Source organism: Labeo rohita, chromosome 7 (assembly GCF_022985175.1).
Source record: "Labeo rohita strain BAU-BD-2019 chromosome 7, IGBB_LRoh.1.0, whole genome shotgun sequence".
Lineage (NCBI taxonomy): Eukaryota > Metazoa > Chordata > Actinopteri > Cypriniformes > Cyprinidae > Labeo > Labeo rohita.
Window position 1 is genome coordinate 53,545,575 of NC_066875.1, and position 72,089 is coordinate 53,617,663.

Here is a 72,089-nt window from a genome sequence, read left to right on the forward strand (position 1 = left end):
GTCTGCTTTATTTTTTGTTTATTTTGAGTATAAACCCTTTTGTTTGCTATATTGAGGTTTGGCCATTGTTATCTGAATGCCAGAAAACATATAGTTGGTTTTCCAAGTAAAAGTAAAGAAAGTTTCCAAGTAAAAACCTCCAAATACGTTTACACATTGTTACGTTATGATACGTAATATTCGGGTTGGAGAGATGGGAAGGGGTGGGGATTCCCTGGTCTATATGTCTCTACCTCTACTAAATTATTTTTAATTCTCAGTGAATATGAGTAAAATCTCTCACACAGGTGAAGCTACTCCAACAACAGACCATGTAAAATACAAAAAATAATATTTTTAAAATGAGTAAAACATTGCAACGTTGCAAACAACAACAAAATCAGAGAAGGACTTTAACTGTAAGTGACACAAAAAGCATAAGGAAGACAGAGAACAATAAAATCTTTAGAAAAAATGTCCTGAGGATTTTATTGTTTCCTTTGTTTTCCTTATGTTTGTTATTATTTAACATTATTACAAACTTTTTTTTTTTTACCACTATTCGTTAACGCAGGCATTTTGCCAAATAAGGTATATATTCAACATATTATGATAAAAATGTAAGAAGATATGTTTTCAATGGATACAGTTTGTTGTGTGGGTACTGTCAGAGTTCTGTGTGCCATTTGGACTGTTTATGTTTGTTTTTCCCATTGTGCCCATATTTGGTTCTTCCTGTCCTCATTTTGTCCTGATTAGTTTATTTACTACACCTGTCTGTGTCTTAATCACCACCCTTTATAAGTCTGCTTGTGATTTGAGTTTGCTGTCGGTCCTTGACGTTATTTGGATGTGTGTGGATTATCGTTCTGTTCCTGCCTGTTCCTGCCTGTTCCTGCCTGTTCCTGCCTGTTCCTGCCTGTTCCTGCCTGTTCCTGCCTGTTCCTGCCTGTTCCTGCCTGTTCCTGCCTGTTCCTGCCTGTTCCTGCCTGTTCCTACTAAGAGTTATATTAAATTGTTATTTGTATCGTATCTCGTCTCTCGACTCATCTATCCAGCACGTACCGTGACAGAAGGACCGACCCTACAGTTTATCCCCGGCGTTTCCCTGCTTTATTTTTTCCGTTTTTTTTTTTTTCAGTGTTTGTTTTTTTTGTTTTTCGTTATGGATAACCCTGCTGTCCTCCTCCTTCTCCTGGAGCAGGGGAATCGCTCTCTCGTGGACCACACTAGAGACTTTGTCCACCTCGTACCACTCACACACTTCCCGGACAGCAGCCTTTGCACATTTTACCGTGCAGGACTGAACATCGCCACGAAAGCGCAGCTGTCCGGGGAGGGTCCACGAGAGAGCTTCGCCGACTACATGGAGTGGGTGCTGGTGTCCTGTAGATCTTCGTTGACCGCGGAGGATGACACCAGCCCCACTCAAGACCCAGAGCCCAGCCAACCAGCACCCCGACACGCGGAGTTTGAGCCCGAGCCCACCGCGGATGACGAGCCAGAGCCACGAGCGACAGAGCTAAAGATCGCCACAGAGCCAGAGCCCTACACATCCGATCAGGTGCGAGAGCCGGCTACATCTACCATGACGGGGAGTGCAAGATGGAGCGTGTGAGGGCTATGGAGAGCCCTGCCCACTGCACCACTGCTGGGGGTGAGCTGGATGATAACTCTGGGGACTTGATTGACTTTTCTACGGAAGATCTAGAGGATAACTCTGGGGACTTGATTGACTTTTCTACGGAAGATCTAGAGGATAACTCTGGGGACTTGATTGACTTTTCTACGGAAGATCTAGAGAATAACTCTGGGGATTTAATAGACTTCTTTACAGAAGTATCTACCTGTCTCGTTATGCCTGCCTGTATGGAATCCCCACCCACCCTCCCTCTTCTGCCTATGTCAACATCTGTCTGCTCACCGCTGTCCCCTGACAGCCCCTCTGCTCACCCTCAGCCCACCACCTGTGCAGTGGGTGCGCCGCGGGTCTGCCAGCTTCCATCGGCGTCAGGGCTGGAGGATCCCTCATCTCCGCCTCCAGCCTCAGAGTCCAGAACTCCGCCTCAGCCCTCCGACCCTGCGGCTTCACCACGGCTCTCAGCGCCCTCGTCTCCATCGTCGCCCATCGGTCCACCAGCTCCACCGGGCTCCCTCGTCTTTCCGGCTCCGCCCTGGTCGGTCGTCGGCCCTTCATCACCTCAGGACTCTGTTCCTACGGCTGCGCCTCGTCACTCCGTCCCACCGGCTCTGTGGACCTCCTTCCTCCCTCTGGCACAGCCTCCATCCTCTGTCGCTCCGGCTCCGCCGCGGACCTTCGGATCTCCGCCTACGCCTCGGTCGCCAGAGCCTAGGGCTCCGCCTTGGCCCTCCGGATCCTCGGTGTCGCCCTGGATCTTCGGCTCTCCGTCTCCGCCTCGGGCTCCTCCGCCAGCTCCTCCGCCAGCGGCTCCGCCTCCGTCGGTCGCCCCCTGGAGTCGTCAGCCTTTTCTCCACCATGGCTCCTCCCTCCGTCGGCTCCACCGTGGGTCGTCATGATGGCTGTGGTCTGGGTCTCGCATGGCTCCTCCTGCTCCGGGTCCCTCCTGAGTTCTCCCTGGCTCCTCCCTCCGTCGTCACCACCCTGGACTTTGTTTATTGTCCTCCTCCCGGAAGACCGTCCGCCACCAGAGCCTCCTCCCACAATGACTTTATTATTTTCACTCCCTTTCCACCGCGAGGTCGCGCCTTCCGGGAGGGGGGAGTAATGTCAGAGTTCTGTGTGCCATTTGGACTGTTTATGTTTGTTTTTCCCATTGTGCCCATATTTGGTTCTTCCTGTCCTCATTTTGTCCTGATTAGTTTATTTACTACACCTGTCTGTGTCTTAATCACCACCCTTTATAAGTCTGCTTGTGATTTGAGTTTGCTGTCGGTCCTTGACGTTATTTGGATGTGTGTGGATTATCGTTCTGTTCCTGCCTGTTCCTGCCTGTTCCTGCCTGTTCCTACTAAGAGTTATATTAAATTGTTATTTGTATCGTATCTCGTCTCTCGACTCATCTATCCAGCACGTACCGTGACAGGTACAAACATTCACTACAATGTCCTTTCACAACAACAATTTATATCATGTCGTGTCATTTTTTGTTATTTTATCTTTGTTATTAACAATGAGAACCTAGATGCAAGTAACAAACTAAAGGACAACTACAATAAAACAAAGACACAAATGAAATAAAGAGGGCCCTATGAAATCTGTTTTATTTTTTCCTAAATTCTATTTTAATTTTTCTAGACTCTATTTTAATGGTTACATTAAAAAATATTTATCAAAAACATGTCTAATTAATTAAAATCATGAACTTGCAGAATTTAACAGCAATTTATTAAAAGTTCAACAAAAATTACATGCTTTTAAGGCCCTATGAAATACGTTTTATTATTTTTCTCAAATTGAGTTTTGTTTGTGAATGTAAAATCTCAGAGCAGTTCTAGAGATTATGTTCATGTGTTCATGTTCTCATATATTGAGAGCGGCAGAGGCTGTAAACTCTGTAAGCCTCATGTAGTAAACAAAACTACGTGTCTGGGCCATGCACCAACACAGAGATGCAGAAATACAGCTCTTATTAAAATGCATACTTAAAGTACCGATGCTAGTAAAATGCGGAATCGTACCATTTTTAAAAGCAGAGTATCGCGGTACTTAAAGTACCGGTATATCGTGCAACACTATAAGGGTTATAGTAGAGATGTTATGGTTTTGTGCCATTTACCACACCTCACAGCATCAAGAGGAGTGGCCATGGAAACCACAGCCTGTAATATGAGCTGAAGCAAAGTGAAAGTGTCTCATAGCACCTGTATTCATGTTAAAGCTGAACACAACAACAGATTAAAGATGGAGAACTACCAGCATGCTGTGTTTTTTGAGGCAAAGAATCTCTCAGATGTGGAACTTGGACGTATTCATAAATACTTTCAAATCAAGAGAAAGTCTGGAGGAGGAGACTGTGAGATCAACAAAATATCTGATGACATTTACAAGATAAGTTTTATAAGCAAAAAAAGGTAGGCATGTGTTTTGTTTTGTTTTGTTGTTATTGCAGTTTATTTTTTGCACCTTGTTAGAATCAGTGAAATTGTCTCAAATAAAATGTTCAACACAGCTGTAATAAAAAGTGGAATAGTTTTATTACAGCTGTTTTGATCATTTTATTTGAGATAAGAGTGCATTATACTCATCAAAATACATTTGTATTTAAAGCCCAAGAAAGTGTACTAGACCAAAAGGATCATGCCATCAGTATGCCTGGTAAAGAGGACATCTGTGTTTTTGTGTGTGACATCTGTGTGTGAAATTGTTGCTGAAAGCAGCAAACAACCAAAAGCATCTGCAAATCAGGTCAGTGGCACAGTCTTTAAACAGATATTTAGCTTGCATTTATGTGTGCTGTACCTTGTTTCTGGCTGACACAAGATGGTCAAACCAGTTTTTCCTGCAGCCAAAAAAAAGAGACTGTCTGCGTAGTTAAAGTAAACGCCTTGAATATATTAATTCTCAGAAATCACCTCCTATGCATAATTAAAACTTGACAATATGAATGCTCTGAGCATGCAGATGTATTTATGAATGTAGCATGGTAACATGGGAAAAATCTATAGCACTGCGAATCCCAATTCCTTATTATAAAAATAATATGAAAAGCTAACCATGCCACCCCTTTTTAAAGTGTGGGGAAATAACTACCCAGTAAAAATAAAGCACACAGTTACCATGAAGGGCACAGAGGTGTGGATGTCAGTATACAAAATGTTTATTCATTTCACATAAATTAGGTAGGCTGAAACACAAGACAAGAGTATAGCTCAAATGAGCTAAAAATACTGCTCCAGCAAAGATAAAAATAAGCAAGACGTCTAAGGTTTCCCTGTAGCGGGGTAGACTGCAAGGTGATTATTCTTAAGTCTCCATGACACAACCCATCAAAAGGATTATAAACGCCTCAAAATAAGCCTTAAAAGTTAATAGAGGTACAACAGCATGTTCATGTGTACATTTCTGATGCAGAGTGCAAATGGCTGTGCATTTATTTGTGTTGTTAATTCAATGGGAGCAAAATAAAACTGTTTGAACCATCTAAACCCAAAGTTGATTCTCTCCCCTCTCATCTGACTTCCCTGATCCATCTGATGACTTGCAAGTGCAAGCAAGTGCTGGGCCAATCATGGGCCAATCATGGGCCAGAGCAACTTGCTGCTTTGAAAAATAAATCTTTGAAAAGAAAGTTGTCTTCTGAGGCGAAGAGGTCTACCTCTGCTCTCCCGAAGACAGACCAGATCATCTGAACTGAATTAGGGATGTAGTCTCAACAAAGAGCCCTTGGCTACATTGATTTTTAGCCCAAGCTTCTCCAGATGGCTGAGTAACAGCGACCTGTGAGCGATGAGTTCCTGTCCCAACCTGGCTAGCCGAAGCCAGTCGAGCAAGCTGAATGACTAGGGGTTGTAGTATATACGCAACGAGAGAGACTGTTGTTTATTATTTCTGACTTCTTACATGACAATAAACAGACAAACTAAGATTACATTATCTAGAAACTTGCATTCAAAATCCATTTGGCTCATAATTAAGCGCCTCTTGCATGATGTGTCTATTTGCATTATATTATTCTTCTGTGGTGTTTTGGTTTTGGAAAATAATGATTTGCATTAATGTGTAACTTATGATTTTACATAAAAGAGCAAAGAAAGTTTTGTTTTTCAAGATTAAAAATTAATTGTGCATTTCAAAGCTTAACAGGTTTTTTTCTCCCAAACTCTAAGGAAAAGGTGAATGACCAGACCTTCCTCCTCACTCAAGTCACGTGGTGTATTCTAGGACCACTGGGCGTTTGGCAGAAATTACCAACAGACATTAATTATAAGCTTGAGAAAACAGATGTAAAAGATGGAATTGTGGACGCGCAGGGTGTGAAATGGACTGTGAACTTGAGAGAAATGGAGGCCACATCATGTGATTCAGGACAGGTGACCGCTCTCAAACGACTGGAGAACCTTCCAGGTGAGAAAATGTGGCCCATATTATATTTGATATTGTGTTGGATAAAATCTTTGTCCAGTTGAAAAATGCTGTTCTGCAGCTATAATATAAAATTAAACATCCTTGATAATAATCAATAATCAAACTAATCACTATTACAGATTTTGATTTGCCCATCTACTGGGACAACATGAGTCAAAGTGACACCTTACAGGTGATTGACTTAGATCCATCATCTACAGAGTACCAGACTGTGAAGGCAGACTTCAAGAAGACAGTCACAAAAACAGGACTCAAGGTTTGACGCCTAGCACCATCTTACAATGTAAGAAAAAAAGGTACAGTTCTGTTACAGTTTCTTAGGCGGTACCCTAAGAAAAGGTACATGTTTGTACCTTACCTACCCCTAAACGGTACATATAAGTACCTTAAAGGCACATATTAGTACTTTAAAAGGACCTATTTGTTCCTATGGTACCGCCCTAGTGACAGAACTGTACCTTTTTTCTGAGAGTGTAGCATGCTTTACAAAAACACTCAGAAGGCCATAAAATATGTAATGTCTTAATTTATATCGAAACATGCCATAAGTTGTGTTTTAGTTTCAGTCTACAACAATAGCAGGGAGATCATTGTAGGTTAAACCAAAAGCCAGATTGATCACCTGTTGATACATTTTGTTTTGAAGTCATCACCGTTTTCTTCTGTGAAGAGCAAGACACTTGAAGTCCATCAAATATATTTGTTTAGGGTTGTTTGTGTGCAAATTTACTTTAACAGATCCAGCGTATCCAGAACATGAATGTCCGGCAGTTATACGAGGTGCGTAAAAAAGAACTGAAGAACAAAAATGGTCTTGTGGGAGCAGCAGAGAAGATCCTTTATCACGGCATATCAGAGGCATCCTGCTCAGCCATCATGAAATCGAGCTTTAACTGCAATTTAGCTGGACAAAATGGTAATTTCTTTTCTTTTTAATGGTTCATTAATTTAAATATACAGTCCTGACACTATTTGTGACCGATATACAGTTTTGCCAGTGCTGATATTTGGTATTTTTTATTGATAAACGTCACAATATTATATAAATTAAAGCTGGAGTAGGCAGTTTTTTTGCTGGTAGTGTCACCTAGTGCAACTACAAAAATGCATCTTTTCAAACAACCTTTGTAAATGCACCTCTTGGTCTGTAAGTTAAGGCATGTCTTAACAGGTAAAAGTGTCAATAAAAGCATCAGATCAACTGATCAGCCAGTGTTGTTCTTTTTAATTGTTTAATTTGAAGTCTCTTCGATTTACTGATTCTGGTAACTTTTTATACCTTTCTCAGCCACCCTCTACGGTCATGGGACCTACTTTGCTGTGAACGCCAGCTACTCTGCCAGTCCTACCTATGCAATTCCTGCAGCAGATGGGACTCAGCTCATGTTTGTGGCTTGTGTGCTTACGGGTCATCACACTCAGGGTCAGGCTGACTTGAAGGCGCCCCCTGTTCGTGTGGCACCTGACCACCTCTGTGACAGTGTGGTGGATAATATGCAGAATCCCTTGATGTTTGTGGTTTTCCACGACTGCCAGGCTTATCCAGAATACCTCATCACATTCAAATGAACTTTAACAAACACCAACCCTGGCGTGTTCTTTGTAAATCTGGATCTAGATGAGCTCTGGATAATTAATAAACAGTTATTTGTTATATAGTTTTCTTTTTGTAGCATTTACATTTACGAATTTAGAGAACATATTTATTCAGTTCAGGTTAAAAACCATGATAGTAATCATACACTCAAAAGTGCAAAAAAAAAAAAATTAAATAAATAACAAGGTGGAACTGAATGAAAAATGTGTATGAAAAGTCAATGCAACAGCACAATGTGGTGTGGAATACAAAGCTGTCAAACCACGGAACAACAGAATAGTTAATACATAAATGTCTGTAGACAGTATGCTTTGCAGCCTTTTCTAAAGTCACGTTACCATTACTCTACATTAACACTGATTTTGAAAAAAATATTGTAATTTTATTAGAAAGCTAACTAACTTGTGGCCAGTGGATATGAGTGTTTCAGTGGTCAACATACTTAAGATTTTTACATAATGTAATGATAGCAAATTGAAATTTGAATTTTTTTTTATTAAATGAAATGTATTTTTTTAGCATCTGACCCTGGTAAAACAAAAAGTATGTTATCAGTGGAAGCTGTCAGTAGGTTATGGAACTGATAAACAAGTGAAATAATTATTTTGTTACAAGCACACAAATTGCATGGTTAATTGGCCAATCAGTCTGTCGGTTGTTTGCACAAACCACAGAAGTCAGCAAAATGTAAGTTTATACTCCCAAAAATAAGGCTAACAAAAGAAAGTTTCAACAGGGATGCCAAAAAAGAAGCGGTTCCCCAAAGAACCTTTCAATCAAAAGTTCTTAAAAGAACCATTTATTCTTAGCGTAAAGAAAATTTTAATAATCTAAAGAATCTTTTTCCATTATAAAGAATCTTTTATGCAATGAAATGTCTTCATGGATGTTAATAGTTCTCCTAATGGAACCATAGATGCTGATGAAGAACCTTTATTTTGTAACAGTGTATGTGCAACTGATATTTCACCTCAGGACAACTGATTCATTACTTTAGAATTTTAGAAATGTCTTTGGAATGTATAACATTCCAAACCTTTCTTTTCAGTTCACATATTTCCTTTCATAACAAAAACATTTGATGTTGTGTTGGATTAGATGTAAGAGGGCTTTTGCTTAACTTTGACAGTTGTGTCTATCAGTTCTTCTGCCTTCTCCAACCACCATGAGGCGAAAGTATGTACGTGGCATTGTAACTTCCTTTTTAGCTTTGCCAAGCTTGCGACCAACCCACCATCCATGTTCTGTGGACTTGCTCTTCGTTCCTTTGTTTCAGATTGCTGTGTCATGACAAATCCTCCAAGCAGGCCTCAGACACCACCCAAGTGACTGCCTTAACTGCATCTTCTTTCTTTTTATAATCTTTAATAATAAAGCATCTCACCCATGTCTTAGACAAATGCTAGCAGTTTATTTGCCACTCAGTTTTTGTCCTGTTAAGTTTTTTTTTTTAAATGTTAAATAATGTTATAGTACACATCTATGCTTCTGTGCCACTGACCTAAATCTCTCAGCATCAAGAGGAAGCTGGAGGAGTGGCCATGGAAACCACAGCCTGTAATATGAGCCGAAGCAAAAGTGAAAGTATCTCAGAGCACCTATATTTATCTCGAAGCTCAACACAACAACAGAATAAAGATGGAGAACTACCAGTACGCTGTGTTTTTTGAGGCAAGGAGTCTTTCAGATGAGGAGCTAAGACAAATACAAAAGTACTTTAGAATTAGGAAAAAATCTGGAGGGGGAGACTGTGAGATCGACAAAGTGGGAAACAACACCTACAAGATAGGTTTTATGAGTGAAGCAGGTAAGCATGTTTTGTTACTGCCATTTGTTGTTTTGCACCTTGTAAGAATCTGTGCCATACTTCTCTCTCATTTAAGCTTGTCAAACTGTAATAATAAAAATATTTCTTTTGTAATTACAACAGTTCATTATTCTCATTGAAATGCATTTGTGTTCAAAGCCCAGGTAAGAGTACTAGACAAAAAGGATCATGTCATCAGTATAGAAGGACAAGAGGAGATCCACGTTTCATTAAGGCGTGAAAACGTTACTGAAACCAGCAAACAACCTACAGCATCTGCAAATCAGGTAAGTGGCACAGTCATAAAACATAGATTTAGCTTTGATTTATATACATGCTGTCGATATGTGGTACTCAAACCAGTTTTTCCAGAATCCATGAGGGAGAGCAACTCTCTACGTAGTTAAAGTAAATACCTTGAACAGTTCTCAGAAGTCAGCTGCTATGCATAGTCAGGGCTTGATAATAAGGAAGGTCTGGGACTGGTGATTTGTAATTTTGTCAAAAAATAACATTTTATGTGATCTTGTCGATATGCTGCTGGATATACTGGTTTGGCCTGTCATTGACAGCTGACTCTCAAAAATGTTTATATTCTTGATATTCTGTGATGTCTTTGGTTCACAGAAATGGGGTGGTGATATTTTTCCTCTTAAATTGATTTTTTCTAGGGCAGTTTTTCCTAACCTTATTATTATGTTAGTCGTCATTTATGTCAAATACTTACATTTGATAAAATTCATTTAGAACAAGACACTATAGGTAAAGCAGTTGAAAACTGAACTAGACCAGCACATAATAAAGGGTCCCAATTGTTAAGCTCTGATGAATTTCTTTTGTCTTGAATTATCATTATGAAGCATTTTGTGTAATCAATTATTCTTGTTTTTTATGGTTTATTTTCATTTTTCAGAAATATGCAAGTGCTAAGAGTGTGGAAAAGGTTTTTAAACTGGATCATTATCTACTACTCTTCCTCAGTGAATGTAAAAAGGCACATTCAGACTTAGAGAAACAACTCTCTGTGATCTCTAGCACCTTTGAGATAAAAATGTTAATGTCTGGTGACATTGAGTCTGATGAGTTGGTGGTGAGGAGGGATCCGGCAGCTAATGTCGTTTGTCCCCTGGAGAAATGGGAATTTCAGGTGGACCAAGTGATTGAGAAACTAAACTCACAGTATACCTTACACTTTGAGGTTGAAAGTGACAAATCTGCGATTTTGCAACAAAACTCTTTCCTCGAAAGTGACAACCTAAAAATCTTTTATGAAAAACTGACAAGTCTAGCTGTGGTGGTTGGGGAACAAAAACAAGTGGAGAAGATGTTAAATTTTGTAAGCGGCTTGCAGAACAAACAGCAGATTCAGCAAGAGTGTTGCGTATCTGAGAAGCAATTTGACCTCATCAAAGAGCAGTTTGAGTCATACGCAGAAGCAAATTTACCGGCACTTAAGATCACACAGGAACGTGCAGGTGTTCTCCTTCTGAAGGGTCCCGAGAAAGAGGTCCATGCAGGTGAACAAAAGCTTTTCAAATTAGCAGAAGGAATCAAAGAGAAGAGGATCCCATCACATCGCACTCTTATAACCTTTTTGGAATCAAGTGGTTGTATACAGCATTTCCAAAACCGATTTCAGCAGAGACTCTGCAGCCCAGTTATGCTTGAGACTTCAAATTCAGGTCTTCTTCTCTTGAGTCTGTCTGATGGAGCGCTAGAGGAGGCGGCCGCTGCCGTGCAGAGAGACGTGTTTTTAGAGACTGTGCGCCTGGAAAACACTCATAAATCATCTGCGTTTACTAAACTGAAAGACGATTTGAGTGAAGCTGTCAAGCAGGCCAATCGTGAAAGTGTTAAAGTGGAGCTTAAATACCAGGATGAATCCAGTTCTGATGCCAAAGTGCAACTGGTGGGCTACACTACTGAAGTCAGTAAGCTGAAGGACATTGTGCTGGAATATAAAAGAAACCATCAGAACCATCATGCCTACCTGCCTCTTCCCAGACCAGAAATGGCAGAGCACTTCCCTAAGATCTTGGCAATGGCTGGTATGAAGAAGAGCAGTGTAAATATAAAGCCAACATGTTTGCCTTCCCCATGCGTTCACCTCACGGGACCTCGCTGTGAAGTTGAGAGTTTGAAGGACAGTCTTGAGTCATTTATTCAGAGTCTGGCCACTAAAGAATGTGAGGTGAAAGGACCTGGAGCTCAACAGTTTTTTCAAAGTGAAGGTGCAGAGACTTTGAAATTAATGACAAATTCTGGTTCAGTTTTGATACTGCCAATCAATGAGGAACATAAAATGTCCCAAAGAGGTAAAATACCCAAATACACCAGCACTCTCAGTCTCCACAACTTTCCATTTACTGCATCTTCCCGAGACTCTCTGGACTCTCTGGATTCAGTGGTCTCAATGGACTCAACGGACTCACTGGACAATGAGATAAACATCAAAGTTGCCATTGGAAGTCTTGAGCAACAACAGGTAAGGCTGACAAACTTATGTTTATAAAAAATCATATTATTTATCAAGCCTAAAACAACCTATATCAATGATTTAAAAAAAAAAAAGTATTTTGGCAAATCAAGGTCATTGGTCATTTACCATAGAATGTTTTTTTAGATTGTTTTTCATGAATGTTTTTCATAGATTGTTTTTTGTGTTTTTTTAATGTTTTTTTTTTAACGTTTATTGCTTTTATAGCGCAAGCTGATGTCTGATCTCCCTAAAATTTTGCATGCTTGTTTAGAATCGCCTGTCGCACATGTTCACCAGGTTTCGTGAAGTTTTGAGTTTTCATTAAGGCCCCCAGTGGCCGAATTCTTTCAAATTTCTCACAGACCTTCACGCTCAAGAGTTATGAGCGATTTCCACTGATCTATATAATGACTGGATCACCAATTGCGTTCTAAACTGCCATTAGGCAGTGAAGCCACCGGAAGTGTTCGATCCGCCATCTTACTGTTCCCTACCGGCAGAGAGCACCATTGACTCACATGCAACCCACTGACCTAAAATCACCCGATTTGAAGCGTATCATTCACACATGATTAGTTTTTAGGATATGTGTATGTAAATTCATTTTTACTTAAGATGTTATCTGGAATTTTTTATGTTTTTTTCCGGGAAGAATAAGTGATATATTGAAATCGTTTAGGTGGGTGTCAGCTGCGCACTTGCAGACACAGGTAACTGATCCAACACAAAATATATTTCTTTATGTACCTAATTACGCAGGAAATAATAAACATGACCATATATCTGGTATAAGTATCTGAAATTGATTAGAATATACAATAAATAATACAATACAAGCCTCTGTTACTATATTGCTCGTTATATTTAAATTCAAATCTTTAAAATAACGCTTCATGTCTTTAAGTCCATACTGTATAACTGTATCAGCGTTATTTCTCAGTTATGATGTGTATATTTTTAATGTGCAACATCTATTTCAGATTCTTAAACATCACGCAAATTCTGTAATGATTTACTAACATTGCTGTTTCCATGTGAGTAAAGTTACGTGTATATGTTGAATTAATTAATTTAACGAACAAATCATTACCTGCTTCAAAATGAATACTGTTAACGAAATCATTGTTGAAACATGCAGTTAGCCTCCCTGGTGAAAAAAATAGCATATGCTGGTAGGTATGTTTTGATGCTGGAATGCTGGTTAGGTAGGTTTTGATGCTGGTTTAAGCTGGTCCTTTGCTGGTTTATGCTGGTCCTCAGCTGGTTTAAGATGGTCCTTTGCTGGTTTTTGCTGGTCATGTTGCTGGTGAAGGACCAGCAAGAACCAGCAAAGGACCAGCATAAACCAGCTAAGGACCAGCTTAAACCAGCATCAAAACCTACCTAACCAGCATTCCAGCATCAAAACATACCTGCCAGCATATGCTGGTTTTTTCACCAGGGCTGTACGAATAAAAACACTATAACTAAATTACATAAACAGTGAATAATTGGGATGCCATAAAGGTATTAACAGTCAACTTTGGAAAGAATTTGACTGGAAAGTAAAAATTCGATATTTCAATACACCTTATGTGATTTCTTCATATGTAAAAGAACCATCTGTAGCACTGTGTTGGAGAAAATGTGGTAAAATAGGTGACCATACTCACATTTTTTGGGATTGTCCAAAGATCCAAATATTTTGGAAAAATATTAAAAAAGAAATAGATAAGATTCTAGAGTTAGAAATACCTCTAGATCCTATGGTGTGTTTATTGGGAGCATTGCCTAAAGAAATGTATAATAAAGAACAGGGATTCATATTACGGATACTGTTACTAATAGCGAAAAAAATGATAACAATACATTGGAAAGAAGAAAGTTCACCAAGTGTGGCGCAGTGGACCCAGAGACTGAAACAGGTCTATATAATGGAAAAAATGACTGCATGTCTTCAGATGAAGATGGAAAAATTTTTGCAAAGATGGAGAGGTGTAACAAATTATTTAGAACTGTAAAGTCTGGTCAACCAATGTATGGTATAATAGGGATGCAACTTGCTCTATCTTGATGTAAATGTTTCCTCAGCAAAGACAAAGTATGATGTCTTTTTTTTTTTTTTTTTTTTTTTTTTTTTTTTTTACTATTTACTTATCTTATTATTATGACCGATATATGTTGTAGTTTTACTGTATTATTTTATTTCTACTGTAAAAGTTTGTTTGTTCAAAATAAAAAATAAAAAGTTCCAAAAAAAAAAAAACAGTGAATAATTGTGCAAGGCGAATTAAGGTATATGTATACAAAGCATAAATCTTTATTCAGATTTCTGAAAGAGCACAGAGTGAACATCCGATATTTATCATGTTCATCTAATGTAACTGACTGTGATGTAGGCTATATAAACGTACATTTTTAATAAGCAGATGGAATTCCCGATATTAAACAAATACCCGTTTACATGCTTAGGACGTTTGCTTTGTGAAAATGTACAGTGAGACTTCGGATATAAAACGCTGACTTGTTATGTGATGTTTTCTCATTAAAACCGTATAATTTCCAATTCATTTAATAGAATGTATATGCGCATACTAGGGAATACTAATATGGCGGCGCGGTGGCTTCACTTTTATGACGTCACGAGCAATCCAGTTCTCTATTATAGATTAGTGGCGATTTCATACTTTTGATCACTGTAGCGCCACCGTCAGGCCGATTGGGGTGAGCCGTGGTGACGTTGTAGACAGTGTGAGTACTACAATCCCTCCAGGTTTTAAGTCTTTATGACTTACGGTTTGGTCTGCACAATCATTTTTACGTGGAGATTGCTAATCCTACACGCTTGAATCCCTAATTCTTATTTGCTCACCCACATCTCAGATGAATGTGACTTAAAAGAAAACACACACACACCTATCATTTCACTTTAGAAGATATTGATTCATCAACTGGGATTACCACTGTGTTTGCTTTGTTTGCTTTTTATGGTGTTAACTTTGGTCAGCTTGATGGAGTATCCCTTTAAAAAGACAAACAGACCAGTATTTATATGTTATACCTCTCAAGCAGTACTATAGAGTAATTTTTGTGATTTGCATCATCGATACAGGCAGATGTGTTTGTTGCTCCGATGATCCAAACAAACATGACCTCAACCTTGATTGGATCATCCCTGTTGAATAAAGGAGGACAGCAACTTCAAAATAACTTCAACAATGCCAAGGGACGTCACACTCTTAAACCTGGAGACGTGTTGGAGGTGGATGCGACACGAGCATTGGGATGCTCCAAGGTTTTCTTCATAGAATGTGCGCCAAAAGGAAATAAGCACATCAGTGAAAAAGTATGACATTAAAAAAGAATTGAGAATGTGCTTTGATAAGGGATTTACAGAAAATTGTGATTTGGATCAGTAATGTTTATTTTGATGTCTTGATCTTGTCTAAGGCACTTAGTTCTGGACTTGGCCGAGTTTTTCAGCTATGTGAGCAGAACTCTTTGGGTTCGGTTGCATTGCCAGTACTTGGACCCGGCATAGTGCTGTCAATACCGGTCAAAGATGCCGTTAATATTCTTACTACTGAGATCTGCAAATTTTTATCTGGACCCACTGGTCAACTGCACACCATTTGTATCCCAATAATGCCTAATTACCCTACTTCTGAAGAGGTAAGAGGTATCTACATAATATCTGCATCAATGTTTATAGCAGTGATGTTTATTTTTAACAATATTTTGCAGATGTTCCAGACAGTCCATGGTAATCTGAGTGCAAAAATGGTGGACAACACAGGACAAGGTAAGAGATTCAAGAATTATGTATTACGTTAATTAAGCCTTGTTATTTTAAACCCAGCCCCAAATTATCAAGAGTGCTCATGCACACAAGGGCATTGGAAAATCCCACAGTTTACCAAATCAGCCAAGTTTCTTACATGTGTACTCATCTTTCACTGTCACCACAGCTCTGTTTCAGTCACTGACCTCTGACCTTGATGAGATCATCATGATAGTAGATGGGATTGAAGTCCATCTAGTGTTTGGAGACATCACTAATGAGACTACTGATGCTGTTGTGAACACCACTGACTTTAAGGACTTCCAGACAGCTGGTATTCACACAGATTTCTTAATATAATAACTAAAATGTTCCTGATACACTATTAGACCATAAGAGAGTGTTTTTCTTCCTATCCATCACAGGAGTGTGTAAGGACATCCTTACTAAGGCAGGCCCTCAAATTCAAGCTCAGCTAACAGTGGGTAAGACAAAATAAACTAAATATAAAATATAGTGCCTTTTACAAAATTAGCTTTTGATTTTATTTCATATATGTGACCCTGGACCACAAAACAGTCTTAAGTAGCACGGGTATATTTGTAGCATTAGCCAGAAGTACATTGTACATCGGTCAAAATTATAAATTTTTCTTTTATGCCAAAAAATCATTAGGTTATTAAGTAAAGATCATGATCCATGAAGATAATTTGTAAATTTCCTACCATAAATATATCAGTACATAATATTTGATTAGCAATGTGCATTGCTCAGAACTTCATTTGGACAAATTTAAAGGTGATTTTCTCAGTATTTTGATTTTTTTGTACCCTCAGATTCTAGAGTTTTAAATAGTTGTATCTTGGCCAAATATTGTCCCATCCTGTCTACATCAATGGAAAGCTTATTTATTCAGCTTTCAGATGATGCATAAATCTCAATTTCAAAAAACTTACCCTTAAGACTGGTTTTATGGTCCAGGGTCACATATAAAAAGACTGGTCAAATACATTCGAATTCAGTATAAAATATCTCTTTATGCAAGTATTTTAAAAAGGATAAAATATATAAAACCAAATGGTTCTTTAAAAATAGATAAGTTATATAAATAATGAAATATATGGACATGCAATATGTTATTCAATGCTACCTCTTATATATATTCTCCAGCTCAGGTAGCGAGCGGGCAGATCTTCACAACCCCGCCAGGAGGTTTCCCCTGTAGGACTATCATGCATGTTTGTGGACAGAGGGATCCTGGTGTTATCAAGACCTTGGCAAAAAAAATAGTGGTTCAGTGTGAGCAGGGCCGTTACAGGTCTGTGGCCATTCCTGCGATCTGCGCTGGTCAGTAGCTTCATTATTACTTACAATGAGAAAACACTGACAACTTATAAGGCAGTTTGTTTGATGTATTTTCCCACATTTGCTATGATTTATACCAATGAAGGTCTCTTTCCACCTCAGAGCAAAAAATATTGTAACTGGGCAGGGGTGGAGAAAATTACCACAGCAGGCATCCATCCATAGTTTTTGTGTATTTATTCCATTATATATACATCTTTGTCCATAAATATGCAATGTATTTGCATACTTGAATCTCACAAATATTTTGTTTTCATGTAGCGTAAGTCCTCAGTAATTTATCTGATTAGAAGCATGCATGAATGAAATAACAGGAATGTTTTGGCATCATGGGCTTTGCAGGACAAGGAGGTCTGGACCCCAGTGTGGTGGCCAAGTCCATTCTAGAGGGACTAAAGGAAGGTATACAAGGAGCGAATCTTCAACATCTCAAAAATATTCGAATCATTCTGCTGAAGATTAACGTTTTCCTGGAATTTAAAGCAACGGCACTGCAAATTTTTGGTGTTAGTTCACTGCTGACAGGTGAGGATAAATCCGTGCCATGCCGAGGCAATAACATTTTTATTAAACGCCCATCTCATGCATTGTCTCTTTTTAGCACCTGCACCACTTGTACCTACCAGTGCAACCAGAAGAGGGCGGAGTGCAACCACTAGTGGACACTGGGCTTCAACCAGAATGAGCAGATCACATTCCTTACCGGGCAATATTGACTTGAATTCACTAGTAACATCTTTGCCTGACACAGAGAGCAAAGCAGCATTTTTAATCATAGGTTACTCTAATGCTGAAGTGTCTGATGCCTGTAGAGAACTTAAGCGGGCATATGACAACCAGTGCTCCACGCAAACTTTCTCTCCTTATGAGGTCAGATGTCTCACTCAGGATGCGATGAACCAGCTGCTCTCTACAGTGGATTTACTGCACCTGCAGTTAGAAACGAACAATTCTGAAGAATTGGTAGTAAAAGGACTGAAGGATGGAGTGAATGAGGTGGTTAAACTGACAAAAGATGCAGTTCTCAGACAGGTAAGAAAGACAGTGGGTTAACATTCCAGACAATCACCTGTGCATATAATGCATATAAATTGCATTTAATATAATTAAACATAATGCATGTATATTTAAATATACATTTGAGCCAATCACTTGAGCATAAATGCATAAAGTTTGCATTTAATATATTTAATTATAATCCATGTATAATTAAATATGTTTGTTTGTGTGTTTGTGTGTGTGATTTATATGTTGCATGCAAATTTTTTTTTTTTTTTTTTTTTTTTATCAATCAGTTGGTCACTGGAAAAAATCTGTTTCTTGCAAAAATGCACTAAAGATTTAAGTTTATTTTAAACATGGAAATAAGTATGCAAATTGACATTATCATTATATTACAAAGAAACTTGCATTTTGAATTCACTTAAAACGGGGTATAAAATGGTTCTGTTCGCAGTATATTAATCATCTGAGTCACTCTTGGTTTCAAATTGCTTGGAAATAAATAAATAATTATTTAAATTACTTATTTATTTTAGCAAAGCCTAAGTTTTTTCTCCCAAACTCAAAGTCAAGAGAGAAGGACGAGGACCTCCTCTTCGCTAAAGTCACATGGTGCGTTCTGGGACTACATGGCGTTTGGCAGAAGGTTCCAAAAGACTTGAATTACAAGCTTGAGAAGAAAGATGTGAAAGATGGATTTGTGGATGCACAGGGTGTGAAATGGACTGTGGATTTGCAAAAGATGGAGGCCACATCATGTGATTCAGGACAGGTGACCGCTCTCAAACGACTGGAGAACCTTTCAGGTGAGGAACCACTTTTATGATAGGACAAAATATAACCCTGATTATGTTACATACATGTTTGATACTGTGTTGCATAAAATCTTTGTCTGCTCATCTAGATTTATAGTGAACATTGAAACACCTTGATATTTAAACCAAACCCTCACTATTTTGCATTATAGATTTTGCTTTGCCAATCTACTGGGACAACATGAGTCAAAGTGACTCCTTGAAGGTGATTGACCTAGATCAGTCATCTGCAGAATACAAGACCGTGAAGGCGGACTTCAAGAAGACAGTCAAAAAAACAGTGCTGAAGGTTTGACACCCAACACCATCAACCTGAAGGACAGTTTTTAAAGAAATAGGCAATGTTTTAATTAGGGATGGGACAATAAATCGATTCGTAGATCAATTCTGAGATCTCCTGATGCATCGCCATTCTCTTTGGAATCGATTCTGAGCTTAGATTTTAACAGCAGATGGTGCTCTAATCTAGTTTTTATCCGCACACTCAAATGCTCATGAAGAAGAGTGCTGAAGAGAAAATGTAGCTGCGTTTCATTTCGGAGGCTGCATCCTCCGGAGGTCGCATTTGAAGGCTGCACATGTCATTAAGGATGTCTTATTTAGGAAAAGTAACCATAATAAAACCGACCGTTATTCCTTGTGAAGTGTGAAATACTATCATTTCTTTTGTACTTTGCAATTTAATGGTTACTTTTCTTAAACGAGACCTCCCCGATGATGTGTGCAGTCTTCAAATGCGACCTCCGGAGGATGCAGCCTTCCAAATGAGATAGCTTGTGCATTCAGCGATTTCACCTCGGCTCAGAATGCTTTTATGACGTGAGATTATTGTAAACACAGCCCACTGTGAACACCCTTGTAATTCGCTTCAACCTTTTCAAATTGTATAAATGATTATTTTAGGTTCAGGTGCGTGTAAGGATTTGGAAACAAGCAGAGCACGGTTGTTTCTAAAGCAAGCAGTGCCATCTGCCGTTCAAAACTAAGCTCAGAATCGATTTGAGAAAGAATCGCGATGTGTTCGGGAAATCTTGAATCAATGCTGAATCATTTCTAGATTTGCTTTGCAATGATTTATCGTCCCATCCCTAGTTTTAATTCATATAACAAGAGTTTTAGGGTTAGAGAGTTAATCAGCACTAAAGGCAGCAAACTCAATGTTGGTTAAATCAAGGGCCAGGCTGGACTAACCATTGCTCAGTTGGTTAGTTAGGGTGAATTAAGGGTGACTGGGACATAATGTAAAATGGGACAGTATAACTATACAGAATTTATTGTTTCACCTAATGAGGGAAAATAAAAGCTTTTTTGCTGAGTCCAAGGTGTAAGATCACATAATTAAAATGGATTGCCCTCATTGGTGTGACATCTTCTAGGTGGGTGGGGCATGCATCAAACAGGAAGTTGACCATGAAAAGCATGAATGGAGGAAAATGGCTTAAGCTTTTGCTAGTTTTCATAATAAGGTCCTAAAATTGTCATAGCTACTATATTATACAAAATTTTGGTGGAAACATAAATATGATGCACTACTTCTGCAAAATCAGTTAAAAAATGCATATCATGTTTTTATTTTCTGAATTAGGTTGTTTTTATTTTGGCCAACCACCCAAACACAATTTGGGTGGATGGGACAGCATAATTGTGGGTGATTGGGACAGTGCTTAAAGGCTTTGCCAATTAAGAAAATGATTGACCTTGTAATAGAGAACCATTGTATATGCTGTTTATGCCCTAAATCTTTGGTTTCCATCCTTTTTATTTGTGCAAGACCTAATCAACCACAAAAATAGTCATGAACTAGGTAGATTTTTGCCAAAATAATAATTCAGAAATAGAATCATTTTAAAAATAGAAGCATCATAGATAAACATTTTTAATGATGAACAGAAAAGAAAATATTGCATATAAAATTATATTAAAGTATAAACTAGTGTGCAATAGAGTAAATATTCTTACACTACCCTAAATCAATGAAAAAAATGTGCTGTCCCAATCACCCAAACATTGTGTCCCGATCACTCAAATGTTACCAAAAAAATGTTTTGGGCTCAGTTTAAAGAAAAGTGTATGCCACACATCCTTTCATTCTAATATAACATTGTTTCCTCCTCAGATGTGTAGCTAACATCTTCAGTATTACAGAAATATATAATGTGTTGGGCTGATGTTTTAAATTTATGTCAAGAAACCTTGCACAAGGTGGAATTTCAAAAATTGTCCCAATCCCCCTTAATTCACTCTACTGTACTGTGTTTCAATTTTATATGGCAGTATAGTCCTAGCAGTTTGCTTCTATAAAAAGTAACAGATGTGAATATGAAGTCCTTAACATATATATGTACTTGGCTGTTTGTATTTCAATAGATTCAGCGCATCCAGAACATTAATCTTCGGCGGTTATACGAGGTGCGTAAAAAAGAACTGGAGAACAAAAATGGCTCTGTGGGAGCAGCAGAGAAGATCCTTTATCACGGCACATCAGAGGCGTCCTGCTCAGCCATCATGAAGACAAATTTCAACCGCAGTCTTGCTGGGCAAAATGGTAATTACATTTTTTAAAGGTTCATTCACTTAAAAAAAATAGTCCACTCAAAATTTTGAATTGTGTCACTATTTGTGGTTGATGGTTTTTTAATTTTGTAAGTTCTTGTGTTTGGCCAATAAGTGTCATTATATGGACTTTTATTTTGACGTTGCTGAGAATCCAGCATCTGTGCGCAAACAGACATTAGTTGCATCTGAAATCGTGTACTGTTTTAATCATATTTTTACCATTTTTAATGCCATAATAGGATTACAGAAAATACTGTATGTAACCCTGACCTAATTAAGGGCTATAGAAAAATATATTTAAATGTGTGTACATATATATATATATATATTAATATAAATTAGGTTTAAAAAAGTAAATAATTGATGATTAGAGGTATTAATGGGTAATGTCTATAAAATAAAATGTACATTTCTGGCCTGTTATACAACCTGTTACATGTAGAAGCTATCTAAAGTGTAAACATGTTTATTTTTTTCCAGATCAAAAGTTGTTTTTTTTTCACTTTAAAATAATATTTTTATTAATTGATTTTCGATTTATTTCTAATAATTTTAGGAGGTGCTATGTAAAACAAAATAAATTGAATGTATACACATACATCACTTATTACTATTTACCCAACCTCGCATTTTTTCCAAACCTGTTTACTGTTCATTTTGAATGTTTTTTTTGTTTTGTTTTTGTTTTTGTTTTTCATTGATACTCCACAAAATGTCAGGTTTCGAACAGCAAGTCATGATGAAATTGTAATTTTGAATTGTAAATTCTGAGTGAACAATGCCTTCCTCTTTATAGTCCTCTTTAACATCTACCATATAGCCAGCTGATCATCCTCTGATTGACTCATTAGTTGTTCATTTTGCAGACTAATCCATTAATTGATACTGATGACCTTCTTTATACCTTTCTCAGCCACCCTTTACGGTCATGGGACGTACTTTGCTGTGCATGCCAGCTACTCTGCCAATCCGACCTACGCGGTTCCTGCAGCAGACGGGACTCAGTGCATGTTTGTGGCTCGTGTGCTTACAGGGGACCACGCTTTGGGTCAGATGGACATTAAAACGCCCCCTGTTCGTGTGGCACCTGACCACCTCTATGACAGTGTGGTGGATAATATGCAGAATCCCTCCATGTTTGTGGTTTTCCACGACTGCCAGGCTTATCCAGACTACCTCATCACATTCAAATGAACTAAAACAAACACCAACCCTGGTTTGAGATCTAGATGATTTATAAAGAGTGATTAGTTGATTTTACATTTAAATATAATCATTTAGGAAATATTCTTATTCAGAGGGTTTGATTTAGTTACCACATACCTTTTTATGCCTTATGCCACAACTAACTAGTATGCAGTGGATATGAGTGTTTTAGTGACCAATATAATTCAGGTTATGCAAATTAATGATAGCAAAAAATAAGTAAATAAAATAAAAAGAATGTTTACGAAATCGTGAAATTCACAAGAACGTATAAGCAGAAAATGTGCAATATCATTTAACAAAGCTGTCTGTGGATTATAGAACAGTGAAATACTCCTGTGAGTCGCAGGTTGTTATAGATGGAAAAAGATTCATCTGTCGCTTGTCCAAACCACAGAAGTGACATGTACATATGTTATTTAGCTTTAGGGTGACTGATTCATCACTCCACAATAAAAAACGGGTTTTGAAATGTGTTTTTGACATATTCCCACTCTTCATTCTCAGTTCTCATGTCCACTTCAGGCTCCTTGCTATCTTGAAGAAACTATTTGATGTTGTTTTGGATCAAAAAAGTTTGCTCAATTTACAGACACAGCAATGCAATTTTTTCAAAATGTGCTTCAGAGAAGCTTATGAACCCATAAAAACTGTCTATAACTTCCAAATACAGATGTTCTTTTCTTGTCGTAATTTCTAAATCTATCTAAAATCCATTTCTAAATCCATTCAAAATCCATCTCACAGACATCGTTGTGATGTTTGCATAATGAATTGTGATTGGTTTTTGGTTTCCTATTCTCATATGGTTTTTGGTTTCCTATTCACATCACAAGCAAGTGTTATTGTACATGTCTACTACAACAATAAAATTATTTTTTAACAATAACGACTAAATGGGTTGAGGTGTTAAAGACAGTAGTTTAAACAAAAATCATAATTCTGTCATATTTACTCACCACTTGTCATATGCTGTTAACTTCTGTCAGTCAAGCACCATTAAAAGTAGTCCACGTGTGCATTATTCCAATTCTGTCTAAGTTATATGATGTGTGTGACAAACAGGGCTAAAGTTATTCACTGAAAATCTTTCCTATCATGGCATAATAGAGCTTAGTTTTAGGATTAGAGGCCATACTGAATTTTACATGGATTGAACCAAGGTAGCGAAGCTTATAGACTTAAAATGCCACGCACTGTATTAAAGTCTTAGATCATGTCATTTTCACAATTGTTTATGGAATTTTTGTTTACTGAAATCCTTACGAAAAGAAAATTTGTTAGCTGAACAATTGGTATAGTACAACAGTACGATTGTAACATTTATGTCTGTTTATGTCTTTTGGTTTCTCCCATTGTCTCCCCCCGTCGATCTGTCTGTTTTGGTTTACCCTCATTACCGTCATCCCCTACACCTGTGTTTGTAATTAGTCTCTCACTTTATAAGTCTGCTTGTGTTTTGAGTTTGCTGTCGGTCCTTAACGTTATTTGAAAGTGTGTTCCTGCCTCGTTGTGTTCCTGTCTGTTCCTACGAAGATTTATATTAAATTGTTATTTGTTTGTATCGTATCACGTTTCCCGTCTCGTTAGTCCAGCACTACACGTAACAACGATCCACTGAATGCTATTTTTAAACTTTTTAAACTGCCATGTATAGTAGAAAATCACAACTGGATATGTTATTTGTGGCAGCTCGTTGATACCCGGCCGCTTGTTTGTATGGATTAAGCCCATTCATTTGTTTGATCACGCTCCTCTGTGTCCTTATTCGGCATGTTAAATAGTAAGGATACTTCAACTTGGTTAATTCAAGTTAAGTAATTTGTATAACATCCACAATACACACTGTTTCAGCTTTAAGGTAAGTTACTCTTTTACCTCTATAATGGCTTAATGCTTTAACACTGAACGGTTTTAGAACTGGGCAACATATAATGATAATAAACTTGTATTTATTCTTCTCTTATGAAAATGAACCATGGATTTACTACAAATAAAATCAAAAGAACATGGTTAGTAGGGAAATTTCTGGTATTCGGTGCCTTTTGTGGCCCCAGTACTGATCATGATATTATTGTCAGCAACATAAATTTTAAAGTTGTCTTTGATGTAAATAACATATTTTGAACTTGAAGCATATTTAGGTTATATATGAAAATTAGAAAAAATTAAAAATGAAATGAAAGTTTGAAAGGAAATTACATCAAATCTAGTTGACATGGTCTCTACTGATGTTCAGGGCTGTAGAAGTTGTCTCTAGGTGCTGATCCACCATATGGACTGGATACGGACTGGATCTGGGTGGCTACAGGGACCTCGGAATAAGAATGAGACAGACTAATATTAGTGTAGATGCCATTCCTCTTATGATGTAACAGTTATCCCAAATGTAAATAAAGCTTCACAATGCTTATTTTGGCTTCTGCCAAACTCATATTTATTCTTCAATAAATCGTTTTGCAGTTGGTTTGATACCTTTAGATCAAATGTTATTTTGTGTAATGGATTTGTTATTGCATACATTAAAAGCTGTAAAATTATTATAAAACGCTCATTCAAAAAATGGAGCTTTGTGCAATAACAGCCTTAATAGACTTCCGGCAAAGACGCTGTTACAGCAAACACAGTAGTATACAGTAATTTTAAAAATACAGTAAGTCTCTGTATGTGGGGTCTGACATCACATGATGCAATGGTTATTACAGTTATTTACTGCAAAGGGAATTTGCAGTATTATACTGGGTGATATACAGTTAATAACCGTAGAAATTACAGAAATGTCTAACCGTGCTGTTGACAGTAGAACTGAAAATTTTAGTTGTTTTAGTAATAAATGTATTATCAAAGTCATCTGATGTTCTATAGCAAAGTAAAAATACAAATCAGTATAATATATAGCTATTAAAAATACTAGTTACTAATTAGCTAATAGTGAACTACCACTTTCGACTGAGTGCTATTACACTGTGTGCAGAATTATTAGGCATGTTGATATTCTGGTCATATTTTTTTTCCAAACACATTTTACCAATTCCAAACCATATCAGTCTTAGTAACTACTGTTAATTTTGTATTTAATCATTTATATGTGATGTATAATTGTCCGTGAAGGCTGGAAGTGAAAAACTCCTTATATTCAGGTGTGCAGGATTATTAGGCATGTTTTCGTTTACAGCTAAAATGAGCCAAAAAAGATATTTAACCCAGACTGAAAAGTCCAAATTATTAAATGCCCATGAGAAGAATGCAATACTAATGCATTACAAGAATTTGCAAAGTTAAGGCTTGACCATTGGACAGAGAAATGCTTGTTGAGTCTGCATGGTCAGAAAAAGCAGGTGGAGAAGAAAAGATGCATGTTAACTGCAAAAGAATTAGGAATTAAGGTGAAGAATTAGGTGTGACACCATCAGGAACCGTTTCCAGTTCTCCAGCGCCACCATTTTCCAGAACTGCAACCTACCTGGAGTCTTCAGAAGTGCAATGTGTCAGGTTCTCAGAGACTTTGCTTGGTAAAAAATCCTAAAAAATGCCCCTTACTTAATAAGAATAACAAGCTGACGTGTTGTGAAATACATGAAGACAGTTTTTTTTATATGCTTTAGAGACAGATAAGTTGAGAGTGACTCTTGAAGGACAAGCATCACATCCTCTTGTGCCTCTGATTCAAGAATTTATCTTCCAAAATCTGGCAGTAAGTTTTGGGAGTTCATGTTTAGTCTCTTATCCTGAAAAGTCTGACTTGCAGAGATGGACTAAAATGAACTCCCAAAACTTACTGCCAGATTTTAGAAGATAAATTCTTGAATCAGAGGTACAAGAGGATGTGATGCTTGTCCTTCAAGAGTCACTCTCAACTTATCTGTCTCTAAAGCATATAAAAAAAACTGTCTTCATGTATTTCACAACACGTCAGCTTGTTATTCTTATTAAGTCAGGGGCATTTTTTAGGATTTTTACCAAGCAAAGTCTCTGAGAACCTGACACATTGTACTTCTGAAGACTCCAGGTAGGTTGCAGTTCTGGAAAATGGTGGCGCTGGAGAACTGGAAACGGTTCCTGATGGTGTCACACCTAATTCTTCACCTTAATTCCTAATTCTTTTGCAGTTAACATGCATCTTTTCTTCTCCACCTGTTTTTTCTGACCATGCAGACTCAACAAGCATTTCACTGTCCAATTGTCAAGCCTTAACTTTGCAAATTCTTGTAATGCATTAGTATTGCATTCTTCTCATGGGCATTTAATAATTTGGACTTTTCAGTCTGGGTTAAATATCTTTTTTGGCTCATTTTAGCTGTAAACGAAAACATGCCTAATAATCCTGCACACCTGAATATAAGGAGTTTTTCACTTCCAGCCTTCACGGACAATTATACATCACATATAAATGATTAAATACAAAATTAACAGTAGTTACTAAGACTGATATGGTTTGGAATTGGTAAAATGTGTTTGGAAAAAAAATATGACCAGAATATCAACATGCCTAATAATTCTGCACACAGTGTATTTACTGATTCATTAATCAGTTTCTTGTTAGTTAAGTTACTAGAATGTTAATAGTGCATTAATTATTTGTTCCTGTGTAGTTATTTATTAATGAACAGTATTCTAAAGTGTCACTGTAAACATTTTAAACATATACACGTCAGTGGGAGATGTTAATATTTTATTTATACATTTCTTAAGTATAGCTAATAAACATACTTAATCTATAAAGCAGACTCAAAAACAAAATTACTTTCAGATAAAGTAGAAAATAAGTCAAACAATACAGGAACAAGATACAATATGCAGAGTTTGTATGGGTTTCTAAGTTTCCCTAATGTACTTCTGATTAATGTTTGAAAGAATTGCATTGCTGTGTCTGCAAACTTCTGTGTTTCACCCAAAACAACATCAAATTACGTTTACAGATACCATAGGAATGAATGAGAAGTGCCGTAAGCTGAATCTCACCTGTCGCAAAAAGTCAGTGACCTCTTATGAAACAGCATTTTTTTTTCCTGGTAACTCTAAAAATAGTTAAATCCAATATTGTTTAGTGTAAAACATGTTGGAGATTAGCAAATAGGCTGTTGATTCATTAAATAAGCCGTTTCCTCTAAAAAGCTCTTTATTCAGCGAAGTGAAGCCTTTCTTTCATTAAGATCCATTCAAAGAAAACGGCTTCTGGTCTCCTTTCCCACGTACTGCCAGACCCAGGGCTGAAATCGGCCCTGGCATTTTTTTGGTCCAGGCGGCCCACCACCACATAGGTATAGCCTAAAGTATATATCCCCCAAAGAAAAGAAGCTAAAAGGTCAAAGTGTAATTTCCATTTAATAAAAATAAGTATGCTGTGTACAACAGGTTAATAAATTATGATTTTTTTTAACACAGTAATTACAGTACTGGTATCTTTAATATAGAAAGTTAAGTATTTGAATATATTTGCAAACTCACAAAAAACAAAACGTCTGGTCATATTTAAATTATTCACATTATCCCATGGAAACCTCTGTGAACACACTTGATGGCCAAAAAAGCACAAGGGACGACTTTTCGTTTTATTAAGAAGTGTTTATGTATTCTACACCCGTGGCGTGCACACGCATTAGAACAGGTTAGATTATTCTGTTTCCCCTTCATGCGAGCCCCTGTTATCAAATTCCTTACCAATTAAACTCCTCTCCTCCTCCTGCCTGTCCCTTTGGCCCACATCACTCACAGCAGAGCAAGCCTGTTCTTGATAACACTGCTGTGTACATTTCAGAATTGCAGACAATAAGGCACATTTTGCGCCATCCGCCTCCAAACTGGAAGCATTAGCTTTAGCCATTACGCTTTTTCGGCTAATGGTTGCACGCTTTCCATCTAGTGGCTTTGCTAGGGCTACAGGCAGGTGAGGTTTTTTTTTTCAGGGTTGGAGCTAAACTCTGCAGAATATCCGCACTCCAGGGCCGACATTGTCTAACCCTGGTCTATAACTGTGATCTCCTGTGATTCACAGGAGAATTTCACTGTTCCACTTACAATCCACAGAAAGCTTTGTCAATTGATGTTGTACATTTTCTGCTCATATGTTCTTGTGAATTTCAAGATTTTGTTAAAACCATTAATTTTTATTTGCTATCATTAAATTGCATTATCTGAATTATATTGGTCACTAAAACATATTCACTGCACACTAGTTAGTTGTGGCATAAAGTGTAAAAAAAGGTATGAGGTAACTAAACCAAACCCTAAATGATTCCCTAAATGATTACATTTAAATGTAAAATCAACTATATAACTAATAACATTTCATATAAATCTCAAGACAGGGTTGGTTTTTTTGTTGAAATTCATTTGAATGTGATGAGGTAGTCTGGATAAGCCTGGCAGTCATGGAAAACCACAAACATGGAGGGATTCTGCATATTATCCACCACACTGTCATAGTGGTCCTGTGCAAGGCGAACAGGGGGCATCACCATGTCCATCTGACCCTGAGTGTGATAACCCGTAAGCACACAAGCCACAAACATGCACTGAGTCCCATCTGCTGCAGGAACCGCATAGGTAGGATTGGCAGAGTAGCTGGCATTCACAGCAAAGTAGGTCCCCTGACCATAGATGGTGGCTGGAAAGGTATAAAAAGTCATCAGTATCACTTAATGGATTAGTCTGCAAACTGAACAACCAATGTGACAATCAAATGATGACCAGTTGGCTATATGGAATATGTTAAACTATAAAGAGGAAGTTCACCCAACAGAACAATGTTCAGTTGTGACTTGCTGTTAAAAACCTGAAAAACCTTCAGAACTTTTTTTTACTTTACAATGTTGTTTTTATGTTGCTGTTTTTTGTCATATTTTTGTTATATATGTTTATACTTTAGATAGCAACTTTCTCAGTATGTTCAATAATCAAAGTATGGTATTTTGGAAAAAAAAAAGATTAAAATGGAAGTAAGGAATTTACATAATCTTCAATGTCTGTGCAATCATATATTTTCTAGGAATCATACATTCTCAAATAAAGACCAGGAACTGCTCATTTTACAGGGCGTATTAATGAGTATTGCTGCATCTGAAACTGAATACTTCCCCACTAGTATGTGGAAAACAGCATGCCAAACGAGTAGTATGTCTGAATTCATAGTATTTCAAAAACAGTGTAACAATGGGGTTGTGAAACACACAATGATGAGGAAGTTCTTCAAATTGCAGTCTTTAATAATCTGAATGGTAAATCCCACTACGAGCAAGCAAGCAGGCAACACAACCATAGCATTTATGAGACCCAATGGTGGAGCTCAAACAAAACAGGACTTAAGTAGTGGTGATAATGAGATGATTGATTAGTGCACAGCTGAACTAATGAGTGTCCATGACAACAAACTAAGGGAAAACAACTGACTGAAAACAAAAGTCCATGTGGTGTGAGGGTGTGACAGAGCCCCCCTACCGGAAATGCCGAATGGATGGTGAGTGTGTCAACATCCTTTTTAACTTTTAGTTAAAATTCAAATGTACTCAGACAGTATACAGTTTCAGATGCACCTATGTCTGTCTGCACACAGGGACTGGATTCTCATCAATGTCAAAATAACACTCCTGCTAAAGACTCTTATTGGCCAAAAAAAAAACAAAAAAAAAAGACAAATATATTGGACTTGGTAATATATCTATCAACCACAAATAGTGACACAATCCAAAAAGTTTTGGGTGTACCACTTTATAAATGAATGAACCTTTAAAAAACACAATTACCATTTTGCCCAGCAAGACTGCGGTTAAAGTTCATCTTCATGATAGATGTGCAGGATTCCTTTGATGTGCCATGGTAAAGGATCTTCTCTCCTGCTCCCATAGAACCATTTTTGTTCTCGAGTTCTTTTTTACGCACCTCATATAACCGCCGAAGATTAATGTTCTGGATGCGCTGGATCTGTGGAAATACAAAAAGCTGAGTATAAATATATTTTAGGGACTTCATATTCACATCTGTTACTTTGTATAGAAGCAACTGTAATGACTATACTGCCATACAAAATCAAAACACAGTACAGTAACTAAGCAATGTTTAGTCCAGTCTAGCCCTTGATTTAACCTGAGTTTGCTGCCTTTATTGTAGACTGACTGGAATCATAAAATACAACTTTTTGCATGTTTAAATATGTTTCTGTCCTTCAGGATGTTTTTTATTGATTGTGTTAGGTGTCAAACCTTCAGCACTGTTTTTGTGACAGTCCTCTTGAAGTTCACCTTCACATTCCGGTACTCTGCTGATGACAGATCTAGGTCAGTCACCTTTAATGGTTCACTTTGACTCATGTTGTCCCAGTAAATTGGCAAAGCAAAATCTGATGTGCACAATAATGAGGATTTAGTTTGAATATCAGGAGCGCTTCAATTTTCATTATAAATGTAGATGAGTAGACAAAGATTTTGTCTAGATTTATGTATTTAAGATCATATTTTCTCCTATCATGAAAGTGGCCCTCACCTGAAATGTTCTCCAGTCGTTTGAGAGTGGTCACCTGTCTTGAATCACATGCTCTGGCCTCCATCTTTTGTAAATCCACAGTCCATTTCACACCCTGTGCGTCCACAATTCCATCTTTCACATCTGCATTCTCAAGCTTATGATTGACTTCTTTTGGTAGTTTCTGCCAAACACCCCATTGTCCCAGAATGCACCATGTAACTTGAGTGAAGAGGAGTGCCTGTTCCTTCTCCCTTACCTTAAGAGTTTAAAACAAAAAAAAAGTTAGGCTTTGCTAAAATAATAATAATAATAATAATAATAATAATAATAATAATAATAAAGTAATAAGCCATCACGTATTTGCGAGTAACAAAACATACATCTCAGATTTTCACTATGCATAAAATTATTCCACCATTTTGAGCCGATTTATAAATGTACTAAATGTACAAACTCATCCTACACAGTTTGTCCAATTAACACCAAATTTTGCATGTATGATCTAGAAACCCTCAAGACCTTCATTTGGATTTATCAAATAGTTTATGCTGGTAGGTAGGTTTTGATGCTGGGATGCTAGTTAGGTAGGTTTTGGTGCTGGTTTAAGCTGGTCCGTTGCTGGTTTATGCTAGCCCTTAGCTGGTTTATGCTGGTCCTTTGCTGGTTTATGCTGGTCCTTGACCAGCAACATGACCATCTAAGGACCAGCATAAACAAAGAACAAGAAACAAAACCCAAACTCCACGTTACGTCCCGCCAACAGTGCAGACAGCGAAACACTGGAGGACCTGAGCTATGGAGCAGTGGCAGACAGTGAAACAATGGTGGACCCGGTCCCTGGAACAGAGGCAGACAGTGAAACCGTAGATCCAGAGGAGCATGGAGCCAGGGCAGAGTCGGCAGTGCAGGGAGCCATGGTGGAGCAGTCAGGGCAGGAAGGCAGGATGGTGCCAGCAGAGCAGGAATCCATGGAATCCATGGTGGAGCAGAGACATGGATAGACCACTTGTCTGTGGTCTATGGTCTTGGTTCCTGAACCTCCATGGCCATGACATCACCAACTGTAAGTTCATGAATGACCTTTGGCTGTGCCAGGACAGGCAATAATTTTATGTATGGCCCCCTTTGCTGTGACAGGACAGGCAGTGTAGTGTCATTTAAACATGATAGTTCTTTTGTTAATCCAAAACGAAAAATGTCCTTAAGGGCAATGTCACAAAGTCACCTGGTCACACAGTTCACAAAAGTCTGTCACATAATCCTCAATTGCCCAATGGCCTTGACGTAACTGCAGAAGTGCAACTGCTGGGTTCATTTTTTGTGGTTGTGTATTCTGTAATGATCAGTCCAGTAAAAGGGGAGTTGAAGAACCCAAGTGCAGTTTATTGAACAGAGTAGGGATGGGTGACGTGAAACTGACTTTTCGAGTGTCGAGACGCCAAAGCGCAGATTTTTGCGAAACACTGCTCTGAAGTGTGATTTGAAACAGTCATGTCACGTGACTATGGTGAAACAAAACATCGGGGTATTTCAAGTGTTTCGAGACCTAAATCTCGAACCACAAAGCAGAACAATTATTATTTTGAAATAAAAAATTTTAGATGTAAAAAATGTCGTGTTGTGGTTCGATGTCTTTTATTAATGTTCATATTTCATGATCAAAATAACACATTCCCCTTCAGGAACTCAAGCTGCGTCCGGAGAACGCTTTGGGAACGCCCTTGGCGGAACCACGCTCTGAATGAATGTGTAATCTAACCAATGAGAAAGCGGGACGTCACGGGCGGGTGACGTCATCGACCAGGAAGCATAAAAGCACGTGCGAAGCCGGCCGGCGTCAGCTTCTGTCTTTCAGCGGAGCGCTCTGTGTTTGTGTTGTGATATCCTCCGTTTTTTTGTGCAAGTTAGCACAGCTTTTCTTTTGAGGATATGTCTAAGAGAAAGGAGAAAAAGTTAGTTAAGAGTGGTGAGAGTGGGCCCGCGTTTCACGCTGTGTGTTCCCCCTTGTAAGAGATATATTACAAGCGGGGATACACACAGCATGTGCATGGTCTGCTTGGGAGCGGAGCATGCTATGTCAGCCCTTGAGAGGACTGACTGCCCGCATTGTGAAGCACTTCCTTTGCGGGTGCTCCGCTCCCGGAAGGCTCTCTTTGAGGAGGGAGCCTTCACCAGCATTCCCCAGGGTGTTGGTCCCGCTTCCGTCGAGGCGGAGCGGGCACTGCATTCCTGGGGTTCGCAGCTGGACCTGTTGGAGGGAATGGAGACGGGTGACCCCCTATCTCCTTCTTTACCCGGCAGGTCCGATGCCCGTTCTGAGGGTTCGGAAGCCCGCACTGCGGCTACTTCCTCCCAAGGAGCGGGCTCCTCTCTTCTCCTGTCTTCCTCCGAGGAGGTTGACTTGGAGAGTGCGATTGAGGAGCCACTCCCTCAATCGCCGCAGTACGAGTTATTGGAGGTGGTTACTCGTGCGGTTGATAAGTTAAAGATCGATTGGCCTGCCGAGGTAAAAGCTACTCCGCAGAGAAGTAAGCTAGATGCGCGGTTTCTGCGGAGTAAGCCTCCACCTCCAATGAGGAGCCTTCCATTCTTCCTCGATCTCCATGCAGAGATCTCGAGATCGTGGGAAAGACCCTTTTCAGCTCGCTTATTCGTCCCCGCCTCAGATTATTACGGAAATGTGGTGGGGCTCGATGAGCGAGCCTATAAGGCGATGCCCCGTGTGGAACAGACACTTGCGAGTTATCTGTCTCCCAGCGGGGCATCGTCATTGAAGGCTCCCACCTTACCCTCCAAGCCGCTAAGAACAACTTCAGCGCTTGTGGGTAAGGGGTACACGGCAGCAGGTCAAGCTGGGGCATGTCTACATACTATGTCAGTGCTCCAAGCATACCAAGCTGACCTGCTGAAGGGGCTAGCTGAGGGCGAAAAAGTAGATCTGGAGGAACTCCAAAGGACCGCAGACTTAGCTCTCCGTGCCACCAAGGAGACCGCCCGAGCAGTAGGGCGGTCTATGGCAGCCATGGTGGCCGCGGAGAGGCATCTGTGGTTGACCCTGTCCGACATGAAAAAGAAGGACAGGGTCTTCCTTCTGGACGCCCCCGCTTCAGCCTTCTGGCTGAAGCGACGCAGTTTGGCGACGCAGTAGATTCTGTCGTCAGCAGGTACCAGGAGGCTCGCAAGCAGGCGGCGGCGTTCCAGAGGTTCCTCCCTCGCCGCTCTCTAGCCTCGACGGCTGCTGGGCGTGAGCAGCCGTCCCCGTGTACCAGCTCCTCGTACCGCCAAGTACAAAAACTGAGTGTCGCGACTCGCGCTCCCCCGTCCAGGGACCGAGACCCGTGGCACTCTAGGCTGGGGTCCTCCAAGGCGAGGCCCGACCTGCGGGTCGTGCTTCAGTCTCGGAGGGCCCAGGCCCCAAAGCGGTCCTGACGCCAGACCAGGACCGGCGAGCAGCCCCTACCGGGGAGGAACGAGTCACACCGCATTACACGGTGTCCGTTTCTCCTCGGTGCCCTCGGGAGGTCGGCTTGCTGTTCCTGCCAGGGTTACAGGACACAACGGCCTCCAACGAGCTTCTGCCCCGGATTTCTCCGCCCGGGATCGTAGCGGAACCAGGGTGCTCGACACCCCCTCGGGGGTCTCTAGAACAGTTAGCTCGGCAGTCTCCTGCCGGTCCGCCGTTACAGGTCTCCGAGCTAGTAGTTCACTCAATTCCAGAGGCCAGCCTCGAGCGGCTGGTTCCCTTAGTAGACTATTTAGCAGCGTGGAAGCTACTGCCAAATGTGTCTGCATGGGTCCTGCGCACTGTAGAGAAAGGTTATGCTATTCAGTTCGGCGCTCCGCCGCCGCCTTTCAACGGGGTTTTTCCCACTCTGGTGGGCCCCAAGCAGGCTCTGGTCATGGAGCAAGAAGTAGAGACCCTTCTGAGGAAGGAGGCCATCGAGGTGGTCCCTCCTCACGTAAGGGAGTCCGGGTTCTACAGCCGGTACTTCATTGTTCCAAAGAAGGATGGGGGGCCGCCTCAATCATTCAGTTATGAAACTGAAGTTCAAAATGCTTACAGTCAAGCAAGTAGTGTCACAAATCAGGTTCAAGGACTGGTTTGTGATGATAGACCTGAAAGACGCGTACTTTCATGTTTCCATCCTTCCTCAACACAGGAAGTTCCTGAGGTTCGCTTTCAGGGGCGAAGCTTACCAGTATCGGGTTCTTCCCTTTGGCTTAGCACTCTCACCCCGCACGTTTACGAAATGCGTAGATGCTGCCCTGGTCCCTCTTCGGCTTCAGGGCATTCGCATATTAAACTATATCGACGACTGGCTGATACTAGCAGCGTCCGAGAACTTAGCGGCTCGACATCGAGATGTCGTTCTCGCCCACATGTTGGGGTTAAGACTGAATGCCAAGAAAAGTGTACTTTCTCCATTACAGAGGACCACTTATCTGGGCGTGGTGTGGGATTCGACCACGATGCAGGCACGTTTGTCCCCTGCTCGGATCGCGTCGATCCTCACCGCAGTCAAGAGAGTCAAGCAGGGCCGGTCACTCACTGTCAAACAGTTTCAACAACTATTGGGTCTGATGGCAGCAGCGTCCAACGTGATTCCTTTTGGCCTGCTGTACATGAGACCCCTACAGTGGTGGCTCAAATCAAAGGGGTTCTCCCCGAGGGGAAACCCCGAGGCTTTTCAAAAATTCAGGGCCCGACTTTGGGAGTTCCTTGCCGCCGCGTGACGCTAGCGACAGATGCATCCCTCACTGGGTGGGGGGCGGTCATGAGTGGTCGCCCCGCCCAAGGTCTGTGGACGGGTCGTCATCTCAGTTGGCACATCAATTGCCTCGAGATGCTGGCCGTATTTCGAGCGCTGAAGTACTTCCTCCCAGACCTCAGAGATCACCATGTGCTGGTTCGCACCGACAGCACAGCGGTGGTTTATTACATCAACCACCAGGGAGGTCTGCGGTCGCGCCCCTTATACAAGCTGGCGCACCAGATCCTTGTGTGGTGCCAGGACAAACTCCTCTCCCTTCGAGCAGTTCACATTCCTGGGCATTTGAATGTGGGAGCAGACATCCTGTCGAGACAGGGGCCGAGGCCCGGGGAATGGATGCTTCACCCAGAGGTGGTGAAGCAGATATGGGAGATCTTTGGGCGAGCCCAATTAGATCTCTTTGCCACGAGGGAGAATGCACAATGTCCCCTCTGGTTCTCTCTAGTTCATCCAGCTCCCCTGGGGCTGGATGCTATGGTACAGACGTGGCCGAGGCTTCGTCTGTACGTCTTTCCCCCGATCGCTCTGCTCCCAGGAGTTCTGGAAAGAGTACGCCGGGACGGGGTCAGCCTACTATTAGTAGCCCCGTACTGGCCGGGCCGAGTATGGTTCTCGGACCTGATATCTCTCCTCGACGGCTCTCCTTGGGAGATCCCCGTCAGGAGGGATCTCCTCTCACAGGCGGGGGGCACCATCCTGCACCCCCGTCCGGAGTTGTGGAAGCTGTGGGTGTGGCCCCTGAGGGGGCACAACTCATAGATTCCGGTCTCTCAACTGAGGTTGTGGAGACCATCCTCCAATCCAGAGCTCCCTCTACGAAGAAACTATATGCCCTGAAGTGGAAGCTTTTCACTTCATGGTGTGGAGAGTGCCAGCAAGACCCAGCTAACTGCCCGGTTGGTACAGTACTGGAGTTTTTGCAGGCTTGTTTCTCCACAGGGTTAGCCCACTCCACCCTGAAGGTCTACGTGGCGGCAATCTCGGCCTACCACGCCCCTCTTGATGGTATTTCAGTGGGTAAGAACCCCCTGGTTATACGTTTCCTCCGCGGTGTACTGAGGCTGAGGCCTCCGACACGACCCCGTGTCCCCACTTGGGATCTGGCTGTGGTGCTTGAGGCTCTTTGTAAACCTCCATTTGAGCCCTTAGAAGAAATCCCGGTTCGATTTCTTACTATTAAGACTGTGCTTTTACTAGCTTTTACTTCCCTTAAGCAGGTTGGGGACCTGCAGGCCCTTTCTGTGGCCCCTTCTCATTTAGAGTTTTCTCCAGGCAATATCAAAGCCTTTCTTTACCGTAGACCAGGGTATGTCCCTAAGGTCCCCACCCACCCACCCACCACAGCCGGTTGTGCTCCAGGCCTTTTGTCCTCCTCCCTTTCGGGAGCCTGGCCAGCAGAAGCTAAATTGTATGTACCCTGTACGTGCCTTAGATGCCTATGTCCACAGAGCTGCCCTGTGGCGTAAATCGGAACAGCTGTTCGTCTGCTATGGCCCCCCTAAGAAGGGGTCTCCTGCTTCAAAAGAAACTTTGAGTAGATGGATTGTAGATGCTATATCTACGGCTTACGAGTCCTCTGACCTCCCCTCACCTTTGGGGGTTAAGGCTGATTCAACACGCGCTTTGGGCACCTCTAAGGCCTTTTCTGCAGGTGTCCCAATACAGGACATCTGTAATGCTGCGGGATGGTCCACGCCCCTCACCTTTGTAAGGTTTTACAACCTTGATGTCCGAGCCACTCCCGGCTCTTCTGTCCTCCTGCCCTAGCTCTTCCACTAGGCAGGGATTTGGAAGTCTGGTGGCGTGGGCATCTCGTTCCCAAAGCGTTCTCCGGACGCAGCTTGAGTTCCTGAAGGGGAACGTCCCGGTTACTTATGTAACCTTGGTTCCCCGAGGGAACGAGACGCTGCGTCTCGGTCCATCCTTCCGGCATCCCTGCCGAGCGCTCGCTTCATCCACGAAGCTGACGCCGGCCGGCTTCGCACATGCTTTTATGCTTCCTGGTCGATGACGTCACCCGCCCGTGACGTCCCGCTTTCTCATTGGTTAGATTACACATTCATTCAGAGCGTGGTTCCGCCAAAGGCGTTCCCAAAGCATTCTCCGGACGCAGCGTCTCGTTCCCTCTGGGAACCAAGGTTACATAAGTAACCGGGACGTTTATTCACAAAGAATTCAATGAGTTGTCAGACAGAAGTTACAATACATTACAAGAACAGCACAATAAAAACAAAACTTATAAATGTTTATTATAACTGTATACATGCTTCACCCAGGATTCAATCCTAAGGTGACAGCCTTTGACAACATGCTGGTCGAGTGCTCCAACCACTCCAACTGACGTGACACAGCAGGCACAACATATACGTTGTAATTCATCAATTCGCTGAACTGATTCATTGTTAAGGCTATTTCAGTGCAATACTTGAAAATTACCACTAGGTGTAACCCATAGAGTTTCAAATCGTTTTGAAGCTTCAGCACATTTGCTTCTGACTGTTTCAATGTTTCACGAAGCCTTGCTCTACCCACCACTAGAAAAGAGTGTAAAATCCAGAAGACAGACAAATGAAGACTTGACTTGAAACAGACTTGACTTAGCATGAGCACTTGACTAGGTATGAACAGAAACATAAACTCACCAACACAAAGTTACCAACATTCATACACAACCAAAGACCATAGCTACATGAGGGCTATTTATACCAAACAATGAAGCTCACATGACAAGAACCAACCAATGAGAAACAAGACACATGACTAAGATAAACAACAGGTGTGTTCGACTTGAACTACGGCTACAGATGGCGATCAACGAGAGTAGCCGAGAGCAGTCGCGGGTGGAGTTGAAAATGGAGGCATCAAGTCTGACACTTTCTGCTCTCGCTAGTGAAGCTCTCACGGTGTTTGCATGCTCTATCACAGATGAAGTGAATTAAATGCAATATTTGTCAAATACAGAGACTTTTCAAAAGTGTTTTCATGAGCAACAGAAACACGTTTCATATACTGCTTAATACAGCACCATCTGAACAAGAATAATGTTCAACATAAACATATACTATTTAAATACTAATAAAGTGGGGTTATATATGCTTTTATCAGTGTTGTATGATAAATTATGTGACTCAATATAACATTGCGACTACAGTAAAAACACTTTTACTGTTCTAAAAACACATTTGTAAGCATTATCGAAGTTAAGGATGTCAGAATAAACCCGAATACAAAAACATGAACATGAAAACAAAGAACAAGAAACAAAAACCAAACTCCACTTTACACCATTGTGCCTGCATTATTGGATTACTGATAGTTGGATAGCTGTTTTATTTTGATTGCCTGATTGGACTTAATTCTGTTACTGTTTACCTTACCTTGCATTCTGACTAAAGTATTTTGCAAATAAACATGATGAAATGCAATATTTATTTGTAGTAAGTTAGTGATTTGTATTTTTAATGCAACATATAAACCACAAAAACAAATATTTATTATAATTAATACAAATTATACAGTATTTGTTATATACTCAGGTGATTAGCTAAAAATGTAATTATATATTTAAATATATTGAATGCAAATTATGCTCAAGTAATTGGCTCAAAATGATATGTAATTATACCTGTTATATTTAATTGTTTTAAATGCAAACTATATGCATTATATGCTTTGGTGATTAGCTCACAATTATATTTAATTTTATATGCATTATATTTACTTATGTTAAATGCAAATTATATGCATTACATGCTCAGGTGAATGTCTAGAACGTAACCCGTTGTCTTTCTTACCTGTCTGCGAAGAGCATCTTGTATCAGTCCAACCACCTCATTCACTCCATCCTTCAGCCCTTTTACTACCCATCTGTCAGAGCTGCTTGTATCCAACTGCAGGTTTAGTGAATTCACTTTATAGAGCAGCTGGTCCAGTTCATCTTGAGTGAGGCGTCTAATATCATCAGGAAAGAAAGTGTGAGTGAAGCACTGGCTGTCATATGCCCACTGAAGTTCTCTACAGGCATCAGAAACATCATTACTGGTGTGACCAATGATTAGAAATGCAGCTCTGCTTTCTGTGTCAGGCAAAGATGTCACTAGAGAGCTCAAATCAATATTGCCCGGTAAGGAATGTGATCTGCTTGATCTAGTTAAAGCCCTGTCCCTGCTACTGGTTGTACTGCGCCCTCTAGTAGTTGCCCTGGTAGGTACAAGTGGTGCAGGAGCTGAAGAAGGTAAAAGTGCATAATTGACAATGAACATCTTGTGAAAACAGTGTAAAACCTATTTTACAATGCATGAGATGGAATCTGTTTTCATAGATTTATGCTCACCTGTCAGCAGTGACCCAACACCAAAGATTTGCAGTGCCACTGCTTTGAACTTCAGGAAAACATTTATCTTTAGCAGAATGATGCGAATATTTTTGAGATGTTGAAGATTCACTCCTTGTATACCATTCTTTATTCCTTCTAGAATGGACTTGGCCACCACACTGGGGTCCAAACCTCCTTGTCCTGGAAAGTCCACAAATTCACCTTACATCTCACATTTATGATGCCAATTTCATTCATTTATGTTTTAAATTAGATACTAAGCAATTATACTTGGATGAAAACTAAATACACTCCTCTCTTCCACATTCAATAGCCATGATTGAAGAGCCCTTGAGCAAAGCACCAAAGCCAGGGTAAGTGGACCAAATGGACTATTTTTGCATTTGATTATGGATCTGAAAATTACTAACTTACACATTTTCTGACAAATCCATCCAGATAGGATATTTGGGTTTGTTATGAAATGTATTATTATGAAATTTCATATATTAATTTGAGGAGATTCCAATCATGGAAATGAAGAGCAGAATTAGGTAAGATTCTAATCTTAATTCAACTAGATTAAAAAGTTTGTTAGACAAGCATCATTTTGGCTTGACAAAATCTTATCTTAAAATGTGTTTAAAGGTCAGAATAGGTAAGTAATAAAGAAGCCACTGACCAGCACAGATTGCAGGAATGGCCACAGACCTGTAGCGGCCCCTCTCACATTGAACCACTATTTTTTTTGCCAAGGTTTTGATAACAGCAGGGTCACTCTCTCCACATACATGCATGATTGTCTTACATGGGAAGTATCCTGGCAGGGTTGTAAAGATCTGCCCACTTGCTACCCAAGCTAGAGAGGATATATATATAAGGGGATAGAGTAAGATCACACATTATACATTGGTATACACAGATGAGGTGGTGCATTGCATATCCTGTTGGTAATGCCCATTACTGGCAAGGAACACAATTTCTATGAATGTTCAGATAGCTGAAAACTATCAGGAACTGTGCTACTGGGAAATGGGACCTAAAGAAAACATCGCCCACTGAATAACTGGCTTGTGTCCACCCAACACTGCATCCAGGAACCATAGCCACACTCCGATCTCAATGATCTTGGGCCCATTTCATGTGTTGTTGCCGATGATGTGCAGTTAGCATGTGGACATGGCTATAGGTCTTCGGCTACACGCTAGACTTTAACATTGTCTGTCATTTTGATGGACAGGGTCATAAAAATTCCGTCATAATCTATGATTACCCATCATTTTAATTTTCATATTTGAATTATAAAAACACATTTAATTTTTTCTTTTGTTTTTGTTGACATTTTCATTTTTAATTATGAACCTACAGGACAATATAGGTTTATGCATTTATTGTAAAGAGAACAGATGAACAGATGAGACTGTATAACTTTTCATGTTCAACACCACACCCCATAGTAACAGCGATTTTAATATATTCTAATTTTTATGAACCAATAATGATTCACGAATCCCAGTCAATCCTCTGGTCAATGCTGTTTTCAGATGATGAATGAACAATACATGTGCATCTACCATCCAATAAATCGCAATAGGCTAAGCATTGTGTTGCTTTTGATATGAAACAAAGTCTCAGATTTCAAATTCTGTCCAATTTTTTAGGAAAATCAAGCAATAAATACTCTTTAAAGTGGCGTGATAAATTGTTGTAGCTTCTGGGTACTCGCCTGTGTGTAATGAAACGCGTAGCGAAACAGTCGTGACAGTTTCGTTTTGGTTCTGGATCCATTGCTGTGCTGCTACACTGGAGCGCACTCGCCACCAACTGGACAGGTGGAAATTACAATAGATCAGGGGTGCTCAACTCTGTTCCTAGAGTCTACCTTCCCGCAGAGTTCAGCTTCAACCCTGATCAAACACAGCTGAACCAATTAATTAGAATCTGAAGGAGCGCTTGATAATTACAGACAGGTGTGTTTGATCAGGGTTGGAACTGAACTCTGCAGGAAGGTAGATCTACAGGAACAGGGTTGGGCACCCCTGCAATAGATCACCCTCAGTGTAATCTGTTAAAGTGACGGACGGCCTTCAGATTTTTCTTTCATTGATAAAAAATATTTAGTCAATGACAGACGATTTTCAGTTAGCACGTCCTCTGGGCTACACAGGCCCATATGCAGAAGGTGTGATGGACTGTGTGCTGTAACACATTGGCTTGGTCACCACTATTAAAGCTGCTGGTGATTTGTTGCACTGCGACTCTCCGGTCGCTGTAAACAATGCACAACAGTCTCCCTTCTGGCACACGATTGTACGGCTGTACAATATTTTCAGAAAAAAATGGCTTCCAGAGTATGGGATTATTTTTGTGCCAATAAGAATGAACGTAACTTTGTAAAACTGAACGTAACTTTCCAAGAAACGATCAAAAATATGCCATTGCAAAAGAAGAAAAACACAATGAAAATGAAAAAATGAACTCAGTCGAACGAATTTAACATGCTCTTCAAATATGCTTCATTCTTTGTTAATGATTTTCAAAGAATCGTTTTCGCGAATCATGGATTCTGAATGCGTTGCCACAGCTTTCGCTTACGCTTCGCAAATTTTCGTTTGCTGTTTTGGCACAAACCTCTCGTGGGGGCGGGCTTAACAGCGATCTACTCTGATTGGCTAATGAGCTTTTGATGGACAGTTGCTCTCTGACCTGGAATCACAGACGGTGACGTCAGTGGCGCGCATATTGCGGTGTGCAATACGTCGTGCTTTGTTTATATTAAGTATTAATGTTATTAGTATTTCACCTACGGTCGTCTCTTAGTTTCTAAAGATGAGCTCCCAGGAGAGACACGGAGCGGCATCATCTTCCACCTCAGCTTGTCCCTCAGGGCAGCTTGAAGTAAGTTTGTGTTGCTAAAGTAACGTTAATCAATAACATCGATAAAAGTTTTATTCATGTACAGTGTGCAACAGTTCTGATAGTTTCTATAAACAAAGCACGACGTATTGCACACCGCAACAACTTTCCAATATGCGCGCCACTGACGTCACCGTCTGTGATTCCAGGTCAGAGAGCAACTGTCCATCAAAAGCTCATTAGCCAATCAGAGTAGATCGCTGTTAAGCCCGCCCCCACGAGAGGTTTGTGCCAAAACAGCAAACGAAAATTTGCGAAGCGTAAGCGAAAGCTGTGGCAACGCATTCAGAATCCATGATTCGCGAAAACGATTCTTTGAAAATCATTAACAAAGAATGAAGCATATTTGAAGAGCATGTTAATTTTGTGCGACTGAGTTTATTTTTTCATTTTCATTGTGTTTTTCTTCTTTTGCAGTGGCATATTTTTGATCGTTTCTTGGAGAGTTACGTTCAGTTTTATAAAGTTACGTTCATTCTTATTGGCACAAAAATAATCCCATACCAGAGTAAATTAAATTGGTCTATGTATCAATTCTACTAAACTTTGCTCGAAATTTTTTAGATAATTGCACACAGAGGAATTTTATACTGTATTCGAACTTACTTGACAAAAATATAGTCATATATGTGCTAAAATCAAAAGCTAATTTTATAAAATATGCTATAATTAATTTTTCTTACCGCCTGTTAGCTGAGCCTGGATTTGAGGGCCTGCCATAGTAAGGATGTCTTTACACACTCCTGTGATGAATAAGTTAAAAAAAAAAAAAATAAATTCTTATGGTCGAAATAGTGTCAAGAATGTTTTGGTTATTTTATTAAGAGATCTGTGTGAATACCAGCTGTCTGGAAGTCCTCAAAGTTAGTGGTGTTCACGATGGCATCAGTAGTCTCATTAGTGATGTCTCCAAACACTAGATGGAGTTTAATCCCACCTACTGCCATGATGATCTCATCAAGGTCAGAGGTCAGTGAGTGAAACAGAGCTGTAGTGACAGTGAAAGATGAGTACATATGTAAGAAACCTTGGCAGGTTTGGACAAGTTTGGGATTTTCCAATGCCACAATAAATCCCTTGTGTGGACAAGTTCTTTTTTCCCAATAAAACGTATTATGAGTGTCATTCTGACATTTGATTCTTATTGACTAATTTAACATTTTTAATACAGCATCATGTATATGACATGACTGTGTTATAGTGTCACAATTCGCTATAGCATGTTTAGAAGTTATTATAGCTGACCTGTAAGTGAGCATGCTCTACTTCTGTACAAAATAACAAGGCCAATGAATATAATAAATATTTCTTAAATCTTGCCTTGCCCTCTGTCATCCACCATTTTTGCATTCAGCTTCCCACACACTCTCTGGAACATCTGCAAAATATTTAAAAATAAGGTTAGGAATAAACATCACCGCAATAAACCTTATTGCATAGAGTATGTATGTTAGCTTACCTCTTCAGATTGAGGGTAATTAGACATTATTGGGATATAAATGGTGTGCAGATGACCAGTGGGTCCAGATAAAAATTCACAGATCTCATGAGTAAGAATATTAACCGAGCCTTTGACAGACATTGACAGCACTATGCCGGGTCCAATTATTGGCAATGCAACCGAACCCCAAGAGTTTTGCTCACATAGCTCAAAAACTTGGCCAAGTCCAGAGCGAAGTGCCTAAGACAAGATTAAGACATCAAAATTAACATTATAGATCCAATGGAAAAACTACAATTTTCCCATCCATTAAATCTTATCAAAACACACATTCAAGCCTGTTTTATTGTCATACTTTTTCACTGATGAGCTTATTTCCTTTTGGTGCAGATTCTATGAAGAAAACCTTGGAGCATCCCAACGCTGGTGTCGCGTCCACCTCCAGCACTTCTCCAGGCATAAGAGTGTGACATCCCTTGGCATTGTTGAAGTTATTTTGAAGCTGCTGTCCTGCTTTATTCAACAGGGATGATCCAATCAAGGTTGAGGTCATGTTTGTTTGGATCATTGGAGCAACAAACACATCTGCCTGTATCAATGCAAATCATAAAAATTACTCAATAGTGCTGCTTGAGAGGTATAACATAAATACTGGTCTATTTTACTAAATCTTTATTTATGTTCATCTGAAGAAAGAAAGTTATATTTATCTGGATTTTCATTTTTGGGTGGAGTATCTCTTATCAGCAAAGTAATCTGAAATAAGCATAAGTTTGTCAGCCTTACCTGTTGTTGCTCAAGTCTTCCAACCACAACTTTAATGTGTATCTCATTGTCCATTGAATCCATGAAGTCCAGAACGTCTTGGGAAGGTGCAGTAAATGGTAGGCTCTGGAGACTGATATAGCTTGTGTATTTGGATATTTTATGCTCTTCATCGATGGGCAGTATCAAAACCGCAGAAGACCTCCTTCCAAATTTCAAAGTCTCTGCACCTTCACCTTGAAAAAACTGTTGAACTCCAGGTCCTTTAACTTCAAATCGTTTTGTGGCATGACTCTGAAGAAATGACTTAAGGCTGTCCTTCAAATCCTCCACTTCACAGAGAGGTCCTGTGAGGTGGACGCATGGGGAAGGTGAACATGTTGGCTTTATTACTACACTGCTCTTCTTCACGCCGGCCATTGCCAGGATCTCAGAGAAGTGCTCTGCCATTTCTGGCCTGGGAAGAGTCAGTGAGACATGATGGTTCTGATGGTTTCTTTTGTATTGCAGTACAATGTTCTTCAGTGTATTAACTTCAGTAGTGTAGCCCACCAGTTGCACTTTGGGTTTAAAACCTGATTCATCCAGGTATTTAAGCTCCACTTTAACACATTTACAATTGGCCTGCCTGGTGGCTTCACTCAAATCCTCCTTCAGTTTAGTAAACGCAGATGATATATGAGTGTCTTCCAGGCGCACAGTCTCCAAACACACGTCTCTCTGCACGGCAGCAGCCGCCTCCTCTAGAGCTCCATCAGACAGACTCAACAGAAGAAGATCTGAACCTGAAGTCTCGAGTATAACTGGGCTGCGGAGGCTCTGCTGAAATCGGTTTTGAAAGTACTGTATGCAACCACTTGATTCCAAGAAGGTCATAAGAGCATGATGTGATGGGATCCTCTTCTCTTTGATTCCTTCTGCTAATTTTAAAAGCTCTTTTTCACCTTCATGGACTTCTTTCTCGGGACCCTTCAGAAGGAGAACACCTGCATGTTCCTGTGTGATCTTCAATGCCGGTAAATAAGTCTTTATGTACAGCTCAAAATGCTCCTTGATGAGGTTAAATTGTTTCTCAGATATGCGACACTCTTGTTGAATCTGTTGTTTGTCCTGCAAGCCACTTAGAAATTTTACATTTTTCTCCACTTCTTGTTTTTCTCCGACCACAACAGTTAAGCATGAAAAATCTTCATAATAGATTTTTAGGTTCTCACTTTGGAGGACACAGTTTTTTTTCAGAATCGCAGATTTGTCCCTATCAACCTCAAAGTGGATGGTATAGCATGACTTTAAATTCTCAAACATGTTTTGTACCAAAAATTCCCATTCCTTCTGGAGATGAACATCTTCAGCAGCCTGGTCTCTCACCACCACCAGCTCTTCAGACTCAATATTGATCTCGAAGGTGCAGGAGAGTGCAGAAAGAACTTTGTTCAAGTGTGAATTTGCTTTTTTACATTCACTGATGTAGCGTAGTAGGTAATGGTCCAGTTTAAAAACCTTCTCCACACTTTTAGCACTTGCATATTTCTGGGAAGGAAGGAAGGAAGGAATAAATAAATAAATAAATAAATTCAATATACAAAATGCTTAGCAAGGAAGCAAGGAACTGCAAGACAAGTAAAATTTATTTATCAGGGCTTAACAATCAGGACCCTTCTTTGTAGTCTAATCTAATTCAGTTTTTACCTGCTTTACCAGCAGTTTGTGGCTCAGCAACAGATATAAAAATTGTGGTTTTAACGAATTGTGGTTTGTGTACAGGATCAACAAAAGTAAAATGTAGCAACTGTTACGAATCTGGTCGGTGTTCAGCGGACTGCTCACCACCGGATGTCGCTCTCACCTTATCCTCGCACATAGACTGTTATTCTACATCCCGGACTACATTCCCCATCATGCAGCGCGCTGATTTGGTCTACACCTGCGACCAATCAGTGGCGCTATAAAAGCCCCGGTCTCTCCCCTTACAAGCCACGGAGTATTGTTGTTGTGTTTTCCTTTGTTCACGTTCCTAGTTTCCTAGTTTCCCAGTTTCCTAGTTCCCTGTGTTTAGTTCCCTCGCCTGGCTTCCCCGTTTCGACTGTTGGCCGCCTGCCCACTGGACTCTCGCTCGTGTTATTGGTTTATTCTCCTCGCTCAGCCCCTTACGGATTACGTTGGCCTCGGATCGACCCTCGCCTGTTTCACGGTCTTCTATTGTGCTTCGCCTTCGTTATACCCGCCTGCCATTGTTGTTTGACCCTGCCTGTTCAACCATGTATCTGTCTCGTCCCTTTAATAAAAGCTCGCAAGTGGATCCGCTCGCCTCTCGTCTCATTCACTCTGTTACAGCAACAACATTAGCTTTATTGTTTATGTCAATGAAGAAAAAAAGGACAAAAATACAGGGCTAGCCTAATGTCACATTACTGTCAGTTTTTGATCTACTTTACCAACAAAAGTAGTCCAAACCAAAGCCAGAGAACAAACAAGTCTCTGAGTAACCTACAGAGGTAATTCAATACTGAATCACGTGAGACAATGACTCAATGACCCATTCACAAAGACAATCGCATGCTTTGTTCTCGGAATAAATCAGCCATTTGAATGAATCGGCTGAATAAATTACTCGCTGCATTTACACTAAATGCATGCCACCTCTTTTGTCTGTTTCTGTTCCACTTCTGCAGTGCAAAAATTAATATTGTTGATACTAATGTCATCTGATTTGTAACAGCCCTACAGTGTCGTCTTATTCTAATTGAATTTTATTTAATGAAAGAATTTGACATTATACATACAAATAATAGGGTTAGAAAAAACGCTCCAGAACCTCAGTTTAATGGGGAAAATATCACCACTCCATGTCTGTCACTTTTGTGAACCAAAGACATCTCAGAATATAATTATTTTGCAACAAAACATTGCATTATTGTCAAGTAAGATGCTGCATAACAGAACTGTACAAATTAATTACAAATTAATTAATTAAAAAATTCCTTGGTTGTATATTCCTTAAACAATAATAACATTACTTTGATAATTATATTTTAGTATACAACAGTAATGCATTTTTCATCATTTCTTTAGATTTTACTTTAGTTATAGTGTGTATTTGACAAGAGTTTTTTTTTTTTTCCCAAATGAAACAGCAAAAAGTTTGTAAAGCAACTCTTAGAGCAGCTCTAGAGATTGAAGCTCATCCTCATATGCAGACACTGAAACACTGTGAATGTCACAAGTTTGTATATATCAGACGAAACTCTGCCATTCAAACAAAGTGGTGTAGTACCTTACTTTGAAACTTGCAGCGTTAATATTTAATCAATTAGCCTTTTGAAGTGTAATCTATATCTCAATTCTCGTCTGTCTGTCCCCAAATTTGAGATATTGTTGTACAATTTTTATGGCTTTAAATCTGAAACAGACCTCTTGGGGGTTCCCTTTAGTGATGGTGTCATTTTCCCTACCATGTTTGATATGTGTTACAATCTGTTTATGCAAATGTAAGATCTGTAAAGTTGCAAAGATTAAAGTCTCAAGCCCAAAGAGATATTCTTTATAAAAGTTAAGACCATGCCTTCCTAAAACAGCTCATTCAAACACGGCCCCACAAATCTACATCACTGAAGGCATAACTTATATTCTCGCTGCGTGTTTCGTTGCGAAAGCTGAAGTACTTTGTTTGGCCTTCCAAATGAGTACAAAACTAAAAAGCAGTGAGCAAGTTATATTTACAACACTGTGCTTGTTTGTCGTTTTTACGATCACAAATGCAGACATGGTGTTATGTTTATGCAGCGCGTCGCAACGCAATATGTAAAAAGACAGTATGAGTAATTATAATCAGTAATTATATCCTCACTGGATCCAACAAATGCCTTGTTTTTGTGTTGTCGCGCCAGGACACGGCATCATAACATGATAAGGGGCTTAACATTTCTGTTGCATGCTTCCCAACAAACATGAGACGTCCACCCGACGTGCAGATCATGTCTATATTCCGACAAAGACGTTGAAATGACGTCGTTTGCTAAGTGGGTTGAGGTATTCGGCCAATCACAATGCACTGGATAGCTGGCTAATCAGAGCACACCGTGCGCACACTTGTTGTTTTTTTTTTTGTTGTTGTTGTTGTACAGCCGATTTTTTATAGAAATTCCAAAGAGATAAACGGCCGAAAATATCTGCCGCGCAGTGCGGCAGTATTCAGCGCACACCACTCAATGTGTGACGCTCCGCTCAATATTCCGCTCTATAATTGTGTGTTGCGTTGAGCTGCTCACGGCACATATGAATGCTCCACTCGTGTACCGCTTATGCTCAATGGAAATACAAAGACCGCTCAAATAACGCGCCGACAGAAAATGTCCATGTGTACTTGCTCCTGTTTGCAATAGCGTCGCATACTGTGCTGTAACATGCTGTAGTACTGCTGTACTGGACAACGCTGGTAAAATGACGCTACCCTGTCGTGGCGGTATCTGCTCACATGCTCTGATAATAATAGCTTTGTAGGACTATACATTATTTTGATAATTAGTCAAAAAAAAAAAGTTATATCTGTGGCTTATAAAAGTTGGCTTGTGATTTTTTTTATTCAGTATCATTAATATTATTCAAATTAAAAAGTCTTACAAAATGACTATATTAATTAATAAAATAATAAATAATTATTACAAAGCAGTTTCAGTTTCAGCCAAGGATTTACATTTCGATACATCCCTAGATTTTTATGTAAAAAGAAACATTTTCAGGGTGATACAAGACCCCACTGTGAAATGATCTTGCTCACTATACAGCTACTTGCCACATATGTAAATAATTTAACACAAAATATGAATTTCATCATATTTTATTACCTCAAGACGACTCGCAGTACCCGCTGCAGCTGTCTGTTATCAGTTGTAGCTGTTTTTGTGAGAAGGGTATTCCTGCACAACCGGAGGCTGCAGTTTCAGGACCGCATTTCTAGGACCGCATTTCTAGGACCCTATATATATATATATATATATATATATATATTATTTTTTTTTTTTTTTGTATTATTTTATTTATTTATTTATTGTATTTATGTATGTATTATTTTAATAGCGCTTGCTATTGTGTATGTTATTATATTTTAAAGAAATATATAGTTGTTTAATTGTATACACTTAATTATTGTCCTAACCAACTCCTAACCCTTAACATACCCTTAACATCGGAAACACGATTTAAATATTTAACCTAATTTATTTCAATATATTCTATATATATATTCTGGTTTTAAATTCAGTTTTCTTGTAAAGAAAGACTTGTATCTTTGCGAGACTTCAGTTCATTAGCTGCAGCACAGCCATTCACATCTGATGTGTGACACGCTTAAAGTGCAGTAAACGGTAAAACAATTGCGCTACAAATTAGTGTTTACTGGTACAATAATAAATGTAAGATAATCTGAATACAAATGCTAGTTTATAACATTCAGTGAACAATGAACTGTTCTGCACAGCTAAATTGGCTAAATGGAGATTGCTGACACCGCCTCGAACACAAGTTCACACCAGGTCTTACATTAAAAATAAGATGGAAAGATAAAAAATAAATAGTTTTTGTTTTATGCTTGAATCAGGTCTCCTCTAGATGGCGCTGTCACAAAAAATAGGGTCTTAGAAGTGCGGTCCTAGAAGTGCGGTCCTGAAACTGCAGCCTCCGGTTGTGCAGGAACATACTATTGGGTTTTTGTCGTAAAATAACAGACCACTAGATGGTGCAATTGATATCAGAAATGAGAATTGCCTTAGCCGAGTAAAATTATGAATGAATGACCCATAGTAGTTCTGCTCTAAGCATGGACAAGTTTTTGAAAAGACAACAAGTGTCAGGTAAAGGTAAAGTAGATGATGAATCTAATTCAAAGATCACAACTACAACAAAGAGAAGAAAATATGAGAAAATCTGTTTAAAAAACAATGAGTGCTTTTACAAAGTACAAAAAAATAGTACATAGTAAAGCTGCATGCTTTACTTTTAATGTTTCTACTCTAAAAGTAACTAGTTCCTTGTTTAGTTTTTTTTTTTTCCAGTAAGTTGTCACACACTAAATTTTAATTATTACGTTTCAAATAAATCCTTCTGAAGTTGTGTTTATGTTTATGTGTAAATGCGGGGGTGGGGCTTGAATTTTTTTTTATTCTGCAAAAGGGGGGCCCAGCAGAAAAAGTTTGGGAACCACTGGGATATGTTGACATGATTATTTTACCAGAGCCGAATGTAGCAAAAATATCAAACATGCCAAGTGGGATTTTTTTATAGAAAGATTTAAAATACTGAATATATACTTAATATTTTATATCTGGGGAAAACGGGAAGTTTGTGTCACAGAGTCACCAGCCACGCCCACCTCACCTACCACGCCAGCCTCCTACACACGCTCTCTGTCACCTGATTACACCGGATAATCACTCACAGCTGCATCCACTTATCTGTACATTCAGATACGCACTCACCTCATTCCCTCGTTGGCTAGTCTCAAGGTTGCACACAGACTTCTCAGCTCTGACTTACCTGCTCCCACTGTGGATGTTCTCTACATTGTGTGTTTCTATGGACACCAGATAAGACTGTTTACCTTTCAAGCCTTTGAGCTTTATGTTGAATGCTTTTGTTGCTTTATGAAGATTGGGAAGTTCTCCTCAGTTGTGTTTATAATAAAGAAGCTTCCACTGAACCTACCATTGTCTGCCTCTTCACCAGTTGTGACAGAAGACCAGCCCCTAACACAACATCAAGCCGCACAGAGCACACACTGGATGGACACTCAGCGCACCCTCTCACCGGAGCACTTCTCGGACCTCGTTTGCACAATCTGTGATTCACTACAGCCATCTTCCTCATACCAATGTCCCATGGCCAAGCCCGTGACCTATTCCGGTGAGGCAGCTTAATGCAGCGGGCTCCCTCTCCAATGTTCACTCTACTTTGAATTACAACCTCAGCAATTCGCCAATGATAAAGCCAAAGTGACATTTATAATTTCTCTGCTATCGGGGAGAGCACTGCAGTGGGTGGAATCTCTCTGGAATTCACAAAGCCCGTTAGTTTGCTCATTAGATGAGTTTGTAGATAATTTCAGAGATGTGTTCAGCAGGTCAACTTCCGCTCTCTCTGTACATGATGAACTCTTCCGTCTACGGCAAGCTGATATGTCAATTCAAGACTACACATTCCACTTTCGTACTCTGGCCACCTGTAGTAGATGGAATGAAACTGCCTTACTTTCTGTTTTTCGGCGACGACTGAATCCTGCCTTGAGACAGCAAATGTCCGTATATGATGACACCGTGGGATTGGAAAGTTTCCTTCAGAAGACCTTACATGTCTCTCAACACCTCAACGCATGCCATATGGAACTTGTGCCCGCTGCCACCACCTCACCGGCCCCACCGCCTCCAGCACCAGAGCCCATGCAAACTGACCGCTACCATCTGTCAGCCACTAAGCGTTCACGCCGCATCAATCAAGGCCTGTGTCTATATTGTGGAGCGAAGGACCACTTCATGCACACCTGCCCCATTCGTCCACCATGCCCAAATCAGTCCTGGTGTGTCTGATGTACCTAACATTGATGCTGTCCTAATGTATTCGAACCAATCTTTTCCAGTCAAAGTTCTTGTGTTCTCCGGCGCATCTGGAAATTTAATCTCCTCTGTGTGTCTCTCATGGACCAAAATACCACGACAACAACATTCTACCTCCTACCAAATCTCAACGATACAAGGAAAACCACTGGGCAAGGGGCTGATGCGCCACCCGCAGTGTCGAGCATTTTCTTTGTGTCCAAGAAGGATGGGAGCCTACGTCCCTGTATACACTACCAATCACTTAACTCTCAGACCATTAAGTTCGCCTATCCCCTTCCTCTGGTCCCTGCCACTTTGGAGGAACTGTGTGGAGCCAAGGTATTCACTAAACTTGATCTACGAAACGCCTACAACTTAATCCACATTCGCAAGGGAGATGAATGAAACACGGCCTTCATAACACCCTCCCGGCACTATGAGTACTGGGTGATGCCCTATGGTCTGTCCAACTCACCTTCAATCTTCCAAAACTTCATGAACGAGATCTTCAGAGATATGCTCAACCGGTTTGTCATCATCTACATTGACGATATTCTCATTTATTCACCCAACCTTGAGGAACACCACCGCCATGTCACCCGAGTACTCCAATGCCAGCGAGAACACCACCTGTACCTGAAAGGAGAGAAATGTGAGTTCCATAAGACTACCATAGACTTCCTAGGCTATGTGATCACCCCCAAAGGGGTCCAGAAGGACCAGAGGAAGGTGGAGGCGGTCAGGGACTGGCCCCAACCCATAACAGTCAAGGAACTGCAACGATTCCTAGGATTCGCCAACTTCTATCACCGGTTCATCTCCCATTTCAGCCAACTCTCAGCTCCACTTACCTCAATGCACAAACGGAAACCCACGAACCTTACCTGGACCCCAGATGCCCTCAAAGCCTTCCATCAATTGAAATCTTAGTTCTGTACTGCTCCCACACTCACTCATCCAGACCCTAATCTCTGCTTCGTGGTTGGGGTAGATGCATCAACCCTAGGAGTGGGCGAAGGGTGAACCCCCCGTACTCCATCCATGCGCGTACTTTTCCAAGAAACTGTCCCCGGCGGAGCAGAATTACAACATAGGTAATCGCGAGCTACTCGCCATCAAGCTCGCTCTGGAAGAGTGGCGGCACTGGCTGGAGGGAGCACAACACCCTTTCGAAGTTGTCACCGATCATTAAAATCTCCAGTACCTCAGAGAGGTTTAGCGCCTAAACCCTTGACAGGCACGCTGGGCTCGTCTTCACCAGATCCCGTTTCACCGTCACTTACCGTCCAGGCCATAAGAATCTCAAAGCAGATGCTCTCTCTCCCCTTCATCAACCTGATCCAGCTCCAGAGGAACCAGAGCCCATACTCCCTCCAACCGTCTTTCTGTGTCCTATAAAATAGGTCTTAGATGATAAGATTCGTGCCACCACTCTCACAGAACAGGGTACCATCTGCAGACAAATGGCCAGACCGAGCGTAAAGTTCAGGAAATCGGGCGGTATCTCCGGATCTACTGTCACAAACACCATGACAGCCGGAGCCAGTTCCTGCCCTGGGCAGAATACGCCCAAAACTCCCTCCATAAAGAAATCACTGGTCTAATTCCATTCCAATGTATCCTCGGATCTTCGCCGTCATGTGTTTCTATGGACACCAGATAAGACTGTTTACCTTTCAAGCCTTTGAGCTTTATGCTGAATGCTTTTGTTGCTTTATAAAGATTGGGAAGTTCTCCTCAGTTGTCTTTATAATAAAGAAGCTTCCAATGAACCTACCGTTGTCTGCGTCTTCACCAGTTGTGACAGTTTGACAGGTCGGCAACCCCGTGACTGCACGAGCAGGAACATAATTACTTTATTCTTGTAGAATAATTTGACGTATTTGCAAAGTTACTTATTAGAATGTCTGTTAGGGAGCCATCACAAAGTGTTACCAGACATTAAACAGACAGTTTGCTAATATTCTACTAATGCACTAACGCGAGTTAACTGACATAGGTCCAGTGTCAGAGAATGTCTAAAGGGGATCATCGAAATTAAGTGTAACTGTAATATTTATAAGGAATTTACTGATTAAAGTTCCAACAACACATAATGATGAACATAAGCAAAAATGTTACACTTTATGCATAGCCCACATCTATATATATATATACCTTGTGATCTTTCCATTAGTAGAAGTAAAGGCAGGTAAGGATGAACATTTAAAACAATTAAAAAAATGCGATGATGATATCGATTATATGTTGAGTTGTAGTCGACAGCATGATCACCTGACCTGGAATTTGACGCTATCCTGTGCCTTATGTTCTGCTGTATAGGAAAATGAGCTAAGACACAGTTTATAGACTAATGTTTCCATCCCATACTTTTTCCTGCAGGTAATGGCCACAAAGCCATTGTGCAATTTACACTGTGCAACACACTGTGCATACAATTTTGATTTCATTAAAGACCAACTCTCTATAAGTAAATTGCATGCAATATCAAGCCAAAAGCCAAAAGCTCACGCTATATGGTACAATTATCTAGCTGCTAACCAAAGATTATAGTTACACATAGACAGTTCACTCCTGGTGTTTATGAATGGGAGAAACTGCAATGCGCAATATGGCAGAATAGTTCCATTAGAAGCTGCCATTAGAAGCTATGGTTCCAATAGAAATGTCAAATATTTTAACGTATTTTGAGCATTAGGAACCGCATTCATAAGCAGTTCATTTAAGATTTTGTTGCTGAATTGAAATACACTGTAAAACAAATCTAATAATACAGTACAAAATACCCTAATAATTGAAGGAAATTTTCGGTATTTGGTTTTTACAGGTGTTTTTCCGTATTTTTGAATTACGCTTTGCATTGTGGGAACAAGAACCTCAGGTGCGAAAACAGTGAAGAGAGGACGCAGAGAGTTTCTCGGTCAAAGTTTCATTTTAATGTCGGCTTTCAAATTTGGGAAACCCGTTTTTACTCTTCGTGGTAAATTATATGTTGTTAAATGTCACATAAATTGTTTACGTAACGTTAACTTAGTTGCTTTCTGGCTTGTTTGACAAATGAAGGTCGCACTCAACATTCTCAGCATATCGTCACACATCTTCCTCGTGGAGTTTTCTGCCAAATGAGGTAAGTTTAGAACTTTTATTGTCTTGTTTTACACACGCACACACGAAAGATAAAATGCAAAACGAAAATTAATTCGGTAACGTTACTAGCAAGCTGTCTGTGAAGTGACTGTGTAAAAGAGGCGTCTGACGCGCGGTAGCCGCGCCAGAATAATGCCGCTTCAGGTCAGCGGTCCGGTAACGTTAGCTCCTCGAGTTATCTGTCGCACTCTAATGGACAAATACACACGAAATTATGTCGATATGACCGTTGTGTTTCTTTCGTTTTCTTTTCTGATGACAGGATGTGATTGCTGCTGTACTGTGAATCTCAAGCACACCTGCATTCTTATCATGGGGTTGTGTTCTGTTTTACCAAAAGTGAAAAAAACAGCATATGCTGGTTAGATATGTTTTGATGCTGGTTTAAGCTGGTCCTTAGCTGGTTTATGCTGGTCCTTTGCTGGTTTTTGCTGGTCCTTTGCTGGTTTATGCTGGTCATGTTGCTGGTCAAGGACCAGCATCAACCAGCAAAGGACCAGCATAAACCAGCTACATTGTAATTCATACAGAAGTAAGCAACACGCAAGTTATGAAATGTGTATTTGTTTATTTAACTGAAAATAATGAAGTATATTGTAAGACACAGATGATCTGACAAGCTGATATGACAGATGCAAATGGAGGCAACCAAGTGGGTTTGTATTCTGTTTTATTTAACATTAGTGTTCAATATTGAAAAGAAAATAGAGTCTTTGAGTCATTTATTCTGTTGACTTTTACAACAATGTGAAGTTGGTTGCTGAACACGCCTTCAAAGGTGTTCAAAGATGCTTGTCGTTATGTATATGGTCATTTTGTAATGTCTTTTTTGTTTAAGGTGATGGGCAGTTCAAGATTGCTGTCGTTTGAGAAGTTAATGAACAAATCTTCTTTCCTGTTGCGGTTGTGAGCTACAAAATACCCAGAGGAGGCGGCACTTACTCTGGAGTTCATACAGAAGTAAGCAACATGTATGTTATGAAAAGTGTATATAGCATTTGGTCATGTTGCTGTTTATTTAGTTGAAAATAATGAAGTATATTGTAAGACATAGTTGATTTGACAAGCTCGTATGACCAATGCAAATGGAAACTATTGGAAATGTAAGTTAAGCAAGTAATTGTGTAAACAGTTGTAAAGTATTATGGATTGCAGTTGATTTAATGAACTTAAAATACTGTATGACTACTTTTCCACTCCAACCTGCATATTACTTTGTAGTTCAGTTCAGTTTAATTAATTTAATTTTTTGTCATATCTATTTCTTTTAGAATTTTCCTGTGAAGAAATCCTGAACGTGGTTTGAGATGAAGGCAACCAAGTGGCTATGCATTCCTCCAAGACTCTTCAACAGTTTCGAAAATCCATGTAATATTTGAGTTTTTTTAATTTTAAAAAATGGCACTTGCATTAAACATGCTGATAAATGGGAAATAATACATCCCCTATAATGAATAGTATCACTTCGATGATATTTCTGTTATAATGAACTTCAAAATTCTGTTGTCAGAAGCGAGAAGCTTGTTTTGCTGTTTTGTATTGCAAACTAGTGTGTCTTACCATGTTATTTTAATGTATTATCTTAATTCGAACACTGGTTTGCAGTGGAAACTGTTTTATCCTTAACTGCACTTTGTTATTGTTCTTGTTATTTCCCTGTAGCGGCGTATGAGCCGTAAGTCTCGCCCACATGCTTACTTCCGCACTGAAGAATAAGGTGGATAGTGCCCACCTTTGTCCTTTAATTAGGATATGAAGTAGTATCTTTATTGGCCTATTGCATGCCTACATGTTATTCCACTTATTGATAGTTTAGACTATTTTTCAGTTTTTTTTTACAAAGCCTAATGACATTCTGTATCTGTATCTCTCTAGTATTTCCTTTCTCCTACTAAATGCACACGTCAGTGGACGCGGCTAAAGAGGCAGTCATACAGAAGTAGCCGTTGATCTTCTCCTGGGCTTTCGCGTCACTAGTCATAAAGTGGCACATTCCAAAACAAGTCGTTATCTGAGCTTGGTTTCAATAAAAGCTGTCTAAGGATGTTTTTATAGTTCATCAACCTTATGTATTGATATGTCAAAAGGGAAGGGAAATTTGATTTTATCAGTTAATGACCCCTTTAAATTTTATTGTGATCTTTATTGCCCAGCCCTTCCTTATTGTTAAGCCCTCATTATGCATAGCAGGTGATTTCCAAGAACTACAGTATTCAAGGTATTTACTTTAATTGCACAGACAGTTTCTTTCTTGGCTTCTGGAAACTGCTTTGACCGTCTTATATTAGCAGAAAAATAGGTACAGCACATACTGTATGAATTGAAGCTAAATCACTTTTTGCTTTACAACTGTGCCACTTACCTGATTTGTAAATTCTTTTGGTTGTTTGCTGCTTTCAGCAACATTTTCACGCCTTAATGAAATATGGATCTCTTGTCCTTCTATTTTGATGACATGATCCTTTCGTTCTAGTACTTTTTCCTGGGCTTTAAATACAAATGCTTATTGATTACATAAGGTATAAAGTGCTATTATAATAAATGCACAATTATTACATTTGTTTTAACAAGCTTACTTAAGATAAAAGCATGGCATTGATTATAATATGGTGCAAAATAAATAAATAAAACACACTGCAATAACAAAATTGCTTACCTTCTTTTACCGTAAAAGTGATCATGTAAGTATTGTCATCCACTTTGCTGATCTTACAGTCTCCCCCTCCAGACTTTCTCTTGATTTGAAAGTATTTATGAATATGTCCAAGTTCTGCATCTGAGAGAATACCTGCCTCAAAAAACACAGCGTGCTGGTAGTTCTCCATCTTTAACCTGTTGTTGTGTTAAGCTTTGACATAAAAATTTGTGCACTGAGATGCTTTCACTTTTGGTTCAGCTCATATAACAGGCTGTGGTTTATGGACACACCTCCACCTCCTTCTTGGGATCAGGGATCTCCAACCCTTCTCCTGGAGAGCTACCATCCTGCAGACTTCTTTTCCAACTCTCCTCCAACACACCCGTCTGTAATTATAACAACCCAGAACATCTTGATTAGTTGGTTCAGGTGTGTTTGTTTGGGGTAGGAGCTGAAAACTTCAGGGCGGTAGCTATCCAGGAGCATGGTTGGAGTCTGCTGTTCCTGATGCTGTGAGATTTAGGTATATAAGTGGCACAAAAGCATGTATCTTTGCCATTAGCATTTGCAATTTTGTAAGAAAAAAAAAATAATAATAGGACAAATAGTGAGTGGTAATTCGTATGCCGGCATTTGTTCAAGACATGAGTGTAATACTTGGTAATTGAAGATTACAATGTGAAAAAAAAATGCAGAAGAGGGAGATGGTGACATAGGTGATGTTTAAGGACCAGTGGCGGAGCGAGAGGGGTGTGCCACCCCAAAATTTTATTTGCTGCTGGCAGTTCCTGATGCTGATTGACATCTCATTTGTCTAAATAAGTTTTTGAATTTTGTCGGTGTTACAATATATTCGGTTCCTGAAATATTTGGTTCAAATGGGTGGCGCAAGAGTGAATATTCATGAGTTTCCCCTTTTGTGGGCGTATCTTTGAGACAACGCGAAACGAATGGAACTGAAAAAATGAATGCATGCTCCTCTAATCGCTGCGTGTTTAATGGATTATTTGGAAAAGCTAACAACATTTCAGTGTTAAGCATTAACTGCAACAGTGTCAAAACAATGCATTTGTGTGATATGATAAATGGTCTATAAGCTGTGCTGCTTGATTGAATACAGGCACACAGCAAAACAAAAAATAAACTAATAACCTTTGCTAACCTATACATGAAACAACCCATTACAAATGTATTTGTGACCAAATAAACTGTATAAAAGCTAGCTTGGTGTGAGTATCCTGCGTCATTCTTTCTTTCACTTTTTTTTTTTTTTTTTTGTTTATTAGCCAGTATTTTCTTCTTTTTTTCATATTAAACTGGATATCATGTTGAACTATATTCAAATTCAGACACATATTTTCTCTTATTATTATTAATTTTACTTTTTTGAAAAAAAAAAATAAATTCCCCCATTCACCTGTTTGAGAATTACCAATCTCCAAGTCCACCCAAAAATGACAACTCTGTCATCATTTAGTCACCCAACTGAAACCAGTATGAAAAAACATTTTCAAAGGATCTTCTACAGAAGAATGAAACAACAGTTTTAAGGTTTTTTATTTATTTTTATTTTTGAATGAACTGTCCTTTTAAAATGGACCCACAAAAGCATGTGTCATGTTTTTCTTTATTGTATTTAATTAACAGCCAAATATATAACATTGCTTAACAGTTTAGGGAATCAGAAAAAAGAACTACATACTAAATATTATAATAAATAACATAGGCATAAGCATACATTGTGTCCATTCTTTGACCAAATTTTGCACTGGAAAACGTACTCGGTTACTATCGTAACCTCGGTTCCCTGAGATACGGGAACGAGTACTGCGTCGTTAGACGCTATGGGAACCGGTCCATAAACGCCATGCCATGGAGAGAACGACCGAACCCGTACTTAGACCCAACGGCCCTAGTGACGAGTAGAACAAGGTCTGGTCGAGAATCGCTCTCCTGTGATTACTCATGCAGAAAGGATTCCCGCCTGTAGGGCGGGGATGTCTAGGCTGTAGAACCTAGTAAATGTGGACGGCGAGGCCCAGCCGGCCGCCGCACAGATTTCTGCCATGGATACACCACTAGACCATGCCCAGGAAGAGGCCACGCCTCTTGTTGAGTGGGCACGCACTCCGACGGGGCATTCTAGACCCAAGGAGGAATAGGCTAGGGAGATAGCATCAACTATCCACCTAGAAAGTCTCTGCTTTGTGACCGGTTGTCCCTTATTGCGGCCACCAAAGCATACAAAGAGCTGATCCGACTTCCTAAAGGGGGCGGATCGCTCGACATACATTCTCAATGCCCTAACAGGACAGAGCAGACTCAACTCTTGATCACCTTCCGAAGAGGGAAGAGCAGAGAGCGTTACCACTTGTGCCCTAAACGGGGTGGAGGGCACCTTAGGCACGTAACCATGCCTTGGTTTCAGGATGACCTTAGAGTCGCCTGGTCCAAACTCAAGGCAGGAGGGGCTTATAGAGAGCGCTTGCAGATCTCCTATACGTTTGACTGACACTAAGGCTAGCAGCAAGGCGGACTTAAGTGTCAGGGTCTTAAGGTCTGCATCCGACAACGGTTCGAAGGGGGAACTCTTTAGCGCCCTCAGAACCGTGGATAGGTCCCAAGTAGGGATAGTGTGGGGGCGGGAAGGATTCATCCTTCTAGACCCCTTCAGAAAACGAATAACCAAGTTGTTCCTGCCAATCGACTGGCCTGCTATTGGGGCATGAGAGGCCGCTATAGCAGCCACATAGACCTTGAGTGTGGAAGGGGAACGACCCTTATCCAACAGCTCTTGGAGAAAAGACAGTATCACAGATATGTCACAAGAAACCGGATTTTTCCACGGGTGGAACACCAGGTGGAAAAAACGGACCACTTAAAAGCGTAGAGGCGCCTAGTAGACGGAGCTCTAGCTTGAGAGATTGTGTTCAAAACTCCTTCCGAGAGGTTCTCAGGTTCCCGTTCAAACACCACAGGTGTAAGGCCCATAGATTGGGCTGGGGATGCCAAATGGCCCCGTTCGCCTGAGAGAGAAGGTCTCGTCTCAAGGGGATCGGCCAAGGGGCTGCGCAAAGCAGCTGACATAGCTCCGGGAACCATGGCTGAGTCCTCCAAAGCGGGGCCACCAGGAGGAGCTTGTGACGTTGTTCCCTGACTCGTTTGAGTATTTGAGGAATCAAAGACGTCGGGGAAAAGCATACAGGAGGAGGTTGGGCCAATCGTGGGCCAACGCATCTCTCTCTTTCGAAAAATATATTGGGCAATGAGAGTTGTCTTTTGAGGCGAAGAGGTCGACCTCTGCCTTGCCAAAGACCTCCCAAATTTTCTGAACCGTCTGCGGGTGAAGCATCCACTCTCCCGAGGGGACATTGCTTCGTGATAGCATATCCGCGCCCTGGTTCAGTTTGCCCGGCACGTGAACCGCCCTCAATGAAGCCAGGTTGCACTGAGCCCATTCCAGAAGATCCTTCACCAGAGTGAAGAGGAGTCTGGAGGAGAGACCCCCCTGGCGATTTATGTAAGACACCACAGTCATGCTGTCCGAGCGGACCAGTACGTGGTGTCCCTTCAGATCTGGCAGGAAGGCGCAGAGGGCGTGACATACTGCCAGCATTTCCAAGCAGTTGATGTGAAATCCCTCCTCTGCCTTTGACCATAGGCCGAAGGCTGGGCTGCCATCGCACAACGCCCCCCAACCCCTGTTGGAGGCATCCGTTGTGACTACCTTCCTTCTGCAGACCAAACCCAAGGGCACGCCCTTTGTACCATTGCAGGTCCTTCCAGGGGGCCAGGGCTTTCACACAAGCTCGGTCCACATTGACATGCAGACGGCCGTGACGCCATGCATGAGGCGGAACTCGTGGTTTCAACCAACGCTGAAGGGGTCGCATACGTAGTAAGCCCAATTCCAGCACTGGGGATGCCGAGGCCATAAGACCTAGCATTCTCTGAAACCGCTTGAGGGGGAAGCGGGCTCCGGCCCTGAACGAACCCGCTAATTGTTGTATTAACAGAGCTCGCTCTGGCACAACCATAGCCCTCAGCTGAGTTGAATCGAAAATTGCTCCCAGAAACGATATTTTCCGGCTGGGGTGCAACATACTCTTGGGCAAATTGACCTTGAGTCCTAGGCACTCTAAGTGGCTGAGGAGAAGGGTCCTGTGAGACAACAGTTCTTCCTCCGACTGGGCCAGAACGAGCCAGTCGTCGAGGTAGTTGAGGATGCGGATTCCCCTCTGTCTCAGGGGGGCGAGAGCCGCGTCCATGCACTTCGTAAACGTGCGGGGAGCCAGGGACAAGCCGAAGGGCAGGACCGTGTATTGATAAGCCACTCCCTCGAAGGCGAATCTCAAGAATCGCCTGTGATGGGGGCTATCTGGATGTGAAAGTATGCGTCTTTCAGATCCAGCGAGAGAAACCAGTCCCCTGAGCGAACGTGCGAGAGGATCTGCTTCAGAGTTAACATCTTGAACGGCCGTCTCATGAGGGCCTGATTCAAGCGTCTTAAATCGAGAATGGGTCGAAGAGTCCCATCCTTCTTGGGGACGAGGAAGTAGCGGCTGTAAAACCCCGAGTCGCTCTGGGCTGGATGGACCACTTCTATGGCGCCCTTTTCCAGCAATATCATCACCTCTGAGCGCAGGACGTGAGCGTCCCTGCTCATCACCACGGTGGGGACCACGCCGCTGAAACGCGGGGGCCTTCGAGCGAACTGGAGTGAGTAGCCTCTTTTTACTATCCCCAATACCCAGTCTGACACTCCGGGGATGGCCTGCCAGGCCTCTGCCCGAGTGGCCAAGGGTATAATTGGTTCGGGCGGTTGGCCATCGCAATGGCACGAGACACCCTTTATGATTGGAAGAGGAAATTTGCTCTCTTTTTGAGGATGTTTGTGTTTTATTTTGTTCGCTGTCACAGCGACTGTTTGTATGGGCGCAAGACACATGGACCCAGTATTCACAACAGCTTTTACACAAAACACACCGCCCTCGGCACCCGGCATTGAGCGAGGTGCTTGGAGGTTCAGCAGAGGCCTCTTGGGGGGTGGTCCGGCCAGCGCGAGACTTTGCCCCCTCCTCTTCCTTTCACCTGGATTAGGACGACGACGGAGGCGCCGGATCCAACGCCAGCTTAGGACGCGGTCCCTGACGCTTGGGGAAGGGGTAACGTCTAGCAGAGCGAGAGCGCAGTCTTGGCTCGGCCTTGGCTGGCTGGGCTGCGGCAGCAGCGGCAGAAGGGGTCGTAGACGCGGGTTTCACCGGCTGCTGGGGCGGTGCAGACTTGGGGCGCCCGGAAGCAGCTGTGGAACTCGAGCGTTTTGGCAGAAAGTGTCGCATAGCCTGGGACGACTTTTGTGCCGCAGAGAAACGCTCAGCGAATCCCTCCACGGACGGCCCAAACAGACCTGTGGGGGAGATCGGGGCATCCAGAAAGGGGACCTTATCCGCATCCTTGATCTCCGTTAACGTGAGCCAAAGGTGGCGCTCGAGCACGTCGACAGACGTGAGGGCGGAGGAAGACGAGGCACGCAGGCGCGCTGAGTAGGGGGCGCGCCAGGATCTGGTGAGTTCCTCGTGGACCTCAGGGAGGAACGGAGAGGCCCGCTGGCGAGGGGCCTGACGGCGCCCCGGCAGGAACCACTCGTCGAGGAGGCTGCGTGGGGGCTCCTCCGGAGGAGACCACTCCAATCCCAGCTCGTCCACAGCTCTGGTCAGAACGCGGAAGAGCTCGGCGTCCATGCCAGTTTTGGACCTGGGATCACTGGTGTCGGCGGATGGCAGGGGGGCGGCGTTATTGATCGAGCCCGACAGCTCCTCAGCATCCGAAGCAGCCAGTGACATGCTGTCCAGCATGTCATCTTCACTCCCGCCGAAGGAGACCATGTCGCTCGCAGCCGCAGAGGGACACAGATCCGGGCGGGTGAAGAGCACAGGGGAACCCTCTCTTTGTGGAGAAGGCGAGGCACGCGGGGGCTGAGCCGACGTGAGCTCACCTAACTCCGAGCGCTGAGATCCTCTACCCCGCTGTTTCTTCTTCACAGGCTCCTGTGAAGAAGGAAACGGGAGGGCGCGAGGGGCGGAGTCGCGTTCTGAAAAGAACGCTATCCGTGAGCGCAGAGAGGAGAGACTCATATCCCCGCAATGGGGACAATCCGTCTCTTTGAGTGCTGCCTCCGCATGGGGAAGCCCCAAGCAGGAGACGCACTCACCGTGATTGTCGGCAGCATGCAAGGGGGCCTTGCATGCACGACAAAAACGGCGCGGCATTTGAAACAACACCTTATTTGCTCTTTTAGCGCGAGAAAATCGCCGGATGGCGGCAGGGGAGGATGCGTTGCAGCCGGCGTGAGCGGGCGGCGAGTCAGCTGCAGAATCACTCCACTTGCAGGTGCTTGTCACGGCGAGTAGGCTTCTTTCTTGTAAGCGAAGAATCGTCGCTGAAGGAGAAGAAATCTGATTCCCTATGGCGAAGCGGCCGCTTATATAGCCATTGACCCCGCCCCTTCTGGCGGGCTTCGGCGGGCATCTTCGCCATAGGCTCGTGCAGCACCGCTGCCGAGTCATTGGCTCGTTTCGTTTCTCTGCACGATCCAATGGCCGTGCAGTTGCACTGCGTTTATGAAAAAGGCTTCAGTCAAGGAGAAAAAAGGACTTTTTCCCATAGCGTCTAACGACGCAGTACGAGTGTAGTATCGAAAGGGAACCTTTTTCATGTCATGTTTAGGAATGGTCTGTGAAAACATCCAAAAATTCATAACCCATAGTGTTGTTAATCATGTTTAACATTTAAAAATCTTATTAAAAATCACATTTTTTAAGCATGCATACAATGGAACCCAAATGCCTTTGTCAGCCAAACTCTGTTCTCCTGTCTCCTCCTGAGATTAATATCTTTAATTAAAGTTAATATTTCAGTAATTTACAAACAACATACTTTTATGCTGACATTTCTCTGATGTCATACAGGTTAACAGACATTATCCTTTTTAGTGTTTTAATTTGAAAATTGTAATTATTAGTTACATTCATTAACTGTCACTCTGACAAATACATTAGGTAATTGTAAACAAAATCAATTGTTATGAATATAACTCAAATTGAAAAGACAAGGGACATTTTATGTATGTAGAATAAAGCAATGCAAAATTAATTGACTGTCTGGTGTCAGGTGTCAGGCCTTGGCACTCAATGAAAACAGCCTCTATGTATGTCCACTTCAATGTCCAGTTCACACAATTACCAGATACCAGTGACTTCAGCTTTCACATCCAATATGAAACAGACAGTTACTTTACATGATGATAAATATGTGTGGAAACATCACAAAAACAAATCAAAGCCATTGCCATCATGACACTGGTAATGAAGACATGTATGATTTCTTATCCCAATTTAAAAATAATATTCTTGGAGTAGCTGATGGCCTATGTCCAAAAAGACATAGGCTAATCAAATATTCAAGCAAAAATGAAAGCACCACAAATTAAGTATACAAAGTTAAACACTTCGAAGAGACACAACTTTAACCGAGCTTAACATGGGTTATTTGCTTATTGTTTGCGTTGCTTCGTACCTGTAATTAAGCAAATCAAGCAAAACAGCTTTATTTATCATATCACACAAACTATGCATTGTTTTGACACTGTTGCAGTTAATGCTTTAATGCTTAACACTGAAACGTCGTTACCTTTTCCAAATAATCCATTAAACAAGCAGCTATTAGAGGAGCGTGCACTAATATTTTCAGTTCCATTAGTTTGCGCGTTGTCTCAAGGACACGCCCACAAAAGTGGAAACTCCTGAACATTCACTCTTGCGCCACCCATTGGAACCAAATATTTCAGTAACCGAATATATTGTAACACCGGCAACGCTGCTCAAGCTATTTTCAAATCAAAGACGAGCCGAAGACAAGAGCATGGTTTCAAGGTAAGGTCATCGCGGAACGTATCAAAAGAAGGGGGGGTCCGGGAAGGTGTGTGCGTGGGGCGTGGGGGGTCTACATTTTAGTCTACATTTTAATATTAAAAACAATATTAATAGTATAGTTATTAGTTAAAAATGTGTTATTTAACTTTATAAATGAGTCAATTTATACAATGTCTAAAATGTTATAAATAAGTCCGGGCTTCGGGACAATTTTCAGGTCATAGTTCAGACGCGGCCGGGCTTCTGGCCTTTTTAGGCTTATCCTTATTTTTATATTTTATACATCAATTATGGTGATGAAAACAAATTTCTGCGCTGGTCGAAACAACACGAGACTTCACTTTCGCTTTCACTTTCGAGACCGACTCCGAAAGCCTTTAGTGTCTCCGCCAGCAGCAGCAAATCAGCGCAGCTGGAAGAGATCCCTGTTCAAGCGCACGCAATGGGCTGAAACTTCCCACATAGCTCCGCAAACGTAATTACAATGAATGTGTCGGGGGAAATAGAAAGGAGATATTTTAATTATTTATCAACAAACCAGTGTTTTCTGAGTCAGTGTCCCAAGGATTAAGTTGCGGATCTGACTCACCATCTCCTCTTTGGACGCGCCTTTAGAGAAATACATCTTTACAGATTACTTATTGAAAGAGTTTTTTTGTTTTTGTGAAAGAGTATTAGTTTTGTTTCGTTAAGTAATAATTTCAAGCTTTGTATAGATATATGTATCATGTCTGTGAGGTATGTAGTCGCTGAGTTTCCGTTAATTTTTGTGAAGCGGTCCTGTTGAGGCAACAGAAAGCGCATCATGTTTGTTTTCTTTATTTAGTAAAATCACCGTTTGCAACGTTTTGTTGATATTGTGAGTGCACACAAACAAAAAACCCTTAACAGTTCCGAATGATGTATTACTCTTACCTTTACGAGCAAAAATGACGGAATATTTTAAATTGTTTCCACTGAAAAAAAAATGCAAGTAATCGCGCTGGCGCCTCCATTTCCTGCAATTCGGCTTTAGCTTCCACTCTCCGCACAAATGATTGTGTATGCGTCTAATAGCGCACGTTTATCTGTTTAACGTTGAAACTAACATTGTTTTATACTTTAACTCTTTTAGGCCTATATCTATAGATCTTATTTTAGGCAAGTCTTGATTTGAGAAGGCAAAATTGATCAAACGGACTGTGCGTGTTTGATCAATGTGTCGGATCAGTCTTTCGCTGACCACTTGGTCATTACTTTAAAAAAACAAAAACTTAGCCTATATTTAATGAACAAAAATGCTCCAAATGTTTTTCTAAATTAACTTAACAAAAGAATGAAACGAAATATAATCACTTTGCCATTAAAACTGAACTATTTCAATAGATGAAACAGTAGTATAAAGTGTTTTGGGTGACAAGGGTCTGACAAGGGCCGGGCTAGGGCATATATATGAGGCCCGTGCTGGGCTATAATGAACATTTATCCCAATACTTAAGTTATTATTTAATGTTTGCAACAAAGAAATGTAGCCTATACCGTGTATCCTGCTCGTGAAGCTTGTTTAAACATAAAGCTTAACTTACATGACCAGAGCTCTCTCTGGATCAGCGGTTGCGGGAAAGCAGGTTTAAATATTCCGACGTGATTGCGATTTCAAATGTTTTATAGACATGGCGCTGCAAATCTTTGGTGTTGGTTCACTGTTGACGGGTGAGGATAAACCTATGTCTGTAATTTCCATATAATTAAATCTAATGTGTATAAATATAATTGTGTGTCAATTACCTGAGCACATAAATGAGCATATAAATATAATGTTAAATACAATATGTTTAAATAAATATAATATGCATGCAAAAATAAAATTACTTTTTAAATGAAGCAGTCTGTATTGTTTTATTTTAATATAATAAAAGATCAATTAAAGTGAATTAATGTTTCTTCAATTTTCTGACATCAGTTATTGCCAAGCAGAGGCAATACCATTAATAATAAATATGTCCATCACATGCATTGTAAAAATTGTGCAACCAATAGTGGGGACAGGACTTTAACTAGATGGAACCGATCACATTCTTTACCAGTCATTTGGGACTTAAGTTCTCTATTGACATCTTTGTCTGACACAGAGAGCAGAGCAGCATTTCTAGTCATTGGTTACTCTGATGCTGAAGTGTCTGATGCCTGTAGAGAACTTAAGCGGGCTTATGACAACCAGTGCTCCACGCAAACTTTCTCTCCAGCTGCTGTCTAAAGTCAATTCACTGCACCTACAGTTACATACAAGCAGCTCTGAAGAATGGGTAGTAAAGGACTGAAGGATGGAGTAAATAAGGTGGTTAAGCTGATACAAGACAGGTGCACTTCACAGACAGGTGAGAAAGACAATGAATAAGCATTAAAAATAAATTAGCACTGGCTACTAGTCTTGTCAAAAATATTGTTTGTATTTTTTTTATATTATTTATTTATTTGTTTGTTTTGATACAACTCATCTGTTTCAGTAGTCCAGTGTTTACATATCACTTTTCCCAAACCAGAGCAGCATCAGAGAGGTTTGGTTAATGTAGTTAAAAAAAAACAGTCAGCATTCTTATGCACTACTTTTTTGTTTTATATCTTGCAACCTGTCGGTTAAATTTTGATTTTTTTTTTTTTTTTTCCTGGGCTGCCAAATTCTGGTAAAGCAAACTGAACTACACTGGGTCATTAGGAAATATCCTTTAGTTATTGTAAAGACCTGATAAATCAATTTTACTTGTCTTGCATATTCAATATTATGCATTTTGTATAACTATTTAATGCATGTCTTTCGAATTTGTTCCTTTTTTTTAAGAAATGTGCAAGTGGCAAAAGTGCGGAAAAGGTTTTCAAACTGGATCATTATCTACTACGCTTCCTCAGTGAACGTAAAAACACATATTCAAACATAGAAAAACAACTCTCTGCCATTTCTAGCACCATTAAGATCAACACTGAGTCTGATGAGTTGGTAGTGAAAAGGGACCTGGCAGCTGAAGAAGTTTGTTCCATGGAGAAATGGGAATTTGTAGTGAACGAAGTGTTTGAGACTCTGAAGTTGCGCTATACTATCCACCTTGAGGTTGATAGGTACAAATCTCCGATTCTACAAGAAAACACTTTCCTCAAAAATGATCACTTAAAAATCTTTTATGAAGAACTGAGATGTTTAGCTGTGGTGGTTGGGGAACAAAAACAAGTGGAGAAGTTTTTAAAATTTGTGAGCAGCTTGCAGGAAAACCAGCAGATTCAGCAAGAGTGTTGCATATCTAAGAAGCAATTTGACCTCATCAAAGATCAGTTTGAGATATATGTGAAGTCTAATTTACTTAAGCTTAAGATCATACATGAATGTGCAGGTGTTATCCTATTAAAGGGTCCTGAGAAAGAGGTCCATGCAGGTGAAAAAGAGCTTTTAAAATTAACACAAGGAATCACATCACTTTGTGCACTAGTGACCTTTTTGGAATCAAGTGGTTGTATACAGCACTTCCAAAACTGATTTCAGCAGAGACTCTGCAGCCCGGTTATGCTTGAGACTTCAGGTTCAGATCTTCTTCTGTTGAGTCTGTCTGATGGAGCTCTAGAGGAGGCGGCCGCTGCCGTGTAGAGAGATGTGTGTTTGGAGACTGTGCACCTGGAAAACTCTCATAAATCATCTGCGTTTACTAAACTGAAAGACGATTTGAGTAAAGCTGTCAAGCAGGCCAATCGTGAAGGTGTTCAGGTGGAGCTTAAATACCAGGATGAATCAAGTTCTGATGCCAAAGTGCAACTGGTGGGCTACACTACTGAAGTCAGTAAGCTGAAGAACATTGTGCTGCAATACAAAAAAAACAATCAGAACCATCATGCCTCTCTGCCTCTTCCCAGACCAGAAATGGCAGAGTACTTCACTGAGATCTTGGCACTGGCTGGTATGAAGAAGAGCAGTGTAAATATAAAGCCAACATGTTTGCCTTCCCCATGCGGCCACCTCACAGGACCTCGTTGTGAAGTTGAGAGTTTGAAGGACACCCTTGAGTCATTATTCACAGTCTTGCCAGTAAACAATTTGTGGTAAAAGGACCTGGAGCTCAACAGTTTTTTCAAGGTGAAGGTGCAGAGACTTTGAAATTAGTGACAAATTCTTGTTCAGTTTTGATACTACCAATCAATGAGAAGCGTAAAATGTCCCAAAGAGGTAAAATGCCCGAATACACCAGCACTCTCAGTCTCCACAACTTTCCATTTACTGCATCTTCCCAAGACTCTCTGGACTCTCTGGATTCAGTGGTCTCAATGGCCTCAACGGACTCACTGGACAATAAGATAAACATCAAAGTTGTCATTGGAAGTCTTAAGCAACAACAGGTAAGGCTGACAAATTTATGTTTATTCCAGATTACTCTGGCATTAAGAGATACTCAAAAAAAAAAAAAAAAAAAAAAACATATAGCTGCAAGCAGTGAGTACCAGGGTTCAAGCGCTTTAAGACATTTAAGCACATATGAAAAAATACATTACATATTATTTATCAAGCCTGTAGCGACATAAATAAATTATTTTTAAAAAGTATTGCCATAGAAATATGATGTTTTTTTAATGTTTACGACTGTTATAGCGCCAGCTATCTCCCTAAAACTTTGCATGCATGTTTAGAATCACTTGTTGCATGTGCTCGCCAGGTTTCATGAAGTTTTGAGTTTTTGATTAGGCTTTATAGGCTTTATAGGGGCAGTCATGGCCTAATGGTAAGAGAGTCGGCTTATAACCCCAAGGTCGCCGGTTTGATCCCTGCACCAGCAGGAATTGAAGATCGGGATTGTGAATAAACAGCGCTCTTTCCACCTTCAATATCGTGACTGAAGTGCCCTTGAGCAAAGCAAGTGCTGGAGCAATGGCTGCCCGCTGTATATGTGCGCGTGTGTTCACTTCTCACTGCTGTGTGTGTGCACTTGTGATGGGTTAAATGCAGAGGACCAATTTCGACTATGGGTCACCATAGTTGACAATACGTTGTCACTTTCACTTTCACTTTTTTTGGGTATATTTGGACAGGCCCCCTTCCTAAACAGCCACATCTTAGCTTCCCAAAGGCTCATTTTCAGTGTTTTGTTGATAATTATTGACCTAGAGAGTCCAGAGAAATGCACTTAAGTATTTTTTTCCAGACCGAGTGAAAAACCTAGGACTAGTTCGCAAAAGTATGTTTTTTTTTTTGTTTGTTTGGTTTTTTTTTAATTATTATTATTATTATGATTTTTTTTTTTCATTTTCTCAATCATTTAACAAACAGTTTGATTGACAGCAGTGGTTCTAGAGGCAAAGTTGTTTTTCGATATCCAAGAGTTTTTTTTTGTTGTTGTTTTGTTTTTTCATGTCACCTCAGATTGAGCTCTTACATATGCATTGTGAGTTTGCTGAAGATATCTCATTCGGTTCAAAAGTTATAGCCGTTTTAGTTAAGGTTAGTTACGGTAGCCCTGCCCCTTTCGAATGT

The 72,089-nt window shown here is 40.6% G+C and overlaps 2 protein-coding genes across 4 annotated transcripts; one reads left to right on the top strand and one right to left on the bottom strand.

Annotated features, from left to right (window-relative positions):
* Positions 1-9,269: 9,269 nt before the first annotated feature.
* LOC127168713 (protein mono-ADP-ribosyltransferase PARP14) lies at positions 9,270-24,154 on the top strand. The gene is made up of 15 exons (XM_051115756.1): positions 9,270-9,450; positions 9,610-9,737; positions 10,364-11,935; positions 15,021-15,254; positions 15,359-15,580; positions 15,653-15,710; positions 15,877-16,023; positions 16,115-16,174; positions 16,860-17,036; positions 17,397-17,579; positions 17,656-18,086; positions 18,625-18,862; positions 19,024-19,160; positions 21,239-21,416; positions 22,341-24,154. Exons 1-15 carry the CDS (start codon positions 9,282-9,284, stop codon positions 22,619-22,621), a joined length of 4,215 nt encoding a protein of 1,404 aa, XP_050971713.1. The 5' UTR covers positions 9,270-9,281; the 3' UTR covers positions 22,622-24,154.
* Positions 24,155-27,942: 3,788 nt separating this feature from the next.
* On the bottom strand, positions 27,943-58,892 carry LOC127168714 (protein mono-ADP-ribosyltransferase PARP14). 3 transcript variants are annotated; one of them, XM_051115759.1, is made up of 15 exons: positions 58,692-58,892; positions 58,398-58,522; positions 45,324-46,832; positions 44,893-45,126; positions 44,556-44,777; positions 44,417-44,474; positions 43,938-44,084; positions 43,780-43,839; positions 40,863-41,039; positions 40,199-40,381; positions 39,660-40,090; positions 31,112-31,349; positions 30,832-30,887; positions 30,376-30,553; positions 27,943-29,240 (listed from the first exon to the last, which is right to left on the bottom strand). In XM_051115759.1, exons 1-15 carry the CDS (start codon positions 58,858-58,860, stop codon positions 28,963-28,965), a joined length of 4,065 nt encoding a protein of 1,354 aa, XP_050971716.1. In that variant the 5' UTR covers positions 58,861-58,892; the 3' UTR covers positions 27,943-28,962. The 3 variants fall into 3 exon arrangements, with proteins under 3 accessions (XP_050971716.1, XP_050971715.1, XP_050971714.1); XM_051115758.1 differs by having other exon boundaries at positions 30,832-30,890; XM_051115757.1 differs by having other exon boundaries at positions 30,832-30,968.
* Between the last annotated feature and the right edge of the window lie 13,197 nt (positions 58,893-72,089).

Coding starts and splice junctions, on each gene's coding strand:
- LOC127168714 (XM_051115757.1), bottom strand. CDS start 58,860: ATGGAGAACTACCAGCACGCTGTGTTTTTTGAGGCAGGTATTCTCTCA. Junction 45,127..45,323: donor GAAGACTTGAGCAACAACAG/GTAAGGCTGACA, acceptor GCATTGATACAG/GCAGATGTGTTTGTTGCTCC. Junction 41,040..43,779: donor CCAGGCTCAGCTAACAGGCG/GTAAGAAAAATT, acceptor TATCCTCTCTAG/CTTGGGTAGCAAGTGGGCAG.
- LOC127168713 (XM_051115756.1), top strand. CDS start 9,282: ATGGAGAACTACCAGTACGCTGTGTTTTTTGAGGCAAGGAGTCTTTCA. Junction 15,581..15,652: donor ATTACCCTACTTCTGAAGAG/GTAAGAGGTATC, acceptor AATATTTTGCAG/ATGTTCCAGACAGTCCATGG. Junction 17,037..17,396: donor CATTCCTGCGATCTGCGCTG/GTCAGTAGCTTC, acceptor TGGGCTTTGCAG/GACAAGGAGGTCTGGACCCC.